At 38.4% G+C, this 72,089-nt stretch overlaps 1 protein-coding gene and 1 long non-coding RNA gene across 3 annotated transcripts; one reads left to right on the forward strand and one right to left on the reverse strand.

Moving 5' to 3' along the window:
* Nucleotides 1-3,276: 3,276 nt before the first annotated feature.
* Nucleotides 3,277-48,262, reverse strand: epha4l (eph receptor A4, like). Of its 2 annotated transcripts, none has more exons than XM_088617681.1 (18): nucleotides 47,681-48,262; nucleotides 46,051-46,118; nucleotides 43,264-43,927; nucleotides 26,894-27,049; nucleotides 23,244-23,579; nucleotides 17,181-17,305; nucleotides 16,619-16,778; nucleotides 16,087-16,198; nucleotides 13,321-13,379; nucleotides 13,026-13,139; nucleotides 12,745-12,930; nucleotides 10,501-10,562; nucleotides 10,041-10,250; nucleotides 9,684-9,860; nucleotides 8,951-9,144; nucleotides 7,384-7,539; nucleotides 6,254-7,145; nucleotides 3,277-4,531 (listed from the first exon to the last, which is right to left on the reverse strand). In XM_088617681.1, exons 1-17 carry the CDS (start codon nucleotides 47,766-47,768, stop codon nucleotides 7,031-7,033), a joined length of 2,982 nt encoding a protein of 993 aa, XP_088473807.1. In that variant the 5' UTR covers nucleotides 47,769-48,262; the 3' UTR covers nucleotides 3,277-4,531; nucleotides 6,254-7,030. The 2 variants fall into 2 exon arrangements, with proteins under 2 accessions (XP_088473807.1, XP_088473815.1); XM_088617689.1 differs by having other exon boundaries at nucleotides 9,684-9,833; nucleotides 47,681-48,255.
* Nucleotides 33,137-41,331, forward strand: LOC148677084 (uncharacterized). The gene is made up of 3 exons (XR_015929708.1): nucleotides 33,137-33,295; nucleotides 36,094-36,280; nucleotides 40,449-41,331. It is a non-coding gene; the product is annotated as an uncharacterized LOC148677084 (long non-coding RNA).
* Nucleotides 48,263-72,089: the final 23,827 nt, after the last annotated feature.

A 72,089-nucleotide genomic window follows, 5' to 3' on the forward strand; every position in this document is an offset into this window, starting at 1 on the left:
AACAAGTTAAAGGAGCTAAATCCAGAGAACTGGACGATTAAAAGGATATATTCCAAGCATTTAAATTCCTAAGGAGCATAGACAAAGTAAACCTACTGGATATTCAGTAGTGAAACAAAGACTCAGGATTCCAATTGGAAACTAATTATATAATAGGAAACACTTCCTTATTCAAAGAAATATGGGTGACAAGACAGGACCTACGCTCTGGACTCCAGGAAATGGCTGGATGAAATTTAAATTCACTGAGCTACTAGCCCACCAGATAATACAAAGAACCGTATCGTTTCTTCTTGTTTACAACCTTTTTTATGTTCTTGATCATAATGTTCTTAATCTATTTTTTTAGTGTGTGAGAAAATGGATGGAGATTGCATCATGGTGTAGGTGTGGCAGAACAGGAGAAAAAACTTGTTTATGAATGCATGTGTGTACACGCATCTTTACATGTGAGTATTTAAAGATTGTAACATACAGTATAGAGAGGACACGCAATATTAGCACACACAATAGGAATACTGTGTTTAAAAGTGCACAGGACATTAATTTTGCGAACCTAAAAATGACATAACTGATCCTGAAATAAAAATGGAAATTAAGTTAATCTGCATCAAAGATCAATCTGAAACAGGACTAAGCAATTTATGTGAATAGTTTCGTTTGAAAGGATTTTTTTTTACTCCTTGTGATTTATATGACTTTTTTTTAAATTCAGTAGAAGAGGTGTAAATTGAAGGTCTGTTGGATTGAGAAGATCACTCGCTTCATCATGAAAAACGTCTAATGTATATAATTTAAATCAATCTGATGTGCTATTTTAATAGGTTTCTTAATATAGGAGAGATATCTTAAGAAATAGTCTTAAATTCTTTGTGGTTTAAGCAGAAACTAATTTGCTTTTACTGTTCTCTCATCCTTTAATCTCTGAAATGTCAGAAATGTTAAGAGTTTTCTTGCTGAAAAACACTTTTCATATGTAAACTGTACTTGTACCAGTTTTATTTTCAGTGTAATCAATGAATTATGCACAATGTCAATTTTACATTTTCAATACATAGTCCTTGCAGATATATGTAGTATTACATACTTTGTGAGTACCTATTTATTTCCAAGCATTTACAGACTATTGCATTTATAATGCAAATATGTATATACAATTATGCCTTGAGAGTCAACATACCTACTTTATTCATTCTACAAGAGAAGTATGATTAGTTACATTTATATATGTAATTGCTGTTACTGCATCTTTCTCTATCATACTGAGTCTGTGCCATAAAATCTTTGTGAAATGTAAAGCACACATTTTAGATAACAAATGGAAGTGTTCAGTGTCTACAAACTGGTAAAAAGAGATCTTGTATTATGGGTGAGGAAATACATAAACATATTAGTTAATTAACTTAATCTTAAAGTAAAGTTTGTTTTGTTGGGGAAATGACATGGAATGTAAGTGTGCTGGGCAAATAAACCTGCACATATAGTAAATAAGCTACCTGGAATGTTTGAAAGGCACAGAAATCATTGTTCCTTCTTGATCATACACATAAATCACAAAATTGAGTAACATTACTGGTATTGATTTGCCTTCACAGAAAATTATAAGGGTGTGCCAATGTAATTACATCAGCACATTGCTCCTAGCTACAACACAGAACTCACAGACAAAAGCTGCTTTTCAGGCACAATATTGTTAGGTAATAAAAAAATGTATTCAAGTAAAATTATTGTTCACACCAGAGCACATAATTCATATTGTTTACTCAAGAATCTATACATTTTATGAATAAATATTCCTCCTGTGCTTGTCAAGGGAACAGATTTTAATAAAGCAAAACTCTGAGCATTTCACATTTGCTGGGATAAAAAAAAAATAGGCACGTGCTTTAAGATTACAAATCTTAAAAGGCCTCACGTACAATACCTTATTCAAATGTTATTTTAAGAATTTTTTTCAAATATATGCAGTCAGTAATGTGCCCTCTGTGAATCTTAAGTCAGGTTTTTGAGATCCTCATGGGAATTTAGGGAGTTATGGTTATTTATAGTTTGGGCTTCACTATATAGTAAAACAAAAGGGTAGCACTTTACTAACAAAAGCATTTTAATATTTAAAGCTTTATCTATTTTGTACCTGTTTATGATACAAATAACAGAAAAATGTATTACAATCATAGGTTTGGGCTTTTAAAGCCACAGCAGACCGATTGTAAGGATACAACCAATGGATGATAGTTTGATGATTCTGATTATCCATTTTTATAACACAAGCCTTACAAATCCATTAAAAGTCCTGCATTGAATGCTTTTGTCATGTGTTTTCATCCATACAGCAATTTCTATATCATTTTTATGAATGAGCATAAATGTACATGTCACGGTGAACGACTGGTATCGCAATCGATGTCAAGAGTTTAAGCAAGAGCGATGCTTCTTTAAGATGGAACTGTGATGTCTGCCAAAGCGAGATTTGATGGATCTTGTTGCAAAAGTTAATCAGCATGGGGTTTTGTGGAGCTGTATATACTAGTAAATAAATATTTCAAGTGTGCACGCAAGGGGGAAAGGTCGAAGATTTATTTAATTTGGCGTCATTTAAACAGTCATTGGGCGACAGGTATCAGATTCGGAGTACAAGGGCTCAGAAATCGAAAACTTAAATGTGGTCCATTCATTATAAATGAAATGTGATCAAAAGCAGCAGCTGCCAGCCAAACCCTGACCTGTGTTTCAGTGGACTGCACACTGCGAGGATAAACACTTCTTGATTATCGAGTGCACGTATCTGTTCCTGTTGCCAAGTCTGTTTCACAGACAGTGTATTGCAATCAGCACAAAATACACATAACACGGCGACATTATGACCTGCAATGTGTTTGAAAATATATCCTAGCTATGTTTGGTCTGAATTTTTACGTAAGTAAACTAAACACGAGCAACTGACAGTGTGCATTTTCTGTTAGAAGGTAAAAAGGCTGCTGGTTTTTCAAAGGGAAGAAAAAGATCTAAGCTAGGGTACAAGCTTTGCTAAATAACAACAGCAGCACCAGCAGAGATGTGTACCCCCTTGTGTAACACAAGTTTAAATCAATTAGATGTGGTAGTATGACAACTTACTTTTGAAAAAAAACTATGATGAAAACAAGACATAGGCTATTACAACCCACTTTACAGACTGCCTTCAGAAATACTGTTTGAAGTGCCGTTTAAAATTACACAATATTTTCCATTCACACAGCTTACAACCTATAAATCAAATGCAGATGAAGACAGGGATTTTATACAGTATCTACTTTATTAAGAATGCACTTTGCACTCCTTTGCTCTCCTTTCACTATTATTTTACAATTTACAAACTAGGTATAAAAGACCATAAATAAATGACATAAGTTACATGTACCTAAAAATCATCAAAACAAAGAAATTAAAAAAAAAACAAATAAAAAAGTTAATCTATATGTCTAGCTCAATTGGCATCTGAAATCTGAATGCAAACAACATCAATGAAAAAAAAAAACATTGTTAGGATTTCTGTAATAAACTAAATTAAAATGCATCATACAGTACATTCTATTTTACTCCCCCAACAGTCCTTGCATATTCCAAACAGGTCCTTAAAAGGATTAAAACAATCAAACATAATTAAGATGTAACTCTCATTCATATTAATTGGCTTTGAAAGGTGTGGCTATTGTTGGATGCAAAAAAAAACAAAACACTTGGAAACAGGTCAAGAAACATTTGGTACACATGGAAGAACAAAAAACACTCGCTGTCCTTCGGTATTCCCTTTTTGAAAACATTCCTGCAGTAAGTTTAAAGTACATACTCGTCTCATTCCGCAAAGGAAATGCTGAACTCTTTTCCTGAAGAAACCCATTTTCATCTGAACTTGAGCACCATCCTGCAAGCGCAAGATGAAAGTTGCACACTCTGTCAGTTGTCCAGCTAGCTCAGCTTTAGGTCCATTGTACTTAAAATAATCTGAAGACAGCTGAAGCTCACTTTGATGCCATCAGTACCCATAAAGCCTTTCTTTTTTAATGATGCTCATGGACATACTGATAATTCCAAGAACTGTACCTATATGTCTTTGAGTGACAAAGACTCAGGATCTTTTTTATTATTATAATTATTATTGAATAAAAGGTCTGACACACCTAGATTTACCTACAGCACTTTGAAGATATTGGTCACATACAAACGCAGCATTGACATGCAACATAAAAAACACAACGAAAACAAAATTTGGGGAGATTGAAGGATTGCCTTCCATTATTTTACATTCCTCTGTAGTTTTTTTTTTCTTTTAAGAAAAAGATTCCAGACACTGAATTCAGGCCTCTTGGGAAGTCGTGTAGCAAGCCTGCACAGTAGCTTGCTTTGTCCCGGGATCCACTGCAAAGTGGAGCAGATTCCAATGGGAATGAAAATACTTCTTACTCCACTGCTGAATGTATTTTTTCCTGTTTTGAGATAGGGTTGTGACTTTCATCGGCTCAGGCAGTTAGATTAGTTCTCCTGAAAGAAACTGCAGAAAAGAAGGAAAAGGGATCCTTTAGGGTTGCATATTCAAAAAAACTTGCTAATAAAACCTGACCTTTAAATCCTTAAATTGCAATGTAAACTCCTTCATTTGCATAATTCTTGAATGATAATTAACCATTACTGACTGGTCTTAATTGTTTTTATCTGCTAATACACTTGTTACGTTTGTGTGTTTAAACAAAATGTCAGCTGAATATTATTTTATTTTGCAATTCCGAAAATCATTGTGAGGAAGCCCTATACTGAAATCTATAGAAAATGACCACTTACTCCTTAATTAATAATCATTACTCAGGCTGAAACACTATAATTATGTTATAGTGAAATAATTTTGTGGAACGTGTTATTTCTGAGCTGTTCAAATGACACAGTATAGTTTCTAGTAAATGAGAAAAAACTTGATATTTCAAGTCTATGGAGGTACCTTACCTCTACAAATTAAAATACATTAAAATCAGCTACTTTTATTTTTTGGCATAGAAAGCACAGGAAGTGAAAGGGGAGGGAGACCTCAAGAAAACAGGGCTCAGGTGTAGAGGATACAGTTTACAGCCTAACCACTTTGTATTAGACAACCAATCTAAAATCTGGTCTCTGGCTAAGTGTTTAATATTTTCTTAAGGTTTTACTATATTCTGGATAATGCATGACAAATAAGACCTGAAGATACTGCCCTATCACTCTCTTAACAAAAAACAATACAGCCTGAAAAGACTATTCTTGTTTTAAATGATCTGAGATTACAGGACAGAACATTCAGTCATTAGGTGATTCTCAGCTGATCCTTCCTCCTTAAATTACGACATGTTGAGGATTCTTTTTCTGTAACTCCTAAATTTAGTGCATTAGTGGATCTATGAAGCTTAGCCTGCCTTCATTTTAATCCCTGTGGGCACTGCAGTTTGGGATTTTCACAAGATAGACTGCATACACACCACTGCTTTGCAATACAAAGCACCACACAATGACTTGAAGAGGAATGGAGCTGTTAAAATGGAAACCAAAGCCATAGACACAGTCATTAGCATTCTGTATCCGTCATCCCAGAACACCTGGATGTATCCAGTGTGATGCAATGTTTCATGTTTCACAGTGAAAACGAGTTTTAAGAAGGTAGGACGTTAGCACCATATCTCATGAAAAAGCTACGCTCTAGAACAAATTAAAAACGCAACTTTACAACACTGAACTCCTGATTGTGAGCCGACTCTATTTGTCAGGAAATGTTGTAGTGCAACCTCCTCCCTAATGTTTAAGAGACTTTTCCTAGCTTTAAATGCAGGCTTAAATTACTATGAACTAACACACTGGCACCAAACATTTCTAACTCAAAAGAAAGTGGCATGCCAACTAAAATGTTCAATTCCTTGTTAACACAAAATATAAACTACTACAACTAAAAATAATAACAACATTGCAACGAGTTATAAATGATGTGTAAGGCAATCATTTCCCACAAAAATATAGTCCACTCTCCTTACAACTTGTAAGTGCTTCTAGCTCAATTCAGGGATACATTCACTCTAACAGAGATAGCTCCCCTAGGGATAATACAGCCATAGCAAAGCAGTAGAGTTTCGATGTTTTCGTAGCTAGGTTTCTTGGCTAGTCTACATCTGCAAAAGATAAATATGCGCCTATGGAGATATCAGTCAACTAAAAAAATTCAGAGAGGATAGATATGCGAGGTACGTTTAATGCTCACCATAATGCAACAAGGATGGCTCTTTCAGATGAGTAAGGCAAGATATTTTTCACCAACATGCAACAGTTCACTCTTGCAGGAATGTTTAGTGGTCATTTGAAGTGACGGTAAAACTTGATAAAAAGCTGCAAAAGGCTGAAACCGAGAGTTTCTTGTTTTAATTGTTTTTCCAATTGTGAGGCCCAGACAACTGTTCTTCTCCCCAGCAGTCGACGGGCATGTTCAGTGATGTTCGATCAAACACTTTGCAACTTTGGATGCAGGTCCCAGAATTCCATCATGAAAGCAGATTCTGCTCAGGAGAAGACCTCGTTGTACTGAATTGGCAACTATTTCCGATCAGATCTAAAACATTTTTTGCGACATCCTGAGGAAATGCTTTCTTTTTTAAAAAAAAAGCTGCTTTTTTTGCAGTTCACCCAACAGACATAACAGTGATTAAAGTTCAGCTGTAGACAATGTATGGCAGCAAATTTGAAATATTTGAACAGTTTATAAAATCACGTCCATGGTTCTTCGCCAAAGTTCAAGAATTGCCAAAAAAGAGAATGATGTTCGCCTTCCACCATTATGCTGTAGGCACTCCATTAAGGCCCTTAAATTCAGAACGCTGTCATCAAACAAACAATGCTTCAAACAAAAATATCCTAACATCAAAGGGCAGGGATGAAGTTGTAAAAGTGCCATTTTTTCTTTTATTTCAATTAAAGTGCATGGATGAGGTAAACTAATTTGTTTTTCTTAAAAAAAAGTTTTGAGTTTTTATTAATTATGGGCTCAGACAGGAACCATTCGTCCTTGAATCTGTTGCATTTGGGTCCGCATTCCTTGGACACTGCTCAGGATCTTGCTCTGGTGTGCAGCTGAAGTAATTCCAATTCTGCCCATGTCCCTGTTTATATGGAAACAAACAAAATATGGAAAATTAGATTCAAATTTGTTTAATGTAGGGATTATAAAAGCCCAATTAACCAGGCCTTCTTTGAACAGGCCCTTTGTGTTTTCTTAGTATAGCTGGCCTTGAATACTGGCCATTTTTTTTGTATGTTCTGTAATAATAAACAAAGCAAAATTCAAAGCTTGGTAATCACAAGGTAGACTAAACAACGTGATTCCGAAACTGTACTCACTCTTGGTTCATGTGTACTACAGCTTCCAGAGTGGTATACCCAGCGGCAGTGAAGTTATCTTTATATTTTTCCATCTTGATGGCTTGAAGCCAGTCGCCCACAGACCCCAGTGAGGAAAATTCAGGACTGCTGGGATCAAGGAGTGTCGTGTTGGGTCTGTGAATGCAAATCAAGAGTGTTACAAGACATTTCATATTTATCCACCAAACAGACTAGATAAGCCAAACAGCCTCCTCTTCTTTGTCACCTTTCTTATGCTCTTATGACTTTCCAGTTACCCTTCACAAATTAACACATACATCTAGAAAAATGGATTGTTTCCTGATTACACATACAATTTAAGCTGAGCATCAGTCATATATATATATTTATTAGAATAACACTTCATTTTTTAAAACAGAAACTATTCCTTTCTTTTTAAGTATCACTTAGTATTCCACCGCTGTGTTGAGTAACCAATTATAATTATTCATCTTCTCATATTGCATTAGCAGCGCAGCACATTGGGCAAGTCTGTGGTCTCTTAACTGGTAGGGTGTGATTTCATGTCTCTAGTGCAGACAATGGTGTTGAACCTTGAGTGAGGTAGTTCATGCCTGACTGCACCAGTCCACCCAACTATATAAACAGGCACCAGCATCGCTGGGGGTAATCCCTGCAATGGACCAGCCCCCTGCCCAGGGGAGAAATCGAAGGCTAATGGATCGCCTAATAACGCCATGGAAACCAGGATAAGATCTGGCCTAATGACCCAATCTGGGTTGGATATGGAAATGACCTCATTTACGTATTGAACATAAAGTAAACAGAGAGTAGAAGCGATGGAAATTAATGCTTCTGTCTGTGAGTAGCAATTATCAAATAAAGTCTTGCAAAATCTACTCAGGAGATATGTAGCGCCACATGGCTAGACCATGGCTTATTGATCGTGTTATGATCTGAAAGTAACGTAGTTTACGACACAAAAGTCATGATTTTAAAGAAGATTCACTTCACCATTTCCATTTCTGTTAATATGTACATAATTAATTGGCTTTTGGTTCTTATGCATAAAGATTTTTCTGGCCACTTGTACTGAAAAAGGGTTAAATTACAACATTATCCCTTTGGAATGTGAAATATAAAGTCCTCTTCCCTCAGAAGGCAATATGTATAGGAACAAGTAAGAGGTTTGAAAAGAGAAAAAAGGAAACACCAGTTTTGGTGGTGGAGCCTTCTTCGGGTGTCATGAAATGAATGTAAGCCACTCCATTTTTAAAGCGCTACTGGACTTTTGGCACCTAAATCACACATTGGACCCTGTAATAATGACCACATCTATATAAATTATCTCGACTGAAAAGAAGAAAAAAAAATCCAAGGCTAACTTCTCCCGATGCTACACTGGGGGAGCTCATCGAAATTCATCAGTTGTGTATGAAGTGGAATTGGCCACAACTTCCCAATCTGTTAAGGATCGAGGCACATGATTTGGTAAATACAGCAATTTGTGCCCGCTCCAGCTTGCTTGTCACATCCAATCGAGTCTCCAATACATCACGGTTAGTAAACGTGTCCCGTTAGTGACCTTGTGTTCTCTGCGCCCGTTCTCTTCAGGCTGTTGGGGTTGCGGATCAGTTTGTCCAGCATGTTGACGATCTGTCCAAACTTGGGCCTGTCGCTGCGCTCCTTCTGCCAGCAGTCGAGCATCAGCTGGTGCAGAGCAACAGGGCAGTCCATAGGTGGGGGCAAGCGGTACCCCTCCTCAATGGCTTTGATTACCTAGAGGAGAAGACAGTGCACAGTTCAGACACGTAGCAAGGCCTGGGACTCAAACAGTGGTGCATGACAACAAGCTGAAACAACGGTATTCTTCTTACCATTCGTTAACTCATTTAAGTGCCAGTATGAGCCGTTTATGAAAACCCACTCTTCCCAGCTGCTCTTGAAAAACAACTTTTATACTCACTAGGTACCTCATTGCAAGCCCTAAACTGCAAAAGGAAAGCTAGGTTCTTAGGAGGAATAATTGAAAAAGAATACACAGTTCTTAAGCATATTAGCTTGCTTTGACCTATTTGAATTAATTTCTCCAAGCAATTTCTCAGTCGTATCCAATATTCATGCTGGTTTAGTTTGATAACTCCCAGCTTCTTACATGGCATTCCTGAATTAATTAACATTTTCTTTCAGATTAAGTAAAATCCCCTACTACTTTAATTAAAAAAACTCAGTGCCCTCCCAGTTTTGCAGCAATAAATTAGTAAGAAAAAAATCAATAAGGCAAGAGGTTAAAAAATTGTGCGTAAAATCTGACTTACATCCTGGTTGGACATATCCCAGTAAGGTCTCTCTCCATATGACATCACTTCCCACATAACAATCCCATAACTCCACACGTCACTGGCTGAGGTGAACTTCCGATATGCAATTGCTTCTGGGGCTGTCCATCGGATTGGTATTTTCCCACCCTGTGATTGATATGTTCCTGTTATTTCCTTTTAAAAAAATATCAGACATCACTAAAAATCCATTTAAATCTAAGTGTGTTTGCCAGAAAATTATCTAAGTACAGAGAAACATCTGTAGGCAGTAATATCCACTGTGGGCTGTGTAATCATTATTTCCTCATAAATACAGTAACCTGAGATAAACAGATAATGTTCTGATCATCTTACCCTTGTAGTGTAAGCTGCCTCTGGGTCATCTTCCAAAACCCTAGACATCCCAAAGTCTGACACTTTGCAGACTAAGTTACTATTAACCAGAATATTCCGAGCAGCCAGATCCCGATGCACGTAGCTCATGTCAGAGAGGTACTTCATTCCAGAAGCTATTCCACGCAGAATTCCGACCAGCTGAATGACTGTGAATCTCCCATCATTTTTCTATAAAACACCAAGAATGACTACTGGTTAACAGCATTCACTAAATGCCCTACATGACCTTGTCATTCTTCTGTTTAATCCTGATTCTGCCATCGCATATTCAAGGAGTTTAGCATTTCATGTGGGCTTTTTTAACAAAGACAGTCGTACACATTTAGAAATCTGGTACCAGGAGAATTATTATCTAGCTCGCTGGGAACGCCTGCATGTAAAATAGTGGAATACATCATCATCTTGATGGATGACTTACCCTAAGGAATGTATCCAAGGATCCATTCTCCATGTATTCTGTGATGATCATTACAGGTTTACCTGGAATGGGAGTAAAAAAAAGACAATTATGTAGCAAACAGTTCATCTAATGAGATTAAAAAATGCAGCCCACAGTAGCACTGGCACTACATCAGTCTTGTACAGTCTAATTTAATTAAAAATGCCAAACTTGTGCCTCTGTTGGATGAATTATTTAGGAATGTGTTGGCTTCCATCTGCCACATTAACCCTTTGCTAGTGTTGCCGAGGAGGGAATTTATTTGGAAAAAAATCCCAGCGGGGCTTCATGATTTGCCTAGGCACTCATGCACGCTGAAATCCCTCGCTTTCTAAAGTCAGCCGGCGCATTCTGTGGAGCGCTTTACTAAGTTAACACACTGCAGTCACCAACCCATGTGCTTCACACAGTATGGCAATGTTTTCCTGGAACACAGATTTCGGATAAATGAAAAAAAAACAGACCCGAGAAAGATCCTCTTTTGTAAGCGATGGCGGATCTAAAAGAATTCGAGTATTCAGACATTACATTTTTGTTCTTTTTAAATTCTGGTCACCACAGGTATTAAGATTTATTACCTCCTCCAGATGTATTCTCCTCACGTATTTGGAACTATATTTATGACACTAGTTTTCAGACATCTTCTTTTACTTAGCAGGATTCTAGATTTATAGGGTGCTGCTTTTGAGGGAGTAAAATCAGCCCACAGCACACAATGCAAAGAGAGGCCCAGAACTGCATACATAAGGAATGGTAAGCCCTCTATAGTTGTAAAGTACAGCTTCACTATGTACCACCTTTGTATGCAGTCTCAATAGCCTAAAGTTGCTGAAGCGACAGTTCAAAATCAAGTTGGAAAATGCATGCCCTCTGCCTCCACATCTTATTTGCATTTTAATTTTTTGTTTACTGAATACGTCAATTTATCCTAGCTATCGCAAATGAGACAGGGAGTGAAGGAGATGAATACCTTATTACCTAGCACTGATTGGGCGCTGCCAAAGCTTCAGAAGGCCATGCCTATTATAGAAGAGAACTGCCTGCTGGGAGGCGCACAATGGCACACAATAGGTCAGCTCCCTCATATTAGAAATTGGAATGATAATTTTAATTTAGCAGTAGCTACATTATGCAAATGACCCAATCCATTTATCACCTCCAACTCAAACAGCATTTAACAGTTGTGGGTTTTTAATGTTTCGCCGGGACAATAAAAAAGAAGAGCCTACTCCCATCCTCAGACTGTTTTTTTTTAAAGGACTGTTTTAACCACGATTAACAATTAAAAATATTTAATTGCCCCCGCTGTAAAAGCGTTAAAAGCGGGTGAGCAGGCCACCTTTAATACAGTGCGAATTTTTGTAATTAAAATAATGGATTTTTAAAAGATTCCACCGACACACTCGGCTGTAAAAGGGTAATTTGTTTGATGAAAACTAAATCTCGCCAAAGAACGTAAAACAACAAAAAAATTAGCAGAACAGCTACAATGTTTGCATGCATTTGTTCCTCCGTTCTTACTCTTTGCTTACTTTCCTTTACAGATACTGGCATTATTTTCAATAATTCATTACTGTGACCGCACTGCACAGCTAAGCCTTAGAATAACACAGCCATCACACTGCCCTGCCACTTGTGGGAACTGACAGCATTTGCCTGCACACAACACTGGCTGCTGCAAGTACCCTTCTATGCTCTGTAGTAACTGCATCCTTTTATTATGTAGGCACAATGTAGATAATGATCAAAACTGTGGAACCTCCCTTGTTCACATGAGTTTGAATGACAGAACTCAAGCTTATCTTCACAGAAAGATAAAAGCTCTTTCTGTCACACACATTGCACTGGTCTATCCATCTGTCTCTTGCTTTCTTCTGACGGTTTTTCTAGTCTAACATACACGTACGAGATGGATTTGAAAGAACGAAAAGTTGAAAACACATACACATATACCCAACGGCACATACACATGCACATCAGGTATTCATTTCAGTAAAACCAAAATCGGACGCAAGCTGTCTTGGAGATAGGATATCGCTTTAAACCATAAACTCATTTAAAGATGACAACAAGATTAATGACTGGTACAACGCACAGATTTGTGCATATTAGCTATCACGTGATCTGCTCCATCTGTTGTTTTCCCAGGGAAGAAGGTGCAGATTTCGTTTGGTCTTCGCACTCTAGTGGGTTGGTTCGGATGGTTTTCAGGTTTCCACTTACATTTGGTCACGACTCCCTCCAGGTGGATGATGTTAGGGTGGTCAAACTGTCCCATGATGCTCGCCTCGCTCAGGAAGTCCCGCCTCTGCTTGTCCGTATAGCCGGCCTTCAGGGTCTTGATGGCCACACAGATTTCTCTTTTCCCTGGCATTTTCAGCCGTCCACTGCACACCTCTCCAAACTCCCCTGCAAGTATGACAAACAGCCAGAACTGTCAAAGCCAGGAAAGCAAGTAAGGATGTAGGTAGGTTTTTTTTGGAAGGAGAAATCTCTTCACTTACCAATTCCAATGACTTTTTCGATCTTAATGCAAGACGCATCGATTTCTTTGGCAAACTCTCGAACAGCCTGGTTGGGATCCTCGTAAGTAAAGGGATCAACATATATTCTAACACCTGCCAAAGAAAACTCCGGTTAGACAAGATGATAAATGTGCAACACATGCTTTCAATTTTTACTTGTGCATTGGCTCCAATATTTCCTTACACAATTGATCTCTGTTTACATCAATAATATTACTTTATATCATTAATCATTGCTATTTCTTTTTCTTCCATAACGCACTGCAAGTATTACCTTGGTGTAAGTGCTTCTCCTCATCTGCGTCTTGTTTGGCCTTGCTGTATTTGCTTCTCCTAGAAATCAAAAAAAAAAGTTAATGGAAAAGATGTTTACGCCACGCAGCAAGATCTTAGTGATTGCTCTTTTAACAACAGAACTCGTCTCTGAAACTAAGTGGGAAACCTCTAAAAGTCTAAGATGAGGAGAACATGCGGTTTTGCATTCTTCTGGCAAGTGTAAAACAGAGAGGACATGAATGAAAAAGGAAAGACAAGAAAAAAAAAACAAGATGCAAGTCCCTTCCCCCCCCCCCCCAAAAAAAAAAATTATGCGAGACCACCTGCTTTGAGAAAATGTTACACACTAGATTACTGTTCAAACATTCCCATTGTGATGAATGCCACCTTTTAATTACAGCCCCAGTGCAGAAACCCCCCTCCCATCCTCCCCACCTTTTCCACGGTCACCTGCTGACCCCAGGGAGGCCAGAGGCAGCAGGGCACCATGCAGCATTCTCTGGGACAGAATCACAAAAGGAAAACTAACAGCACACAGTGGCCCATTCAAAATGGTTGCCGGGGGTTGGAGAATAAATCCCAGAAGGCAGTTCACCTGACCAAAAAAACCCGAGGAGGGCTTACGGAGGACAGTCGTGTTCTGCTGGCAATTAAAGGGGGTTGGGGTGGCGGTAGATAAGGGGGGGTTCCAGGTAAGACACGGAGTAATGCTTAAACTGCTGAAATGCCCCAGGGGCTGTACACTCCTCCCCAGGTTCCTCCTGGCTTCAATGTGCTACAATGTGCTTCACAAAAGACACATCAGGTAATGATGATGGGAGGGCGGAGGTTGAATGTTAAGGGAATGCTTTGTTGTGCACGCTGCTTTAAATTATTCTAAGAACAAGTGGAATTATAAACGCCTCTTTGTAACAGGTTGCCTTTTCATTGTGCAAAGCAGAAGATATTCCGAAGTGGTCCAATAAATGAAAAGTTGGGGATGTCTGAAATACTGCAGAACAATAGAGGATGTGTTTAAACTAAAAGCCTTTTGTTCGTGTCTTCTGTTCAGTATAACTTTGGTTAATACTATAGAAACCCTAGCCAATGAAAATGCTGTGATTCTTATTTTCTTATTTTACAGCCTTGGATAAAGTTCTTGAAGTATAATTTATCATCTTTTACCAAGTGTGCATTCCCTTCATATTACTACACAATAATAATCAAGCAAAACATCTACTGAAAACTATGTGCAGAGCAGCACAGAGTATCAGGACAAGATTAATGCAATGCATATTTGTAAGACTCAGCAGCAGCAAAAAAAAAGGTCTGTGCAGAAAGAATAGTAAAAATAGAACCAGTTCCAAGAATGGCATAATTATTGATTGAACAAGAAATGCTTTACAGTGAAAACCACAGCCTTGTTAAAGTCTAAATGTGTTTTCATTTTCCTTGCCCGTATCATTGACCTCAGTGACTGCTTTAATTAGAGCCGACCAGTGTTGATGATTACTGAGCTGACTAAGTTGCTGTGTTATTCCTATAATGGCACTTGATATTTTCCTGTAAAATCCATTTTTTGAATCCTGTTTTCTGTGAACACACACTGCAGTTCCCATTGGGCAAATTACAGCACGATTACAGCAGTAACACGTCACACAACTACCTGTTACTGAATGATGCCGGCTGTGCTGAATGGGAAAGGAATTTCTGAAACGTTGCTGAGAGCACTCCTTAATAAACACGATCTTTTCTGCAGAAAGCACTCACGTTATGCTGTTTCAGTCCGATCTCAACATGCTCGGTGATCACGTAATGGAATTACAAATAGGAGCTCACCTCCAGAGCAAGACGGATACACAACAATAGCAATATCAGAGCTGTGTAAGAGCAAAGAAGTAGCAGTCTGGGCTGTGCTCCTCCCTTTGACAGGTTTACAGCCCACACTAAAGAGAATCAATATAGGGCCTAGAGGTTGACATCTCATTTTCTAAAAAGTGATCCATGGAGGCCCAGTCCATAAGCTGTATTCATCGTCCCAGCAGAAGCGATGTACGGAGGCAGATGACCTGCTTGATTGTCTCAGGCAACCGTCTGTAATTAAAATTCCAATGTATCGTGCAATCAATCTTGTCCCTTATAATAAAACCATCAGGAGGAATGGATGGAACATTAAGGCCTCAGGCATCAATGTAACCATGAATTTCCCATTTACACTACTGTATTCTCGTCATATGTGTTTAAAGTCAACTTCAAACAAATTGAACTAGCTCGGTATGTTTGTGGGTCTAGAGTGAAACAACTACAATGGTATTTGTCAGCATTCTTTTGTATTCAATGATTATAATTGAGGACTTATGACATACTTTCCTTGGATACTGCAATGTGCAGGATTTTCTCATTGTATGCGGTTTAAGCATTCCAGAAAAGAACATCCCAGTGGAAAACACAAGCAACAGAAACCATTTTTGTCACAGGACTGGCAATGGACGTGACAATTAATCGCTAAGCCCTGTTTACATTCCGTCAAAAAGTCCAAGAACAGAGAAGCTGTCACCCTTTACAGAGCAGAGAATCGCTGCAAGGGCCTCTGGAGAGCTCCACACTGACTTGAGGAAGAATTTCATCAGAAAGAGAAAGGAGCATTTTCATGCTAACGTGCTCTTTTTCATGCAAATCCTCAATTTACTCCGAAGATTTTTTTTTCCATCCTTTCCTACTCCCACAGTGGAATGTAGGAAACAGCCCAGCCTATAAACGAATAAAGTGGAGCTTGGGGACATACCTCCTGCTGATGACAAAGGCCGCGATGAGAATGATGAGGAGAACAGCACTCCCAGCCACGGAGACCAACAGGACTGTGGGATTGGCTCCATCACCAATGATGGCCGACGGAACTGCACAAGACAACAACTGCTGGTTAGACTGACATCCCTGCTGGGTTTAAGGCCCAACCTGACCATTCCAGGTTACTAAGGCAATGCACACAATGGCATTTTCTCCTCCTCAAGGCCTTTATAACTGTAATAAAAGCGAAGAGTAGAAACACAGAGCAATGGCACATTTCCACAGCAGTTATACACTTTTTACAGTAAAAGATTCAAGCAGATATTCACGTAATAAAGCATTCAACAGAACTTGAACCCTGCACTACAGTTCAGCGAGTTCCTCCGCGACATCAACAGCGGGATACAAGGAGAAACAAAAAAGTTCTGGGTGAGACTTAATCTTTGTGTAAGAAAGCGCATCGTGCTGCTTTTCAAAACAGACTGTGTAGGTGGAATGAACTGTAAGCAGGTTTGCCCGCTGTTACTCACCGGAGTTGGTCATGAATTCGAAAGGATTGCTGAACTCGCCGTAGCCCGCCGCAGTCCTGGCGCGTACATGGAACACATAGGACGTCAGGGGGTTGAGGCCTTTGATTTCGGCATTCCGAGATGCTGTTTTCACGATGCGGTAGCTCCGCTCATTCTGATCCTGACAAAGACGTCACAAATTTAGCCTCAGCGTTCCCTCAATGCATCTCAGAGAATTTTCAGTATTTCATATATATATATATTAGCCACAAAGAAACGCACTGTGAGCAACTGCTTTCTCCCTAGTGTTTTACAGGGGAGTGACTCACAGAAGGCAGAGAGATGTTTGGATTTTTTTATCCTTACTTATCTTTCTTTGTTTTGCATCTCTACTTTAATCCTTATTTATTTTTAATCCTTTATTTGAACAGGATGTTAAGTTAATTCCTCTTAGCCAAAATGTTAACAAAATTAAGTATTACCATGTTCCCATTAGTTGTTTTCTTTACTGTTTATGCAGGACTCTCTAAGAACATAATACTTTCTAAATGCACACTAAAAAACGGTGCCCTGTGACTCCTACCTTTTCATAGTACTTGACCTCATATTCCAGGATGACTCCATTAGTCCTCTCAGGCTCTTGCCAAAAGAGGGAGACTGTATGTCTTGTTATATCTTTAGCTTGAATTGAGGTAACAGGAGAAGGGGCTAGAAATAAAAAACAGAAAAAACAATTTCAAGAGTGGTCACCAATTCCTTCACAGGAATCTCTTGATACTGAAATTCCAGTTTGTTATCTCCTAAACAACAAAGAACTGAGAGAAACGTGAGCATCAATCACCAGTTTCACAATTCATAACCCACCATTTTAAATAGCTGAGTTCCTGATAGACTGACTAAATGGAATGTTTTTTTTTTCTTTTACAAACCATTTATATCATTTCTCACCAACTTGTTGGCTTTTGTAAAAAGATCTGCCCTTGTGAAGAAAGAGTTTAATTGATTTCTGACTTAACCGACTGACCCCTGACCGCAGAGAAACCGACTTTCTGAATAACTGCACTTGTTATCAGGCTGAGACTTAGGCTCAATTCTTAATGGAGCTTTTTCGATCATCAGGAGAACAACGAGTGGTTTTGTTTTGGAACTTTTACAGCCATTCATTTAAAAGTGAAATGTTATCTAAACTTATTTTACACCTCCTGGTAATAAAGTTAGATGGTATTCAGTTATTGATTGATCTTTCATTTATGCAGGGTGAGAAAGAGGATATCTAGCAAATCTGTAAGCTATACAAACATGTATCAATGGACTGAAACAATACGGGAGGGAGGATGCCTTTTCAAAAACAGTCCACACCCACTACTAGGTAGGTCTAATACTGGTTCAAAGAGACAGTCATACAAAACCACTCTTTTACTGAAATCTGTTTCTCTACTTGTCTGGAATTAGAACTGTGCTCCCTGCAGTTATGTACAAAGCCCCTTCTAGTCTCTCACTTCCTGAACAACCTGAAATTAAACACCTTGTAAAAGTTTATTGCCCCCTCTCCCCCTGCTTTGAGAGCTTGTGGGGTTTTCTGGCTGTATTGTAGGCTTGAGAGGTAATAACCTTCCTCAATGCAACAGACTCTGAGTCAGAATAGTTTTCACAGGCCCAGGCCCAGTAGACAGACTGTGACATGAGCTCCATTAAGTCAACTCAAGCAAATACCAACAGGAAATAAACGGAGCGCAATTAGAGGCAACCATGAGTGAAATATGTTCCAAAACAATGAGAACCAAAGGCATCTGGCAGGACTTTCTCTCCCACTCTCTGTTTGAGTATACTGCTTGTGCTCTTTGGATGATTGCTTCTAGGTGATTATTCGTCCTAAACACCAGAGTCAGTGCTCTATTGCCCTGCTTGTAGGACAGGTACCAGAGAAAACAGACAATATACCTGTGACAACTGTGACGAGCAACACAAGACCTCAAGGGTAAACCTAATTAGAAGGCTGGTTTCTCAAATCATTAGTAAAGGAATCTTTTTATAGACCTGACCTCATTTACACTGCAGTTGTCTCCTCTTTTTGACAAATATTTTGTTACAGGTCCTTTGTCCTATGTTTATTTAATTCTTATGTTTCTTAGTTTTAGCTGATGTTTGTAAAAAATCAGTTGTATATAACAGTATTACAGAATCCTGTACTTATGCAGCGAATCCATGGACAATATCAGCTACTTGCTGAGAAACAGCCTGAAAAAAGCAGGGCTTGTCAGATGTTAGTGTTCTGATATAAAGTTTAGGTTCTGCATTCCTTGTTCATTCTGCACTCTGTTTAACCTAAACACTGCCTGTTTTGTTTCAGTTTGCATGCTAGAAAGTTCATCTAATACCAGCCTTTCTTTACGTTTATATAAAGATACCTCAGGATTTTGCCAATAGAAACATGCTAGTCTGCAGCAAACGTTTCCTTGAGATTAACATCAGGGCCTTCGGATAAACAGGAAAACAAGCCTGTTTCAATTACAGCTCCTCTAGTTTGACAGGTAAGGTACACACATGACTTGCACAGCCCAGCTATATAAAGGTATCCTAAATGTTTTGGAAAATAAAATGTAAAAATCCATTAATGCATAGTGCTTTGGGACAAAGATTTCTATTTTCAGAATAGAAATCTGTAAAGCTTTATTTTTGCCTTCCTCACAAAATATATTATTCACACAATAAGACCGCCTGCCAGCTAGAAATATGACTGGGCCTTGTTAGGACTGATGTGGATGATTAATGCGTCATTTTTACTTAAGCATCATTTAATTATTTTTTAACAACATACTTCCAGAAATATGCTAACAAATTACGGCTTATAACGAGGGATTGGGTTTAAGTAGCCTTCACTCACATGAAATGTTCATTGATCATGTTCCAGGAAGCAACTTTTGTGCATCAGTAAATAGATTTAGTCAGGCTATGTCATCCCGGTGTCTAATGTGCTACGGCTCTATTAAACAATTAGACCACACCATTTGTGTTCCTGAGATCAATCATGTCATAACAAATCCTGCAACAAAATGAAATTGAGAAGCTCCAGGGGATTGCAGATGACAAAATAATGTGGGATTTCTTTTTCAGTGATTTACACATTTATCATGATCAGGGAGAAATTAGAATTATTTTCTGATCTTGTTTCATTCTAGCATGAAAGGTTAAAGATTTTGTTGGTTTTGATATCCCCTCATACTGTATATTTACCAATCAATTTAAAACTGTGGCTGCAAGTTCTTTGAAAAGTAATAATCACAGAATCTGCATGATTTGCAATGAGGAATCTGTTTGGATGTTTTTCTCTAAGAAGCTAAAATATCACCCCATGATTTCGATTTTTATTGCAGTCAGAATTCTTAAATACTTGAAATTACAAAATGGAAACAAAGAAACTGATGACTATAAATATTTGAATAATTGCTCTCCTCAAGCTTTGACCATTATTACTGAGGCCAGAACCAAATACAAGAAGACTAACACTGCCTTGCATAAATTTGCACTTACAAAGCATACTCCCAAGTTATGAGATGCAAAGAAACTTGAAACTTCGATTCTTTAAATGCTTTGTTCCGCTTATTCAAAAACCAGACAAACGCTGCAGTTGTGCTTTCATTACAGCTTCTATGATAGGCTGCTAATTTCATCCACGGTCACAGTACTGAGTGGATTACAAGGGCTGTGAAAATATTCTAGGATAAATGAACAAGAGCAGTTTGAAGATTAAAGTCTGAAGACGTATTTCTGTGGTGTTGAGCTGTACAGAAATTAACAAACTACAGCACATGGTCTTGAATACAAGCCCATATCTGTCTTTGTTAAAATCATAGGACGCGTCAAGCAAGTTTTAACCCCAGGTAAATTGAAACCAGCTAAATTACATGCTATCCAGCAATTGTTCTGTGTAAACAACTGCCATGACATGTGGCCACTCACTGAAAAAAAAGAGCAATGTGAGTGAAAAGGCAAGTCAACAACAGATGCGGCTATATTTATTTTCTAAAAAAAGAGTGTTTTATTTTCATGCAGTAGGTACTGGAAAGTGCTTTCTCATTGCCGAGCAGTGTTACTGCTGGTTCGGATAGCAAATTACCATCTGATAAAACTGTTCACATTGGAATGTCTCCCAAGAGAACAGCAAGGTAGGATTTTTCTCGACTGTTGGAAAGAGCCCAAGGAGAGCGATGAAGCAAAGCCTAAGGCACGCTCTTTGGTGTCTATCCTTTGTGAATCTGAACTGTCTCTTTCTAACTGGAGAGGTAAGTAGCCAAGGGACTGAAGACCAGAATACAATACAAAAACTATCGAAACATGATCTCGGGAGGTTTGCGGAAGGGTTTAATAACTTTTGAGTTTCAGATCAGTAACTTTGATTGCAGTTCAGATTGACAGATCTAAAAAGATTCCTGTAAGCACCTGTTTGAACTGTATTGTGCATTTACAAACAGGATAGAAAAACATTTTTGGATATCTTTTCGTGGGTTCTGATGATTTATTTTCTTCTATAGACATCACCAGTATATTTACAATTATGTAGATACAACACAGAATGACTATTATCAAAGCTGTCATTCATAACGGATCAATCAGACTGCTGCCCATAATGATCTGAGGTGTAATTGCACGGGATATATTCAAAGCTATGAATGCTTGGCTGTGTTCACCAATACCAAAGCTGATTCAAGTGCTGCTGTAGGTTTCTAATATAACACATAAATGTACCCTAAAAACTGAAGATTTAAATTTTTCTACATTATCGCCTAACCAATTGGTCATTTGCCAATCTTTTTTTATACACAAAATAAACAAAAATGTATGCACTACATTATCATTGTGCTTCTCTTACTAAGAACTATGAACAGTATCAAAAAATAACAAGCAACTTTCTTAGAGGAAATTAAGTAGAAGGGCTCTTATCTCAGAACATATAGAGATTTTATCTAATTACATAAAACTAAACATTTGTCAAATCAGTATGATTTGTCTCCAGCAATTGGCTGGAGAAAGGAATTTCATTCAGGGAAGTGTGCAACTTTGCTGTTTAAACTGTAAGCAAAGCTTGTACCTCCAGGCTACGGCTCATAAACATAACAAAAAACACATTTACAGCCTGTTGCATTTCAAAGCAAGAACCCACTTCACCATAATTTTAATGGGCTGGGAGTTCATCAGGGAATGTGTGATTTATGAAACAGATTGTGCATGGCGAAATTCAGAATGTCCCTCAATAGGTTCTGCTGTGTCCCAGAAGCTGTAACCTTATCCCTGATCAAGGTTTTTGGGAAAGGAGGCAAAAATAGAACAATGTGAGTTTTTTAAATGATGATGAAGTAAAGGGAGATCATAAACTGCCCCATTATGATAAGGATTTTAATAGCACAATCATATTGTGTGGTAATGTAAATATATATATTTCATTACATGTATATTTGTCCATGTAGGATTTCCATATATTTAGTTTAAAGTGCTTTCATCCTGCTAGCCTAGCCTCATTTGATGGTCTGCTTCATGCAAGGAACAGGACTGTGCTCCAGTTTCAGAGGGGATTTATTATGGAAGAGACTTGGAAGAGAACGCATTGGAGAGACCTCAGAACAAGTCTCTGGCCAAATCCCTGGTCTCTGACATAATTATCTTTTATTTATTTGGCATTGTACTTGTTTTCCTTCCAAAGGGCTCCCTTTATTCACTGCAGTAGAAGTACAGGCATTAGGTTGACCCAGGCAAAGCAAAATGAGCAAAGCAGCTAGAAAACTCCTGCCCACAGTATGTGTGCTCAAGATCTTGTCTCCATCCTGGAAATGACTGGTCACTGTTAAACAAACTTAGGGATTGTAAATCTATGATTGCACTGCCTACCCTTGGTAATTAAGCACTGATTGCAATTGGAATAGTTAATATCATTATACGCTTTCCTACAGGCCTTCTGGAACTAGTTAAATCACTCCACTGTGCTTACATCAAGCAGCCTCCAACAAGCAGCAATTAAAATTTTAAACTTCCTATAAAAAACAGATTTTGCTTTAGTCCATACAGACGACTCCTTCTCTCAAACATAAATTAAGATCTTATGATCTACTTTAAATGCTACATTAAAAAGTACAACAAAACTACTACACCAATAAAATAGCTCTAAGGAAGAAAAAACCTTGGGCTGTTACATAACAAATGGAAGTCTAACAATTTCACTCTTGATAACCTCATCACTTTTATTACAGACATCTTTTGAGATTAAGTTCATTTATTATTAAAATCTATGTATCCAAACCAACTATTTATAATCATCAAATCTCAAAAGGTCTGTTCTCCATATCAAATTGTTCCAAAAGAACATCCAAACTAAAACTTAGAAATGAACCGAGTGCCGTGCTCAAGGAAAAAATGAATAAAAAACAAAAAGCTCCAATACTAATCTATTATATTGTTCTTTGTAACTCAATTATACTTTGGCAGAGTAACACAAAGTATTTATGCAGCCGCCTCAAACCTCTCTGTTCTGAATTCTTCTAGAATTCTGCAATTACGCAGGGTTGAAATAAGAAAAATAATGAGGCGTACCGAGCAATGGCTGGAAATATCTGCGATGTGAAAGGAGTCTGGCTCACACACAGACGGGGCTCACCTGCTTGGTTGGTGGTCACAGTAACGGACACAGCTTGATCCTGACTGGGGCTCTGCTTGGACACCCCATTCACCGCCCAGATCTCAAAGGTGTAGTTGGTGTGAGCCTGCAGGTCGTTGATGGAGACCTTGGTGCCCTTCAGGCTGAGCTGCTGGGGAGTGAAGTGGAGCCCACTGCCACAGGGCCGACACTTGCCGGGGTCGGCGCCACAGCGTTTGCACACCACGTTGTAGGTGATGTCCTGCCGGCCTCCGGTGTACTGGGGGGAGCTCCATTCCAGATTAACAGAGGTCTCGTTCACATTGGAGATCAGGTTTTGAGGAGCAGAAGGGGGCCCTGGAGAAAGAGGATTGGAATTTTAGGAGCAGCAAAACCTGATTAAGACAGTATGTTGTGATATAGGCAGTCATTGCCTGCCATCCATCTTCTAACCTGTTTATCCAATACAGAGTCACGTGGGAGCCAGACCCCATCCCAGCAAGCAATGGGCACAAAGCAGGGTACACCCTGGACAGGACGCCAGTCCATCGCAGGGCAGACGCACAGACCTGCGCACACACTGACACCAGGGCCAACTTTCCCCGAAGCCAGTTATCCTACCAGTATGTCTTTGGACAGTACGAGGAAACTGATGCAAACACAGGGAGAACATTTAACACTCATGCAGATAGCTGCACAGGAATCGAACCCAGCACCCCAGTGCTGCCAGATAGCTATGCTAACAACTGGGTCACTGTGCAGCCCTAGTCCCGCAATTTATTTCTACTATGAAAATGGGACCGCCAGTATGCTGTTTTTAATATCAATACTAAGAACATTGGGATAGCCATGTTAGTTCAATATTCGCCTTGTTTTTCATGCTGTCACGAGCAGAGCACTTTAAAAACATTATTTGCGTAGAAAATGGCCAACAGAATAACTCAACAGGGACACCCGTAGGTCACATAATGCATTCTTTACATCCATACTAACTGTGGCAGCAGTTCAGTTTTTTTAGCCTCTATTTGTTGCACGGAGCTTTTATAATAAACATTGACAAGCTGTGTGTCCACTCTGTTCACATGGGGAGGGAAAAAAAAAGTCGGCAAACAATGTCTCTTCTCTTAGGAAGCAAAAGTCAGTAATTAGTATGTGGGACAGAGCGTAGCAGTGTCAAAACAAAAGCTCAGTGAGGCGGAAAATGAAGCACAGACAGGTGGGAGTGAGGGATGTGGGACACACAGAAAAGACTCAATTCTGGTTTTAGAGCTGAACCCAGAAAAAGAATCGTCTAATGGAAGAGCGAACCAAGATGACCAGCGGATGTGCCTTCATTTCCTTTCCTGAAACATTAATTTTGTTGTGTCATTAAGCCCACGATGCATAATAAGAAGCTATCGCATGGCCTTTATGTAGACTGTCCCAAACTGAATAACAGTTAGCTTTGAATGGGGTTTCTAATTTTATGTTAAGTATTGTAAAAATACTTATTATAGTATTTCAAAATAAATCAGACAAAATACAGGATTAAAAGAAACTCCTCTATCAGTCAGTCTACACAATTTTATATTTAATAATTGAACAACGAAAAAACATAAAGGAAAAGGCAGCTAGGAATATAAATTATTTTTACTTAGATATTAATGAAGTTCAGGTCACTGTCTTGACACCACATTCCAGTTTCAATACCCTAGCCTAAACCTTGACTTCTGCCCCCAGACCAGAAGGATGACCAGGGAAAAGCAGCAATATGATCAATGACTGTCACATTTTTGAAACTGTGCTGATGGTTTTTGTAAGCATGTAAACAAAGCACTGGGGAACCCATAAATCTGAAATAAGGTCACCCTTTTCGCATTTTTAACAAATGTGTATGTTCTTCTTGACACTAATTGCTGACACTTCTCAGGTGCTTAGTTCGAAAGCAGACCTTGAAGCTGACCTGCATGAGTCCTGCTATTACAGTCAAACCCGTGATTAATCTTTGAGTTGCACTGGAACACTTATTAATTCACTACTTCATGACCTGCAGAGACTCATTTTAAGCAGTATCCATATGGATATATGAAAGAACCATTAGGATAACTAATACAAAACAATAAAGCCTCAACAAATAAGACCCCTTTAATATGTATATCCTTAAATTCAAAGGCGGATTAATTCTTTTATCAATTTAAACTTGCCTAATTCATTCAGTTTATTTTTAAATAGCAACTGTAATACCTGGAAATCGCGCAGGGGGGCTTAACGGAGCATGGAATAAATGTAATGGCAATTGAAATGAAAGGCATAGAAAAGCGCTGCTAGAATTACAGTATTCTTTCATCATGTTCTAATTGTTGACCTGAGCGAAATCAGAACAGTGGGCGACCACATTTTTAATTATGGTGACAACTTTCATATTTGACCTTGAAACACACTAAGGACAGAGCTGCTCGGAAATCAGCTCCTGGATTCCTTCTTGTGATATCCTGGCAGTGAAGCTGGGAGTCCCCTAGCCTTTTGCATGATTAACCCTGATGTCATTACAGCTCATTACACTGATGAGGAAGGAAACTTTCGAAAGTGGATGTTGCAGACAAGGCACATGCAGGTCAACCTTCCAACAATGCAAATCAGACGTCAGTGGGAAGCATGCAGGAGAATGAACTATTATGTGTGTTATGTGAAAGAAAATGACTTTTATAACCACAGTTACAAAAATAGCTCAAATTCCATCTCAAATCCAATCATTATTACTCAGTCTTAAGAACAACAGTAAGATTGTATTAAAATTCAGGAATCATTCGTAATGCGACACAGAAATCCTCCCTCACACACTCAACACTTCTTTTCTTTCAAAAGCTCTCATGTGGTGCAGTCTGGTTTCAAAATTCCACAGCATAAAAACTTGATTTCTCAACCCACTGAAGCAGAGTCTCTCTCTGACCAAAGGAATGAATCCTTGATGCAGTGTTTTATTTCTTCATTAGTGTGCTGTCAAACTAACTGATTACTAAATGCACCCAAGAATGAGAATTTAGCCGTTAAAGAGGGGATAATGAGCAGGAACACACACCTGATTATTGTGGTTGTGAAAAGGCCTGGACTTTAAGTTGTCACAAACATCAAGGTGTTTCAAGCTATAAATTAAATCTTTCATATCTTCACCATGGGGTTTGTTATAGTTTAGAAGGATGACAGGGGCTCTCGGCTTTAACCTCTGTGTAAGCAGGATCATCTTAAAATTTCAGGAAATGTTTTGATTGCAATCATAAATCTCTCGCATTCATATTTGCTGAGAAATTAGCTGAACTTTGGGTAACAGCAAATCTGCTCATCAGAAAATGTTCTTTATTTGCTGCTATAGAGAGATTCAAGCTTAATTTGCTTAAACTATTTTTGTTCTGAACTAATGGAGAGCCAAATGAAAATAATCTGACTGGCGATGACAGCAGAAGTACTATTTGGCAACAAGTAAAGGTTTATTCCAGGCTGAAAGGAGAAGAAAAGAAACACAAAGTTTTGGCTGTGGAGCCTTCTTCGACTCCACGGACGAAACGTTGTGTTTCTTTTCTTCTCTTTTCAGCCTGGAATAAACCTTTACTTGTTCCTTTGCAACCTACACATGCTGACGCAGCTCCAGTACCTACTTTAACTACTATTTGGACACCCATACGCTTGTGACTCACTTGTACAAGGCATGGAAGCAGGGTCCGTCTCTGATCTGAAGTAGCCTTTATCACAGGTGCAGGAGGTAGACCCTTCCCAGACAGAGTAGCTATGCAGTGGACACTTGGAACACGATGCATCCGATGAAAGGGCTCTGTAGTAGCCAGTTTTGCAAGCTTCAGGAGAAAAAAACAAAACAAAGAATTATTATTTTTTCACAGCTTGAACAAATACGTTGCAATATGTTTAAGAAGTCTCTGGGAGAAGGCAAATGGAATGGTGTGTGGGATGACCACTTTATGTTTCAAACACGCTGATCAAAATATTGCTTTTCTCTTTATATGGCCTCGTCCAGATTCCTGTAAAAGGGCTCCTTGTGACAATTATTTTTCAGCAGCAAATCTGTAAAATCAAACACCAGCCATAGGCATATCAGGAATGTTTGAATAAGACGATATTGCATTGCTGAACTTTTCTTTATGACCCTAATTTCTCCAGCAATGATACGTCTGGAATGCTGTACACCCTTATCAGAAATGTCCCTCAGCACTTTTTTTAGACAAACAGTAAGGTGTTCAATCTCTCTTTTGCACAAAAAAAACATTTTTTGTAAAATATTCATTACAAGAATTAATGTACCAACTGTGTGTGTGTATATATATATGTCTCTTTGTTTTTATGTGGGAGCTATAAACAATTTTCAACAGTGCATTCCACTCCCTCGCTCTGACCGTACCTAGTTTCAAAGCTGTAACCTGGATGACAAATTTATGACTCCAGTTCTTTCGAGTAACCATAAGTGCCAAAGGTTCAACTTTCAAGCTGCCTTTCGGCAATAATACACAAGCCCCTGTGTTTTCTGTTTCAGCCTTAAAATTCAACTGAAAAACCGCAAATAAGATAGACAAAATCAGCTGCAGAATGCATATAGACACGGTTGGAAAATAACCAAATCTGGTGTGTAAGGCTTATCAGTCATACAAAATGGTTGTTAAGAAGCTATGTTTAGCACCCAAAATGCCAGACAGGGATTTTTAAGAAAAAAAAAATTCAGATCATTTTTGGAAACCAAACACTATGTAAAATGTCTGTGTAATATTTTATTTTGTTCGGTCCTTAATAAAACCCAGTTAAACCTTCCTTATGCATAACATAATTTCCATACATTTATGTTTTGCATTCAGATAAAAAAGATCAAGCAATCTGTGATAACCAGCCAAAAAGCCCCTTTTCACAATCTGGAAACTAACCTCTCAAACATCCTCAACATGTAACATATTAGGATTAATTGAGTCATTTTACAGCTTACCGTGATAGCAAGACACATGTTTAATGACCTTCATGATGTATGTAAACTATGTGAGGGACAACTTTGGGTTAACAAGAGAACTAGAGGTTCAGTTTCATCCTATGAATGATGGTCAAATTATTTGTTTTTACATTTTAAACCTATGCTCCTTGTTATCCCAAATCTTAAAATGTTTTTCACAATATAAAATCAAGATTCCTATCCACTGATTTAGCTACAGATATAAAAGATTAAATGTCCTTTTTAATTAGAATTCTGGCCTTGTCTTTCAGGAGCAGATAAAGGGGATGATGATTTTTTTTTTCTTTTCAGCAACAACAAAAACCTGGCCTTTTATTCTAAATATGTTAGGTTGTGACCTTTGTGGGGCTGGTTTTATTGTGCAGCTAAACTCCAACTGTTTTGATAATTTCTTTTACTGGGAGATTTCTGTGTGAGTTAATTGAGGGCCATGATTGTCCAGGCATAGACCTTTGAATATCTATCTGCCCCACAGTATGAGCCTTTAGCTGGAGTTATCTCATTGTACAGCTGTTCTTGGGCCTAAATGTTCACCCAGACGTAATTGTCCAGCTGTCTCTGCACCACCTACTTTTGACTGGGACATCACTCTTTCCAGTCCCTGTTGTCAGGAATACAACAGGCACACCAGTAGCCATCCTAATACCTGGGGGACAATGCTTTCATAAGCTGTTTGGTAGTTAGGGGAACAAATGTTTTTTCGCGGTCATGTGAGAGAAGGAGGGTGCTGATACAGGATTGAACTGATGAGTTCCTTTTGAAAATGAAGCCATTCTGGCCTGGTGTAATTACTTTCGTCCACCGTGTTATTCAGGGCAATTAATCCACCCTCTGTCTAACAAAGGGAACAATGTCTTTTTAAAGGCTTCAAAACCGTTTAGAGATTTGTTCATTCACCTATTCTCAATGTGATCATAAAGCGGGGAAATGTATTTTCTTTACACAATTTAAGAAGGATGGCAAAATAAATAGAGAAAAAATTAAAACCAAAATTCACACTTTGTGGCTGCAATGAAACATTATTGCATTTTCCTCAGCAATTAAGAAAGGGAGGGAAAAACCCTTTTCAAATAACACCATCAAACGTTTTTACTTCAACAAAAGCTTGTCTTGACAAAGAATTACAAAAAATGCATTTAACCAGCTAAGGTAATTTAAGGTTTGCATTATGCTTAACCATGAGTCCCTTCCATTATATGGACCCTACCCACTAGTCTGTTAAAACAGAAAGAGATCTCGCACTGCAGTGAGTGATTTACTTAACAGATCTTAAAAGCAAAGCTGAAGCGTAGCTTCCACATCAACGCTGTTAATTTCAACATTAGTTGGCAAGACTGACAAGCAAGTCTGAAGGGTGGAAGTGGGTGGTCTGAACAATAAAGTTTCTTTCTGGAAGAACCTGTGTGACTATCACACGTCTGCCTCGTGTTGATTTATCTGTCAGGTTTGCTCTGACAGCGATGCCGCTAGGCTGCGGGGCATCCAGTATCAGCTCTCTCAGTTTTTACTATACACACACTTCTCTCAGGAAGAAAAAAACACCTCTCGTGCCTGACCAGCAAACTGAGATCAAAGTCTAATGACTGCACAAATGGCTTCTCTGGGCTTTTTGGGCACACCAAATGGCACTGCTTAGTTAAGACTTCAATCTTTCTTGTACTATTCTTTCTCTTTCTTCCTGGATCGATCTCATTTTAGCATTCCTTTCTGTGACTAAAACTTTTCAGGACCTTGTCAGAGTTAACGAGGGCTCCGCCATCGTGCTAATCCTGTGCTTGAAAGGCCTGTACCTTGCGTTGATGTGTGAATATAAAGCCCCCGATCAGGAATAAAAGAGAACGATGGCATGCTTACTACATGGCCAAAACCAGCCAAACAACTAATTTCTACCACATCAAAGGGTTGTTCCTTTTCGCATTTTCCCAAATAATTTATGTCTCCTTTCCACTCTTTAGGATTTGAGCCTGTGAATTCCTCCGCTTGAGTCTAGCCATGTATTAAACCCTAAATCTTAACTAGATACTGTATCTATAGCAATTTAACAGTGCTTTCAATTACAAGTCATTGTTGACACAAGCATTATCGGTTTTCTTTCTTGAGGGTGAAGAAGGCTGGCCAGCTCATGGCATTGGTACAGTCTTTACCCTTGTTTTTTTCTCCTCTCAAGAGGACTGCTTCCTTGAAAATGGGCTGGATGCCATAAGAGCTTGCAGGTAAATTCCTTATCTCTTTCAAGCTGAGCTGATTTACACTGATGAGTTACAAACCGATTTATCTTTATGTTTCATGGCATATTAATGAGTACCGCAAACATCCTGCTGCTGTATCAATCATAAACGTCTTTATCATTTAGGCTAAATTACACACCGGAGTGAAGCCATTAACATTCCTTCCTGTCATTATTTTATTTCTAAATTTAGTTTTATTCAATAGGCATGTAAAGATTCATTTACACTTGAGTCTGTATTTGGCATGCAATCCCAAGACCAATTTGATATCAATGGAAAAATCAATGAGCCCATCATCTCCATTCGATCACAACTACTTGATTACAGTTCATAAGAACCCACTTTGAAAGCCCAACTTCATCAGCTTCTCCATGGATGAGGTCCAGACCGATATGAAACCTAAACAGTGTTTAAATTACTTGAGGTCTGTTCATTATTTGGGCTTTATACTGAAAAGTCTGAAATGAACTGAGCTATAACTGTTCACATATTTTCGTTCTAGAAAATAAGGCAGAAGACATACTACATAACCAAACCTTGTTTGTTTAAAGTTTAATGGGACAAGTTGAAACTTTTAATTTAACTGCAGGTAAAGCTGTAATTAATTCTAGAAATTCCTAACATAATAAATGGGGCCTTGGTGTCCTTTTGATTCAGACAGTTCTTAGACTAATTCTATACTGGCTTTATGGAAATTATTTGAACACATTCATCAGCCCCCTGTGAATGCAAAAACTGTTCAATCTGTATGAAGAATGACAACTGCAAGAGCAGAGCTGGCTGTGGGCTATAATCTTTCCGAAAGAATTTCAAAGGTAGTTTTTTTCCGAGGCGATCTGAAAAAGAAGTGTGTAGTCACGAGCAGGATAGCTGATTAATGCGATGCTCTTGGAGGAATATTAGGCAGAAATCACCAGCCGAAGGACTGTCCTCAACCAATTGCAATGGGGGATTGTCGGCACAAGGAGACATCTTATCTGTCAAGGGCTGCCTCTTAGGCAGAGCTATTGGTTCTTGCGTTCCATGAGATGCAATTAGTGATTAATAATGACTCCCTTATAATACAGGACAGCACTCATGGCTGGTAGGCGAATGTTGCCTGCAAATGGCAGACACAAAAGAACACTTGTCTAGCATACTATCCCTAAAAAGAAAATGCTTTGTGCTTCCAAGTGTATCCACCATTATTGCAATGATTAAAAGCACATAATGTGTTTGAAACACTGTTCTGAGACATTTGGAACTTTTTCGCCAGAAATGACAACACGGAAACAATTGAAGGTGGTATTGTTTTGGGGAGGCCGGGGGTTCTCAGCAGTACAGGTGGACCTATCGTGTTCCCATTCACATGAATTCAGCGTTTTTCCTCTTGAATGGAACATATTTAAATTTAATTTAGCGCAACTATCAGCACAATGGTATCACAAAGATTGCTGTTGTGCTCATGAAAGGTTGGCACCAGGAGGCTCTCCTGTATCAGTGGCAGGGTTAACCTTACAAGCCACAAAACAAACAGAATCATCTTTGTGCAGCAAGGTTTTGCCCAGGGGGGGAAAGTGGATTCCTGTCTTACCAGTGCCAGATTCACAGGGTGGTACCCCTCACCTACTCTGAGTTAAAAGGCCCGCAGGCAGCACTTTCATCACCTTTTGTAATCTGGGTATGGACACAGGGTAGATGTGGGGCATTGTAGAACAATAGCAGAAATGCAATAGTAGGTGCTGTTAAACGGATAATTACAAGGAAAAAAGCAGCAGGTGACCATGAATAACTGCAGTGTTATTAATGTAACAATCACTGCCGATAAGCAAATTTAAGGTAATTTAAGGAATTTAAGGTAAAAGCATAATGCATTGACAAACATTTCTGGGATTACTAAAGCATGGTTAATATACAGAGTTTCTTAATGAAGTAAATATACATATTGATGCCTTTGTTGTCTCTTGTTTAGAGCACAACACATTTCTTATCTTTGAGCACTAGAAAACAAACCTAAAACTGATCAGGTTTGTCCATCAATTCAACACAATGGAGGGTGAGTGTGTGTCAAACACTTGTAGCTCAGTGATTCCTAGCAGATCGCTGATACAGCCCTGCAGGGTACAAAGCTAACTTCAGCTTTGTGCTGGTAAATCTGCGGCCATGAAAGAGAGTACCTCGGGAATCTGGAGATAAATAACTTTAAGGAAGGGGCTATTGTCTTCTAAATTTTTGTGCCTTCCAGGATCCATTGAGAACGCTGAGCAGGGCATTTCCTTCATTTTGCTGATACAGGGTGAGAGCTCTGTGTAAATTTAAGAAAAAAATGCAAATCTGTAGGCGCAAACACAAAATAGGTGTTTGCTTTTTTAAGTACATGATTATGTTTGCCTTAAGCCAACTGATAACAGCTTTCTAGAAGGTGGCATAACTCATTAACATACTGCTAATAGGAAATCATGAGCTACATGGGCTAAGTTTCACCTGCGTACTGTTTGACAATACGAGGGCTATTCTGTGAAAGTGCCAAAAATCAAACTCAGCAATAGTTACAAAGGAACACACCGGAAACCGTCACATCTCCTATAGACTACTCCATTCATGTGGATTACCAGACAGGTGTGGCAGTAAGTAATGTGAAACATCCTGGGTTAGCAAATGCCCACTCTGACACTTCCCCAGCCTAAATGATTTGTATGTTAAACAGCTGCTAACCTCCTTGTCCTTCACAGGCACTCACTAACACTTCTAACTTCACCTCAGATTTTCAGTTCCTCGTTACAGATTGCTGTGATTGCTCTTCTTCCTGGAGCAGTTGAAACATGTATAATAATGCGGGAAGACTGCAAGAAAAAAAGTTGTCATTGCTCTTCTTCTTGGAGCAGGTAAAAAATTAAAGTAATCTGGGATCAAGAATTCATTTGCAAAGAGCAAGGGGTAAAACCTTTTGGGCAGAAGCAAAATGTCCAAGAAACAGGACCTGAACACCCTCTATTCCAACAGTACTGTAATGCTATACAATTCTGTCTCCTGTTTCCTTCCACATTCAAGATTGAAAGTGCTTTAAAGGATGTTTATATGCAGTTTATTTATCACTGCACTGAAAATGACAGTGCTGTGGCATTGTAACTAATTAGCACCTGCCTGGAGGCAAGGTTCATTTTAAAAAAATGATCAGTACAGTTTTTTATGAAAGTGGGCTAGCTGTTTATTTGAAATGTGCTGTGGCTTGTTTTAAATTATAATCAAGGATACAATTTCCGGTGCACAGTTTATAAAATTCACAGGTGTATGCTAATGGTGTCTTAAAATCTATATTCTTATAAGATGAGCCCTGTGCTTGCTGTACTCTGACCTCTATAGCGTAGTTTGCATCACAGGACTTATTGAAAGAAATTAGGTCATTCCTTTGAATGAAGTGATACCCCACTGAAACAGTGTCAGCTGTTATGTCAAACCACCATCATTAACCCATGATCTACCCTACTTGAACCTGACTGCTTTGGTGTAACATGATATTAGGGTTAATGGGTTTCTGTGAAAAAAGGTTACAAAGCTAATGCATCTTGTTATTAATCAAATGCAATTATTAATATGTAGATACTGGTAAAAATAGTAATAATATTATAATTTTTTCTTCAGCCAGTCTGGCACCTGTGCAAAATGATAAGGGTCTAAGTTAATGTAATAAAGAAATTGGCAAATTTTAAAATGTACATTTAACTTGACTGCAATGCAAATGACTGGTTCGACTCGTGACCCTTTGGAAAGCACAATAATATTGATTTCTCCTAACAGGGGTCATGACTTACAAGGCAATAAATGTATAAAAGAACCCAAGAGCAACTGATTTCAACCTTTCTCATGAGCAAAAGCCCATCACGTAAAAAAAATATTTTTTCATTCAAACTGTCTTCACTTTTAGAAAGAGGAGGACATTTTAAATGCAAAACACATGGTTTTGTAATTTAAATAATATTTTCCTTTAAACTGTTACAATATAGAACATGACAATCATGAAACGTCATATCAAAATTTATATGAGATTGATGTTTTGACATAACCTTTATAATATGGGTTATAAAAAGTTCTATATTCACACCTAAACGTACATAGCTAAATTCTGCAACAAACAAGCCTGTGAAAATATACAATACTCAGTATGTCTCAAACTATGTACATAATTCCTCTAACCCACTATCTAAAGTTCAACTGCATAATCCAAGGATAATTGTCTATATATCATATTTACAGAAGTAAGTTATGCAGCCTGCCTAAGCAAGGTCTCTCTGATTGAAGTCTTTTCTTATTAAAATGTGCATCCAGTTGAAACGTTAGCCGATCAGATTAGGTCTTTTTTTCATAAATCAGTGTCTGATTAGCTGCAAATCCTTTGATTCCAAGGGGATTTCACTGTGTAAAAGACCACCTACAGCCTTGAAGGATTTAGTCTGCTTAGATAAAAATTGGAGAAGATGAAACAGAGAAACACTTGTTAAATTGTTTTCAATCAGCATCAATCGTAATTTTAAAAAATGCCCTGCACTGGAAAGATACTTAACATTTCAAATATTCAATTTATTTGTTAAATGTGGGTGTTTGTAATATATGATGGAAGCATCACGGTATTTTATTACATAAAACATATATCTGGATGCTTTGCAGAAACAACATTTAAATTAACATGGTGTTTCCCATGGCAAACCATTCATTTAAAAGGTGAACAAGTCACTGATTTGTAAATAACCACCAACTTTTTTAAATCACATATAGGCAGCATTTATTTATTTACATACACACAGCCTTCGAAAGAGGTAAGAAAATCATATAGCATACTGGCATGTAATAATAATATGGACAGAAACACAAACATTTTATGTGAAAAACTGAAAATAAAAAGAATGTCCACTTACTACCAGAAGGTTGACCAGCCACATTACGAATACCTTGATTTTCAGATACCTAGGTTTTGCAACTTAGCATCATTAAAACGGGCACAGGCATTTAGTTAAGGGAAAGAACTCAAGAAAAAGATTCTTACTTACAAGCAGGTTCTCTGAGCTATGTAGTGAAAATGCTCCAGGTGAGCGGTCCAGAATTAAACTAATGGAATCCTACTAATACAAACACTGCAGCGGTCCCCAAAAAGGCTCCTAAACATCCATTCAGTTAGGCACTAAATTTTCTTTTCAGAATCCATACACATCTACAGAGCTTGCCAGTGAACTGCAGGCAGCCCCTTTGTGAAATCAAAGTTCCCAGCTGACACGCCACAGGCCAGGAGGGCCAAATGGCCTACTCATGTTTGTAACCATTCTTACGGTCTAAGCAATTACAAGAAGCCTAAATGAAGGTGGACTTAAATCAAGTACAGCAAGAAAGTAAACCTCTTAGTTGCTTGAGTTCCTCTGAAAAAACAGGGGCTCGCACTGAGAACAGGAGTATAAGCTTACAGCCCTTAAGACTGGGCAAGGGTTCCCTGGTGAGGCAGAAACATGTACTTATTAAACACATGCTAGAGGTGGTAAATACCTGTATATACGTTCTATAAATGCTTGAAATCAAAATTCCTTAAACTGTTAAATATTCCTCAACCACCTGGATTCTTCTTCTGATTCTGATCACCCAATCACACATTGCGCACTGGAAACACTATAATATAAGGAGCATTTGTCATCCGCAGGAGCTGGAAATCTGGACTGGAGTTTCATCTGAACAAAGTCTAACACCTATACAAAGATGCCAAAGGAAACTTTTTTAGCCACCCTCCTCCCCCAATAATGAATGGCTGCCTAACTCAACTTCAACAGAAGCTGTATTCTAAGAAAATGGCGATACCATGCACCTGGCAAAGGGTAGCAAAAACACAGGTACCCCCTCTCCTCTTTTTTCAACCCCTCCGAACCTCTCCAAAGGATTCAGGTTGCTAAGACATTTTTAGAGCAGAAGCACAACAACAAAAGAGTAGGCAGTAGAGCACAACCAAACAGCCTGTGAAAAGTATGCCTCTTACAGTTTCAGCAGTTTCCAAATAGCTGGAAAAAATTTGTTTTCTTCCGATCTCAGTAAAATATTTCTATGTTACAAAAATATGTTTGTCTAGCACGTTAAAACTTGGGGGGAGCCTTGTAAATGTTCCATCTGCATTTAGAAAAGAAGTGATCCACCACACTACGTGTAGCTAACAGTGTTAATTAAAAAAAAAATCATTACAGAAAAATAAAGTATAGTGTGCGTGTAAACTGGTGAAAAATGACTTTTGCAGCCTGTTTAAATGGAACCATCGGAGCCGGAATTAGAATACAGCCTTGGTAGAAAAAGCACCATTGCAGAGAATGCCATTCCCTGTTCCAGAGAATTTTTTTTCTTTCTTTCGTCTCCTTAAGCACAAGGATGACCCCGTGCTTTTGTGGCAGGTCCTCTCCCTTTTGAGCAGTTTTCAAATGAACTACTCCTGCCATTTTTGGATTAGCACTCTGTAGCTAGATCAAGCTGTCTGTGTAGTAGGCCTCTATTGACAACCTCTTTCTCCTCATTGGCCCAGCTGGCTAGGGCTTCCTGGAGACCCCAAGCCTGAAACCAACACAGAGCCAGTGAGTAGGTTCGGGGGGGCTGGTATTGATTCAGAGCTTTTGACATGCTAATTTGCTTAGTGACTGCTTTAATCACTCTCCCAGCCTGGCTTCAAAGAGAGGCCGTTTTCAAAGTGGGAATGAGGGCTCAGACTGGAGAGTGCACTGTTTTACCAAGCAGCCTGAACTCCCAACTGCAATTGCACCAACCTGCAATGCAAAAACGCCAGCTACAAAAAAAGGGAAAGGGATAAGAAGGGATAAACTCCAATTTACGTAGATTAGTTTGACTGATGAAAATATCCAGCAATGAAAAGTTCATTTAAATCCAAGATGAACAAGGATTACTGTTTTAATTATTGCTTGTGTTATGGGTTGAAAACACAAAACATTGTACTGACATAACAGCAATATCTTGGGAGGTTTGTAAGTGAGATAACTTGTTGCTTGGCAAAACTGCAAAAACCTCCCAGAAATATATTTCAGTCACACTTAAAAACTGTCTCCCTGTGATGGATCTATGTAAGGGATGATGTTTAATGTGAAATGTATAGAATACTATGATTAATAATGAAGCTTTAATTCCAAAGTAGTATTGAGGTGACACAAAATGTAACAGTTTCTAAACTGCTAAATTTAAATTATCCATCACAACTGGAAACAAAGTATATTTTCACTGAAAAGACTGTCAAAAAGCAAAAATATTTAGTCCGAGACCTTCATTATTAACTATCATGATTAACTCCAGGCCAGATTATCCAATCCAGATTATTCTGCTTTGAAACAATACATTTTATGTATGATTATTTTATGCAGGACCTTTTATGTATTCCTTAAATCGCTACAGTTTTAAAAGTTTAAATTTCTTAAAACGAAACATCTGAAATATTTTTAAATGCCTGTCGATAAGAGCTCAAAAACCCAGCTGAAGCAAATAATTATTGACATCAAAAGTGTATGTAATGATAATCCTGTAATGATTATTCTGTTCAGTTTCACACATTTTGGTACCATTGTTATCAGCTAACAACCAGCGTTCAATTATCTTTGAAAATGTAGCTGCAGCTTTGACTTTGAAAGTGGAAATGGAAGCCAGTCTTGCTCTTGTGCCTCTCCATTATATATTTCAATGTCAAACTTGTCAAAACGTGAAATGTCAAAAACACAGACTGTACTGCAACCACCGCAGGCAGGCTTTTCATTGATGTGTTGAGCCAATGCCATAACTTCAAAATTATTAAGAAAGGGCAAAGACTCAGTTTTTTTGGTTAACCTGTCTACATTCCACAAGCTAAGCAGACAAAGAATATGGATCCCCATAAGAATGAAGCCAAATGCTGAACAGCAGGGAGGCTACAAATCAAACCCACACTTGCCACTAGACTGGACAGCTTCTGGGAAGCAAGTGTCAGCTGAAGCTAAAGGAAAAAAAGTTACATTTATAAATAAATCCAAATTACCTTGTATATAAAATCATATGAACCCCTTTTTCGAATGGCCTTCTGCTGTTGTGTTTTGTATTATAAAGCTCCATTCATTATGAGGCCCATTGACTGGAAACTAACAGTTACAGCAGCAACCGATGTGGAGATGCAACAGAATGTAGTTAGGAAGAGAAAGACAAAATGGATTATATAGTTTGAAACGAACAGACAGTAATAATGTTTTACAACTAATGAGGGCTTAAATCTCTTATATAGAGAAAACTGCATGCATGTGTGATGCAGCATGTAGTTCATTGTGACATTTGTCTGTATTTCAGGAAAAAGTTGGGGGACTAAATCTGTTTTTCTTTCACGGCTGAAAGGGCTAACAACACCCGGCTAAGCTCGCCATCCTACCAACGTCTTCAAATCTACCCACCTATCAGCTCACGCCAGCCATTAACGCTGTCAGAATCATGTCAGCGCTGCTCGGGAAGCAACTGGTCAGAGGCCGAAAAACAGGTGTGCTGATGCAAAATGCAACAGAAATAACACATTCGACTCCACTTGAGGGACCAGTGCGAGCGGCTGGAAATGAGATGCAGGCAGAAATATGCATCGCTTAAACAAAGGAAGCTCAATCAGAACAGAATTCATTTGCATGAAATCCAAATCATCAGGCTCTGCGTACATCAATGGGGGAGAATCGGAGGGCCGCTGTTTCCAAAGGAAGCTCTTATCTCCATTGTGGAAGTGGATATGGGCGTGCTGGTTTGCATGCGGGCACATACAACATATGCAAATGAGGAATCTGCTCGCAGTGAAGGGCGAAAAACTTTTCCAGACAGCTGACAATCCCCTTTCACAGGGAGAGAACTCATAACCAGAAACAGAGGGAGCCGTGACAGGAATCGACACACTCGGTTCCCATGGAGCGCAAACGAGGTTTGAATATTCATAACAAGCCACATTTTGGCAAGGGCCTGTCTTTGTAGACGCGTGAAAACAGAAGAATACGAAGAAGATCAGGCTTCACCTGCTCAGAGTTTGAAACAAAAGCCAAACAATGCAGGCTGAAATGATGTTAGTTTCAAGCTAAGAGGAGAGAAGAATGCTTATTAACCTGTTTATGACGGAATTCTTAATGTTTCATATTTTCAGTTTCACATTTGTTTTTTGAAATAATATTTTTTTTTAATTATGGGAAAGGGATATATATATATCTGAAATACCAGAAGAAACTAAATTAGAACCTTTTAACAATGCCCTTACTTTCCTTAACACACTATCATAAACCTACCAATCCAAAATATTAGTCTACAGTGTTAACCTCCCTGTGGCACTTGTGTGTCATGCCAATTTACTATTGAGTGTGTATATCTATATTTAAAAAAATGTTCTTAACACAGAAACAAGTTGCTTCTTTTCTGCATTCACACACTGTATGTCTTCAAGAAATCTGGGACCTACTCGCCTGGTGGTGGTTAATTGCACTGGATTTGCTTTTCAAGCTCAAAGGGCCATCAGTGCCACAGTTTCCATGAAACTTCAGGCATAAAAAATTTATAATAGCAGGGAACCATAATTAAACTCTGTTCTCTTCTGATAAAAATGAATTGCTGTTCTCAGTGATCACAGTCGTGCTTCAAAGCATGGAAGATAAAAGCAATCACATCATTCAAGTGATTACTTCTCAGGGAAGCTGTTATCAAAGGTAGAGAGAAACTATCTAGAGAAGGGGGAATATGAAAACCATGGATATTTAAACATTTTATTACCCACCTCTGCACCATAAAGTTGCACAGACACTGCATATGGGCTATCGGTCAGTTTTTTATTTTTAATTCATGACATCTGAAACCCTACTGGCAATACCACTATGCAATTTTTACAAACCAGAATGCAGTCCTTGCAATGGACTCATTTGGTTTTGTAAAGAGATGACACTTAGGGCGGACAGGTCTGGCTTCGCACTTGCATCTGCCTTAGACAATGGTGTCTGCCACCTACAACAAGCTGACATGCTGCCCAATTCTTTGCAGCCATTAACGCATCCCACTGGAGGTGACAACTTCGCCAAAGGACGTCCTTCCCTGCTTCCTTGTGGCTCTACAGACTCCGGCAGATGACCAGCGCTAGAGGCTGCTAGGACAACAGAGAGACCCTCCCCTGCCTGTCCCTGTCTCTCCAGCCTGCCCGGCCTTTGTCAAACTTTGAGGTCTTAATCAATCTTCCCCCTGACCTCCGCTGACAGGAGGAAGATGGATGAGGAAGTGGGACACCTTTGACCTTCTCCTGTATTTGTCCCGCCACAGTCCTCTAAGGTCCAAACAATAGGGGAGGGACCTATTCATAACCGCTGGAGCCCAGGCCAGTGGAGTATCAATGGGCTTCACGAGGGCTGGGGGCTCCCTGTTGTGCAGACCTGTCACTTTTCACATATTCAAGGTGAACCTCTCTATTTGCCAAGCCTCTCAACTGGTTGCATATGGAAATATTAAATAGATAATCATTGCCTTTCAGGCTGGGACAGAAAACAACCTTTTAACCTCTGAAGAAGACAAGGCTGGCTACCCAGGCAATGGTTTAATTTGCTGCGTTGATACGTGAGAGAGATTATTTTCACTCAGCGGCCCTGCAGATGCATAGACAATGATCCACATGCTCATCCGCGTTGATCAGCTCTCGTCAAAAGCCAGATAGATAAATCAGAATGTGTCCGTTTTCCAGAATTAATACTGAAACAACGAGCAATCCAGTAGATTTTTTGTAGAAAAAGTATTTTCTAAACACTAATTCAGCAAAATAAATCTCCACATTCAACAATGAATGCTAATAAACTTGTATCAGTAGTTCTATATCAGGCACTTTAAAATCACAGATAAAGCCAATATGTACACTGTAAACAGTTTTTAAACCTAGATAATAAGGGAGTTGCCAAACCTGATAAGCCTCAGTAATGAAGCATACCGTAAGAAGAAAAACATTTCAAAACCATTTAAATACAGGCCCTAAAATAGATAAAAAAAGGTTATTTAAGGGTTATCTGCTGATCAATTGGCTGTTTTAAAGGTACGGATCATTTTTTTTCTGAATACATTTTTTGGGGTTCTTTCAGTGACAAAAAAGCACAGTATTCTGCACATTCTCAGGACCCACAAAAGGATCTTTTATTAAATGTAATTTAAGATTGTGCTTCAATCTCCATTTGAAAGGCAACAGCAATCTCCCTGAGTTACAACCTAACTCCCAGTTCCCTGTGACAGAAAGCTATAAAAAAGATGAGCAACACAGCCTCTGCCGCCCACTGGGATTGGTTGGTAATGATCAAGAACACATTCTTGAGATGCACACTGGAGCTGCCCTGCCATCTGTGATAGCCCACCAGCAAGAAAATCTCCCCACAAACGAGCAATCCTGAATAACAAGGTATTTGTCATGCAATTAGCTCAATGAGATAGAGTAACCCTAAAAAAGAGAGGAGTGCTGAGAGTTCCAATAAATTACTTTGGCCATGTATTGACCCCCCTGGAGAGCTGCCCGCTATTTTATGGAAAAGCAACCCAGTGCCATAAAACAAACTCAGTGCAAGAAGTTTTTGCCCCGATAACTGTGAATATCACTGCAGAGCTGTTGAACATTAAGGGTCATTAGCTAGAAGCACATGCTTGAAAACTTGTCGAGGGGACAAATGCTTCCTTAAGCGCTCACTGTGAAAGCTGTTTACTGTATCTACCCATCTCTGAGTAAATCACAGATCCACTTAACACACCTTCCAACACTGAGATGATAAATATCAACCCTACAGAGAAATCTTGCTTAAAAAATGAAGAAAATATTACTAAAAAACATTCAGAAACCTTTTTTTGAAAAAACATACAGGAATGTGTATATTAACACATAGTATATAACTTCAAGCTTCTTTATTAAAGGAGTAAGTCCAGCCAAAATCTTCCTTCTTGGCTCTTAAAATAAATCAATATTTCTTTTTACAATTATTAAAAAAATATATATCAATTAGATCTCATTTCCAACTATTTTCCCTGGAAATTAATAGTTCATTTATAAAGTCCAACCCAATTCTGAATAGCTTTCAGATAGCTAGCTGAAATGAGTTCATGAAAACAAATGAAGACGTTAATTCCACATTGCAAAGTATTTCAACACTTGGCTGGAAGGTTGAAATGTTTGACAGAGGAAACACATCTGAAGATGGTTCCACTGCTGAACCTTATTGCTTTTCTCCTTTCTATCTATTTTTTAGCATGAAATTAACCTCTGTTCTTATGTGTGCTATCACAGCCTCCTACTTAAACAAGTTCATGCTGTACAGTGCAGTACATTGTACGTGGCTGTGAATTGTCCATTCACTTAAAACATACTCTTAGAAAACAATAAAGCTATAAACAACACAATTAGAAACGGAGAACATTTATGAAAAATCGCCCGTTTCCTCTTTCAAGGAAAGGGGAAGAGCCTTGCTTTGGAGAACTATTTATATCAGACAGGCTACAAGCTCATAGTCGTTCATTCCAAACACCACTGTGGTGAAAGCAGAGGAGGTACAGGACCTTCTTGCTGAATAGCTTTGCATGGGCCTTTTATAATTAAATAAGGCCAGGCAATTGGTGTCAACCCACTGTTGCTGTTTGTAATTTAGCATTTGTTCTGTCAGGATTTAAGCAGGCATTACACAAGCCACCTGGAGCTTTCAGGATTGTTCATTATACTCTGCTGTCCTATTTTTCATTCCCAGAGGGGCTACTAATTACTGAGCTCTACTCGATTTAGCCTCATCACAGATTCAATTATATATAACAGAAAATTGGCCACAGAGTAAAAAACATGAGCACTTACCTTGGCATTCCTCGTTCCGCTCCTCGTAGCCAGGGTTGCACAAGCAGTTGCCAATGGGCACTAGCCATTCTCCATCTGCGCCACAGTACATTTTTGGCACATCTTTCTCTTCGGAGTTGTTGACGCAGGACCCCCGCACCTCCACCAGGGACGAGGTGTCGGCCCCGGTGATCGTGTCGGGGAACTGGGCCAGGTTGCGGACAGTGAGGGGGCACTTCTTGTAAAAGACGCGCACCGACACCAGGGCGATGCAGGCTCCGACGTCCTGGAAGGCCAGGTAAAAACCCTTCCTGGTGAGAGGCCCCACGTCCCTCACCTCCGTGTTCAGCTTCATGATCCGGTCCCCGATGTCCACCTGCGTGAAGCTCTCGTCGGCCGCAATAGTGTCAATCTTCCCAAACTGGTTCTCCCGGATGTACCTCTCCTTGTCGTTGTTCGACTCATAGTAATACAGGTTAAAGGTCTCTTTGCAAGTCCCCATGACCCCCGGCAGGCTGTTGCAGTCCCTCAGCGTGAACTTGATTTCAATATACACCCGCTGGGCCCCTCCTCTGGCGATCCAGTCAGTTCGAAGCCAGTTGTTCTGACTGGGCTCCATCACGTTGCACACCTGGTACGTGCGAATGGGGGTGTTCTTCTCATCCATGATGCTGACTTCCTCCCACTGTGAAGCCAAGGAACACAGGTTAGGTGTCACCGAGGTGGAAAGGTTCCAAACACACAGATCTGCAGCCTATGGGGTGAAAAGCAACCTGACCCTACACAGGCAGCTCCTCATTTAAGCCAATCAAATGGATTTTGACATAACTGTACTTATGCTCTAGAAAACAATTCTAAACATGGATAGATACACCCTCTCGTTAATTGTAAGACAGTTTACTGAATCCCAGTGTCAAGAAGGCAAAGTCCTGTTGATTGCTTTGTAATACTAGGGAATATAAAAATCAAGAGCATACATGCCATCCCATATTTCAGGCAGTTTAAACTCCTGTTACTCATCTATCAGTGTAAAGCACAACATCTTGTGAGAAGCAAGAAAACGGCTCTCTAAGTTAAAGCTGTCTACAGATATATTTTCTGCTAATGCGGGACCTGTAGAAGCAATCTGTCACTTTCACTTCAAAGCACCAAAGAATCAATGCAGACACTGAACGTAAGGGCTCTTATTTAGCACAGTCAGATATTGGTTCAGTGCTGGTGTGAATAAAATGCAGGAGATCTTCACATTCTGAATGCCAATTCTCAAAGCTTCTTTCTGGAGGCAAGTGTGACATATCTATAATGCAGCATAAGGCACAAAAACAAAAGAAATGTCTATGACACGAATGTCAAAGAAAAACATATTACATTCTGCTTAGTGGTTAAACTTCTTCTTTTGAAAACAAAACGGGATTTTGCCTCGTGAATTTTTACAAGTTCAATCAAAACTTGCCCGGGAAAAACGAGGCATACAAGCTTCCTAAGCCACATATCGTCGGCATACCATGTACTCTTAAATTTTTCACAATGGGTATAAAAATAGCCTTCATATTCTCTGTGTTTTTAATGAAACCAGCCATGCCTGTCACCACTGCCGAAGAGACATTCCCGAGGAGGTCTAAATTAAGCAAGCTGTGACTTAAAAGAATAACGTTTTTTTTATATCTCAGAATAGGGCCAAAATCCTTCAAGCATTTGGCTATTTGCTCATTACTCAGCTGTAATACTTTACAGGCTGCACCTCTGTTCCCTCGTGGGGCAGTAAGAATGAAGGGGGAAATTAAAAAGGCTGTCTTAACCAGTGCCCCGTTTCTGACTGACAAGCGCAGAGGAAAGCGAGCTTTCATTGCGATAAAGCTGTACCTTTCCTGATTATCAGTGAATAAGGGCAACCGCTTGCAATCAGCACTCAATGTGCGCTGTCCACGCTGCCAGCGGCCTGTCAATCACTCTGGTCGCGGATAAAGCAGGCTCGGGGACGACATAGTGAGCGCAGACACAGCACAAACGGGAATTACAGCCAAGTTCACGGAGAACCAACAAAAAGCCAGGACAATGCTGGCTTCTATTTTACTGCTAATTCAAACTGCATCATAAAACGCTGCACAGATAAGACCGTCGCAGCTCTTGCTGGGCAAAGCTCCTTCTCTGGACACACGCGCGGAAGCCCTCGCTGCACCACCAGAATCTGAGCAGTAAACTCCCTAAAAAAATAACGCGAAAACGCGCTTAATAGTGTAATATGAAATAAACGCGTGAACTGGTGTATCATTTTAGATGTGCAGCGGGCAGTGCGTTTAGCACTCCATTTTTAGCTTGCTCTATCTACCCACCTCGGTTACCCGAGCTCCAAATCTTTACTCGGAAAACGACGAACAACTAAGCCTGTATTCAAGCACAACACACCTCTGGGCCCTGTTTAGACATTTTTTTTTCTTAATCTGAAAGCAGAACAGTTGCACACTGTTGCCTTATCGGAACTCCCATAGATATAGTAATTAGGCGGCCCAATACCTCTCCTTTCACCCAGATCACATTCCCTATCATTTTTGTAATCACTCCTTGCGGCAACAGCGAAACCTCCTTTCCCCCTCTTCATGCCGCTGAGAAATCTGGATTTCCCAAGCTCCTTCCCCGTACCTTTCTGGGAATAAGTATAAGGTTTCCCCACAAAGAGCGATTCAATTCAGCGTCTGCTCAGGAAACCCGACGCCCGTAGCGGTATCTACTTCGAATCTGTTATTATTAAGAAAGCATGTTTATTTGTGCCTGAGTGAGCGCAACTTTTAAGACTTCGAAAATTCTTACCCCTCCTTCCGTCGGGCTTGCTACCCATCCTAGTTCTCCTTGAACTGATCTGGAATCCAGCAAAGTTACTGTAGAAAAAAAAACGTTTAAAATTAACTGAAATGTTTTCAACATCAAGTTAAAGTGAAAAGGAGCTGTTCTCTCCTTCGCAGGTTGGATTCATATCATAATGCCAGGTCTTTTCATTCATGGCATCAATACAAATAAAACACTCACACCTGTTTAAAAATAACAGCACATTTAAAAAGTGCGACATAGGAAATCTAAAGACTGAAAATGTTAAAATCTGCTCCACTGCAGTATTGTTAGAACGTCACTTAAAAATTGCTACAAAATACAAGACTCAGAAAAGAATGGTAATTTAATCAATTTAGTTGGACTATACGACATTTTATATAATAAATTTCTGTTTAATATGAGAATATTGAATCAACACTCATAATGGTATCGTTATATGCGTATGTGATGCTTCAAGCAATCATTCCTTAATAGAGAGAAAACTAACAGATCACGGAATCGATCGCCTAGGAAGTTGATTGTTTCACAACGATAGAGATTCGGAAAGAAAACTCGTCTGGGTTTCCTGCGCGTCTTGATACAGCAGAGGGATCGCATTCGGTTCGATATACTGTAGTTTCGATATATCCATACGTTTTTTCACATTATGCTAATAATTACAATATACACTTTTATCTCAGTAATACGGTTAAAAAGCCTAATGACTTTAAACATTGTTAAAAATAATGAAAACGTGACGTGAATTTTGAAAGATAAAGATCGAGAGTTAAGTCGAAATTTTAAATACAATATTCATAACTTTATAATTAAGATTAAGTTGCTTTTGGTTTTCGGCACGGAGTGTGGAAGCATAGCCAACGTATTCACACAAACAAGTACGCTTTTAGACTAAATTATTTAATATCACTATACTTCGATTAAAGACATTACTCATATTTTTCACATATTGGCGTTTCAGTCTGCTTTTTGTGAAAACTTTTTAAATACAGATCGTTACTCAGTCAAAGCAATCTCCATTCCAATTAGTTCAAAGCAATATGTCAAGCTTGCAAAATCATTTTGCAGACTTGGGTAGTCTAGTAAATCGTTTTTAGGGGTCAAGTCCTCAAAATAGCCAAAAGGGGAGTTTAGTTCATGATACTAATTCGCAAAGGCAAAAAAAAAAAAGACTGCACAGGTACAATTCCAGGAGATCAGCAGCCTTACAACCCCATAACAATCTCGTTAACACAGGGGAAAACAGCAACATCAAGATTGTGCGCTGCATTCCGATTATTTCACGTCTTTAAACTGACTGGAAACGAGCGGGGTTAACACGAAAGCTTTACAGAGGGCATTTGACTTGATCAACCTTTCCTCCCCTTGAAAGGAAAAAAAAAATCTAAAAATCCACGAGAAAAACTGAAGACCCTCCGTGACTATCGATTGTATTGCTTCCACCTTTTTTCCTTGCTGTAATTACCCGTCAATAATTCAGTACGGGCGAACTTTATTTATCCTGTTGGGCAACTTGTCCACATACGTCCTAAGGTAGCCTGCGGTGAGCGATCCTAAGTGATATCATTTCTTGCTTCTTAGAAGTCCACCAACTTCTCGAAAACCGATTTCTTACCTTCATTCGGCGGATAGATCCGTGCTGGGGAAACAAATGTAGAAATCCCAAACAGAATAGAAGTCGCAGTATACAAAATCCCAGCCATTTGTCTCCGTTTCTGTGCGCCCTGCTTCCACTACACGGATCCAGCTCGGTCTATCCCTGTGGAATATGTGATAGAGTCCAGAGTGTAGCAGGCAGTACACACTGCCAAGGGGCGTTTCTCACTCTCTGACGCAAGTGTCAATCCCCCCCAAAAAAATCAAAATAATCATTAACAGCGCCCCTCTCTGTGCCTATCAACTCGATCAGAGGCAATAAACGTGATCTAAGCATTGCAATCGGAATCGTTTGTAAGCACCTTCATCCACCGCACGACCAGGCTGTATTTCTTGCAGACACGCTCTTTTGCAAGAGCACTGCCAAATATCATGATGATCCCTTAATTTGCAGATTAACCTAAAACAGCCTGTCAAGATACAACGGAGAACCGCGCTACCTTCTACTGCCTCTTTTGCCACAGACGGATTACTATCTCTTATTTCCGTGGCATTTGGTATATATTTCGTTTTGCGGTTGGTAGCGAACTTTGTTTTTCAAAATCGTTTCAAGAGTACCGAAAAAAATCCTGAGGAGTTTTGGAAAGGTAGCAGGTTTCGCAACACCGTTATAAACAGGTTTCATCCTTGCTAAGAATGGGACGAATGACGTACGAGGTGAAGAGTCCTAATCAGAATCTTCTGAAACATGAAACATTATTAAGCCTAATAGACAAGTACAGCCGAAGGCTCTCATGACTGGGTTGTGTGTGTGTTTTTTTTTGTAACACTAAACCTTTAATCTCCTCGGTGTCTCCTGAAACATATATTAAAGCTTTCGTCATTATCATTCTTACTATATATAATATGAAAAATATTTTTAAAGTATTATATGAACAAGTAAAGTTTAAATCTACACCGAACAGTAGAAATAAGAAAGTTTCGACTGTAGAGCCTTCTTCAGGTGTGCGACGCAACTATTTTTCTTTAGTCTAACATAAGAGGGATAATAAGTGACATAATTAACGACACCAATAGGACTCATCTTCCAGTAGATGAATCCTGTTTGTTTGAAAGTGAGGAAAGTGTCGGATAACGCACCAGATTAGTCTTTAGCGCATATTATTTATTGGCGGGCCGTAATGGACAGGCTAAAGGCTTTAAAAACAATGATGCCACCTAGTGGAGGATACAGGTTTATCCGTCATTGGTTGTATAACCCAAGAAGGACAGTTCAGGAAACGCGAGCCCCTTGCTTAAGTTGTAAATTCGTTCTTTTTATGTTTTGAAGACAGAAGTACAAAAACACTGGGTAAAAATTGCATTTATTTTAGTAAATATGAGGTGAAGACATGTTGGCAATTGTTTTTCTAAAAATACAATAAAGCGAAAAACGATTATTTAACACTTTCCCAGAATGGATCATTAAACTGTAAAATACATGAAAATAATATTGTAAAAAGTACAATTAGCCATAATAGTAGTAGTACTGTGCTCCATACTTTCAGTATTAGGCTTACTGGAGATGAAATTTACCACTGAAAACATGCCCTGGGCAGTCTTTAAATACGTCTCTTACAGAAGGATACTTTATTTCTTTGCTTTAAAAACATGTGGAAAGCATAAAAACTGTCCGAGAGAGGACCCAAGGAATACCCCCAGAACGAAACGTGTTTTTCAACGACACCAAATGTTTTCAGATAATGTAGTTTTTGTTTCTGCGTTTTTCCTCCGGTGTCTCTAAAACATATATAGAGAGATATATTCAAAGAAACATTGGACAAAAGACGCGTTCTAGAATTCCCATCGGAGCTGCGTTCTCTCTGCGTCTGTCAATGACTCTATTTCCCCGTCCACCTACTCGGGTGATGTTTGTCTCCCATTCAGTGACAGGCATCGTGGGCCTGCGGGGAGAGCTTTCTATGGCTTTCGGAACCTCCCGTGGCTCCTAGCTAACCAGTCTGCAGCGCGTCAGGGGGGGAAACACGCCAGGATCGCTATCTTGTTCCTCCAGTGTGCCATCGAACAAGTCAGCAGAAACCTGAACAGTAATACTTACATTGTACTGAGAACAAGCCCTTCCCACGCTATTCAGCCCACATCCTTTTACGTCCTACACCTTGTGGGCCTGAACGACCGATTTAGCCCACTAGAACATAGTCAATCATTTCAACAACAGCAGGGGTGTGACGTGAAGCTGTCGAAGGTAGTATAAAACAAAGCAGATTTTTTTTTTTAGAGGGGTTCGGAAATCTGTATGCTTGCGTGATGGGGTTCAGGGTAGGAGGGGAGGGGTTTGTGTGTTTTAGGGCCGAAATGTTCAGTTGGCTTTTGCGGAAAACGACCTGTCTCCACAACGTGGAGGGACTGAACAAAGTTCTGGTTAATTAACATAGAGAAGCAGATGTTAGGAATCAGCACACGTGAATAATGGTTCTCCTGACTTCGTTTATTATTATTTGTTATAAAACAAAAGATACTTAAAGTATAGGACGTGGCTCACTGCTGTAATACATTTCAGCATATCAAAATAACGCACACTCTAGCTAAGCATCTGAAAGGGAATATTCCCTACGAGCGACGCGCGTTGCTCCGAAAAATAAATGGCCATTGAGCTGCGCTTCTGTATTAAGACCCAGTGAAATGTTACAATAGGGAAAACATCTGGCTGGCAAATCTAATGTAGGCCCTGTCGTATAAAAAGTGTTGTCGACTGTATATTTTTATATTTTATCGTAAAATGGTGAGATTACAAAATAAAACTATCAATACAAGTTTAAAGAAATAAGGGTCATATTTTTCATACTTGGAACTGAGCCATTGGAAGTTACTGCAAAGAACATACATTTAGGAAAGGGTGGCTTAAATGTCCAGCATTAAAGAATAAATTGCAACATATTAAAACGACTACAGCAACAGTCGCCAAGTCTAAGTCCTTGCAACTCCTAATTACAGTATAAGAGACTTTCCTGAACCTTGCAGTGCAATCAGTACTATGTTGTAACATCGTGTTCAGTTAGTGGAATACTGGGTACACGATTGGGAACGGAAACTGTTAAAACAGAAATGGTATCACTGCCGTCATAGGAGAACTTCTCCCTTACCTGAAGCAGAGTTACTATATTCAGATTAATGCTTAGATTTAAGTAAGTATTTTGAAATTCAGTATTTGTGGTCTGAATTCAGGTTTTATTGGTCTTAGCTTGTAAACCTGATACAATTTATAATGTACCCTCGTGTTTTAATTAATTGCACAGTTATTAAGCTTCATCCGTAGAAAGACTTACTTAACTATCATATCGGTGAATATTAAATTCACTAAAATTCAATGAAAATGCATTCTAAATTCTGGAGCCCCTTTAAAGCAATTATCTTCAAAGCAACCTTGAATAAGCAGTTTTTAATTAAATGTTTAACATTCAGCATAATGTTAGATTTGTAAGCAAAAAAAAAGTTTTTATTAAATTGTACCAGTATGATGTGCAACCTTTGAAGGATAATGGACAGTTAAATGTTTGTGGATTTGTTTTAGAACAAAATAGTTTCTTTACTCTAGCTTTTAACTTCAATTTGGATTTTTGAAAGGTAGACAACAATGGTCTTATTATTAGTGAAAATAGTCTGTAAACAATTTGTTTCATGCATTTCATCTGCACTGTATTCATGGCTCAAATCAATTGAAATGTCGTAGAAAGTGATTAAAAAGCAGAGCTTTGAGCATTAAGGCACTTAACTGTAGTGTTGTGTACAGTGAACATTTGCTAGTTATTCTAAAATGAAGCAAATTCAAATGCAGTGCAGCTGAATTGCCTGTTTAAATGGTATTCAATTTTCATTGTTGCTCCAGTCTTTGTTAGATTGGTCAATTCAGACAAATTAATTTAGACTGTTTATTTATTTAATGCAAGCTTCTGTTAAGTAAAACAGTTTACACATTTGCATCTTATTAATGTAAAACATAGTCTTGATAGGGGGATCCTAACATTTTTTATTATGTGATGTACAAACATATATATGTAACAAATACTTTAGTAATGGAATAAGTTATAAATTCAACATCTAAACTTCTTTGCTTAATTCTGCACTTAAGTATAAAAATTTCATGAGTGGCACAAGGGCCATTTTTACTTTTTACTTTTGTTTGTTCTTCCACTGTTCAGACTAGAAGAAAGGTCGGCTGTAGGAAAAAAAAATCCCCAAATTAAAATCTGATACAGGAGCAGGTGACGCTATATCTTCGTCATCTCCGACGTTGGTCGTGTTGTTCCGCTCGGTATTGTGAGGGCACCGTTGCCCAGGCCAAAAAATCCATACTTAATAAAGAGATCACGCAGCATCTGGAGGGTGAAGACTCGTAGCGTACAACTGAGTGTCAGTGGAAATGAAAGAATGAATGCTGTCAGGCTGTACGATAGGCTGCGCAATTATAAAGCGCGCATTAGCGAAGGGGGCGGAGGAGGGCCGGGTCTGGAGGGCTCGGCCAATGGGGGCCGAGATGCACTAAAATATCGATGGCGAGGTCTATTAAGGGAAAGCGCCATTGGGAGTGACACGCTGCGGGCGGTGGGGCCACAGCGGGCGCCGGCCGCATTAAGGCTGTTGTTTTCGGTGATTTGTGTCACCGTTTTGATTGATGACTTTCAGATAATTCCCATTCTGCGATGTATCTTACAGCTTCCATTTGCGGCCAACCTCGGTTTTGTTCCCTCAAGCCCGGGGCCCAGATGGCATCTGCCCACGCATCTGCATTGTGAGGCGCTAACAGAGCCCTCCTCTGTTCGGGGGGATTGAAGGCCCTCCTAGATGAGTTGGCGGCACATAACCGCCAACTCAAAAGCACCCTTCCAGATCGAGCCGTTTCACCACAACCCCCCCCCGGCCCTGCCTCGCTCTCTCTGTACTGAGGCCCGTGCATTAGAGAGCGACACTTAAGTCCAACCATGCCATGGAAACAGAACAGCTTGCAATAAAAGGATGAAAACACATTTCCAACAGCTGAGATGACCCCGTGTGGGTGTGAGGGAGATGGAAACAAAGGAAGAAGGTGTTGCTCCGGCTTAGAGTTTTTTTTAGGGGGCTTAGATTTGTACATCGGTTGGTGGTGTGGACCACCAGCTGTGGAAACAAATGAATGAGCATCCAGCTTGTTTGTGACCAGTAAAAATGAAAACATACTTATCATGACTTGTGGCCATCGCTACTTCAGGCTAAACTTGAAAGATTCTCACTTGTTTCAAGAGTCTCAGGGAAGTTGTTTCAGGGCTTATGTGAAGTGTGGTGGTAGCAGTTTGTTTAGGGTAGTGTAGGTGTCATAGAGTCCTAGAGACGTTTTATCATGGATAGTGGATTTATTACGTATAAAACAACGCCAAAGCAGAGTTGAAGTGAGGCAACTTGAACATTGAGGTCCAAGTGAGTACTTCCTTCAGACAACACTGATGGCAGATTTGGAATGAGCTCCACAAAATCAAGACGGCGACCATAAAAGGGTTTGCTCATCTCCAGAATGCAGCTGTTGTACTTCAAAGAAACACTCATGAGCCTGTTAAAATGTGGTGTAATATCTCTTCATCAAGGATACCCAGGCTCGCTCATCCTGTGCCTCGTCATACACAAGCAGTTAGGAGGGCAACCAAATGACACTGAAATATGTAATGTTCCTGTTAGATCCTCATTTTCCCTGTGCAGTGCTGAGTTATTCAACATAACATTGGTCAGTTTGTTGACAGCACTTTTCTTTAAACTGTCCTGAAATCAAAGGAAAAAAAAATGAGCAGGTACACAATAATTAGTTGCTGTTTGTATAAACATCCTCTTTGTCTCTCAGCGACTTTCAGAGAAACAGATGCGAATGAAACAGTAGCCTCATAAGAAAGCACTGAGCCTTGAAGAAGGTAGAAATAAAGTACAACCTGTAGGCCTGCTGCAATACAAGGGGAAATTTTCCAGCTCTGCTGGTTTGTGTTCAAGTCCTGGAAAAATAAAACCCTTGGACACAAAATAGCAGTGGCCTACTGAAAAAGTGTTTGTTCCTGCATGCAAGTAATAGAAGAGCACTTAAGCTATTCATGTACTAAAATACTTAGCTGAAGAGTCTTGACCTCTGCATTGACCCAACCAAGACATGACTGGTATGAAAGAGGCTGGCAAAGTAGATTATAGTCCTAGTTATGATTTCCTTGCATATGCGTGATGGAAAAACTCAGTTACTGTACATGTCTGTCTGAATTTCTTATTGAAAGATTTCATTTTGTCCTCTTATTTTATTTTTTTACACACAAAAAATGAAATATACATGTTTAATACTTCCCAATTTCCAGCTATGGATGTGAAATCTTTGTTTTTCATCAATTGAAATAATAACCATCTGTGAAAACTAAGAAGTCGGTCTCAATTCTTGATTCATGATACAGTTCAAAACAGATGAAAATTATTCTGGCTTGCTGCCTGCAATGCAACAAAGGTTAAACCTTTGCATGCATCAGGTTAAAGAGAATCATATTCTTAATCCACTCGTCAAATCAGCCTTATTTTGTATTCCTTTTATGTCAGTTGTTCAATACAGCCTGTGCACTGTGCATTCATATACATCTCCTAGTGTCTTCTGCCTGCAACTGAAAGATCAATTGAACTGTGAGGGGCTTCAGATGTAAACAGGTTCCCAGCAGCCTTTCATTCATGATATTAACCTAGACAAGCAATTCCGAGAAAACTCGAGACAAAGGAATTAAGTTTTTAAATGTCAGTTTCTTTGTACTGTGCAGGTCAGACCAGTGCTGCATGTTCAAACACAACTTGGGTTTAATGGAACAAGCATTCACAGCAATAAAGTTTATAGGTCATTGAAGAGTATTATAAGCTTGACCTAGTGTTACTTTGCTGTTAAGGAATCACACCTTAACTCTACCCATGGTGCAGAGAATCAGTTTGTATAACAAAACACTGTACAAAAACCTTTAAAAGTATTAACACAAAACACTATTGTATACAGGATTAGCATTGTATCTCTTATAAAGGATCAAAATACCATAAACAGGGACACATTCTTTCCAAAATGACCTATGAACTAATTCCAAATGAAAGAAGAAATCCATCCTTCTTTGATTTCTAATTGTTCTTAAAAAAGCTTCTTTGCTACATCACCACCGACAAACAGGTCATAAATGATCAGCAGATACCTTGGAGACTGCTGTTAAATAAGTCTAGGGAAAGATAGTATGGCACAATCTATGCTAGCAACAGCTCAACAGCTCTTTCTGCTATACCATGATGATGATGTCCAAAGGGTATTATGAGTCAAATGTGATTTGATACAAATGTGATTTGTATGACCACACATACATTTTCTTATACAGCAAGCAGATATTGGAAAGCAATCTGAAATTTGGCTGCTGCGCTGAAGCCAGGTCTTTAACCGATACAGTGCAAGTGATCTGAGTGACTTAGTAAATGCTGAACCTTCAATTAACATGCTAGCAATTTTGTACTTAGGAACATTCTTAATTCAAGTCTCTGAGTTGAAAGAAAATCCACTTCTCTGGGTAATTTTACACTTGCACACTCTGTTATTACAACATTTTAATATGCAATATGAGTACAAACAGGGCTGATTTTTTTTTCTTTTAAGGATTAGGAATGAAAGGAATTAGACCAACCCCTAATCAGTCAAGAACGCAGCCAAGATCTGGGCAAGAATGAGAGCAAAACTGAAGGATTTTTGGACGAGGGGAAAGGGAACATAACACAAATTTGGGATCTGCAACTTTAACGGGTGATGTGATTAAAATGTTTGAAGCATAGCAAAGTGTCCCCAAGCTCCTTGACAGCTGTCAAGACTTATTGAACGCAACTGTACAGTTGAAGAGAGCTCTATCGGTGAACCGCTCTGTTGTGTCACAGAGGCAATTTCTCCATTTCGCACAGGCATCTGTTGCCATATTTGCAATCTTTTTCTTCTGCTGCTCAGCCCTGGCAAAGGTGAAGCTTTTCACAGCACACCCTGTTCTGTTTCTTCAATAACCAAACCCGAGAAACAGGAGCATTTGTTGTCTGTGTTGCAAATTAAACAAAGACTGGATCTTGGGTAAAGCCTGTTTGCTTTGGAGCAGATGAAAACCAAAAACCTCTAAAGGCAATTGGGTAACAAGGATTTTATATTCTGTGCAAAAAGACATTTTTTGCATTTTAAGGAAACCTTAACTTCAAAGACAGCGTGATATTAGTTTTTTAAATCCCATAGTAATGTGGTCCCTTCCAATTAAATGAGAATACAATTTTTATTAGATGAATCCAACTCATTTTTTTATAGTTTTGTTTTTAAATTAAAGTGAGGTTAATGAGGGGAACCATTTCATATTTCAAATAGCAGCAAATGTGAGAATTTATTTGCCAGGTTCAAACAACCGGTTTAACATGAATATACGAGACTTGCTGTAGTTCAAAAGATTTTTTTCTCTGCCGTTAACTCCTTAAAGGCACTTTACATATTGTGATAAAGTGGGTTCAAATTGTTGTGAAAGCAAAATTCTCTGTGGAAATACTGCTAAAAAACTTGAACAAATACTAGTGCAATTGAAAATTGTATTTTCTACCACATATTTCTCACTTCATGTACATCCAGTTACAGCAGGTAATTATTAATAGCACAGAAGTGCTAGGAATAACAGCTAAACTCTAAACATCTAAAAATCTGAGCCAAATATACATAAAACTGTGGTTTTCACTTGAAGAGGAATGTTGTTGGTTTATCAAGGCTGAGCAACTAATTGAATGAGGGGCAAAGGCAAACATGTGTTAGCCATGTCAAAGTGGAACTGATAGGCAATTTCCTTGCTTTAGCTTATGCAGTAGTGAGGATGTGGTTAAGAGATGGTAATTATAGGGTTTATTCTGGTAGAAATTGAGAATTTTCAGCACATAGAAACAGATTGCCTCAACAAAACAGCTTCAGAATGTGTGGAAGCACTGAATATTGATAAGAAAATCCTGGTGAGAGGTAGTCATACAAAGAACAGAATCCCTTTTTAAATTCTTTAGCCTCATTTAACAGTTGTTGACCAACTTTGCAATGAGCGTGCTCTAAGGAATTCTGAATGTACCATCATGCCATCTAGTGCATTGTGCATATCTATTTTAGTTGTTCTTTTTTTTTCAGACTTCTGCAAGATGTAAAATTGTTTGAACTCTGTGGCTATTCATTAAAATCAGAAAGAGAAAGCAGTCATAAAGGTTTAAAGACTCAAAGCCATTAGCATGTAATACCTTATGACTAAAGAAAAAAGATTTCTAATCACAATGCAATCATGATAAAACTATTGGCTTTACAGTACAGGGCAATTCACCAGCAAAAAATGAAATCCTGATATTTAAACCAACACTCCAGACTTTGACCACAGCTGTGACTTCACCATTTGATTTAATTTCATGGCATGTTGGAGAGAGAAAGTGCAACAGATTTTACAGTCAGCCTACCCCCATCAAGTAGCCCAAATGTAAAAAAGGAAGTGCTTAAGAGGACCTTTTAGGTTTTGTTCCATACTATCCTGATCAGGCAGGCGAAGACAGGGGTATATTTTTCTTTTCACTTAAGCATTTTGAAAGGTGTCAAGAAAGGGCCTGTCTTTATGGCATGTTACTTCTTAAAGTTTTTTATTCACTTGGGAGCATCAAACTGGGATTTCGTATAACCGATTACTAATATTTTGCTAGTGTAAAAGGATTATTTTTCTTTCATTCTGAATGTCTCAGTTTTCATGTTGGCATGTTTGCCAAGTTTATTCTCTTACTTTTAGCACCGCTTTTGGCAAGCACAATTAATGCTTGTATGGTAAAGATTCATTTTTAATCACAAACATCATTTTTGTGCCTATTTTTTGTGACATGAGCTCAGTTAAATACTATAAATCAGGAAAACGCAGGAAAAGACTATTAGTCAAAAGTAGAGAATCATTTTCAAAACAAATTTAGCAGCATATTTGTAAGTTGTTCTAGCTAAATCATTCCTCTTGGAATCTACGCTTTTATAATTTCAAGATTGCAGCTTCTAGATATATCTTGTATGTAACAACATAAAAGCTTTTTTGTTGTTAAAATGATATTAATTCTGGTGGTATTATATTGATTTATGTATGCATTACAGACTCTAAGTTTCTGCTAAGTTTGCATATTATGTTCTGCTGGATATATGAGCCAATTGTGTATCTCTTTTATATTTGGAGACATAATTTTATTTGAGCAATACTTGCTTTTTAAATTCATTTTAGGATTTTTTATAAATTGAGATTTGTACTTCCCCTCTTTAAAGCAAAACAATAATGCATGCATAATGCATGGGTATTCCTAGTCAAATGCTAAGCCTTTTCTTACCTGCAAGAGTTTTTAAGATGTGTGCGCTGTTTTCAGGGAAGATTGCCCTATCGGGTATATCTGTGTTGTGGTCTGAAGTCCTCTTTGATGTCAGGTCCTGGTTTTTCAGTTCCGTCACAGATAACATTACATAGACTGCAGTGGCATTTTCTGGTGCCATTTTTGTCTGTATCTCCATCCCTGATTAATGTTTAACAATGCTGCATGTGCAACACCTACACACTAGACTGACAATTGAGAAAACTCCTCAGAAAAGAACACACAAGCAGTCATTGACAGACTGCAGTCTTCAACGCCAGTTTGCCAGCTCTGAAATGTTGAGAAGCCAATCTTAAACACATAACAGAATGTGCACCATTCAGCCTTATGTGCATGTAACAAAACAGAACAACAGGATTCATTATTGTTACATATTCAGTTGCATGGAAGGGAAAGCTACTGCACATACTGTAGATCGTTTTTACCTAGGAAACAGTTTAAGAGCCAACCAAGTTTAATGTCTACATATTTTGACAGGGACCTGGGCTTTCACTCAACGTTCTACTCATTCAAAGTCATTTTCATTCACCTACAGTGAATCCATCCCTTGATTGCTTTTACCTGTAATCACATTTGATCTTTTTTTTACCCCTTTAAGGAGCCTCATGTTTGCTTTCCTCTACCATGTTTGGCTCTACCAGAGCCATTGATAAGGAACGTAAGTTGTTTGTATCGCAGAACATCAAGCCTGTAGATTCAATATTAGATTTTTTTAGGTTTATTCCATTTTCTGTACTTCTCAACATCATTCAACTAGAATTTTCATAATAGTAATTCCTAATTTTGGTAAGTCTGGCTTATCTTTCCCCCAAAGAACACTGCAATCATAATACACACAGCACAGAAAGTGTCAATGAGATTATAATGAGAAAAAAAATGTTTATGGTTTCCTATGGTCCCATGACATAGTCATTATAATTATGAAACTAGCAAATCTCTATACAGTATTATTTTTGCAAAACATAGAAAACCATTCCTATTATAGCGTGTAACAAAGTCTTTTTAATTAAAAGATCCACAACAATTAAATTTACTGGCTACCTTCCAATTTTGAATTTAAGAGACATCTTTCTTAATGTTTGTTTTCTGAGTAGGAGTTAATGCAGAAGAAAATCATATACATGTGCGAGAGCTAAGATTTATTGGCTGGGTAATAGACATGCAATCACTGAAGATTAGTTGTATGAAAATATCAAGTTCTGCCCACTCAATGTAAAATATTTTAAAGTGACACAAGACTCTCCCCAAAACCCAGAAAATAAGATCATTCATGAATAAAAGAATAAAGCATAACTAACACTAGCAAGCGTAAAAGTCAAAGGAAGCATGAAATACCTTATATTTTTATGGGTTACACATTGCAAAAATTATTTACTTACAGTTATTTACGTCATAATTAGTGTGTCTGTGAGAATTCCTTCTGTCGCTGTTGGAGGGCTAATAACTCTTTGCAAAAATCTCACATATGCTCACCATTGTGTATATCAAAGGCTCTTATAGCTACAAAAACGTAATGCAGTTTTTTCAACCCTACACATGGCACACTTCTTGTAGATTAGACCTTCAACAAGCAGTAGTCATCCTGCCAAGTAATTAGTTTACCATAATAAACAGCTTGCAAAAAAGGCAAATTGCTAGTTCAAAACAGCCTTAGTTTTCTTCCAGATCCATTGGAGGAAGAAGACGCATATCTTACAAAGTAATTAAAACTGAGAAGGTACAGCTGTTGAATAATGCTGTTTTGTCTCAATATTCTACACTCTTTCCTGATTAAAAAGGTAAAAATACAATTTCTCTCTCACACACATTCACACATACAAATGCACAATGCACACAGTGAGCTAATGGATTTGAAATAAATGAATGTTTCATAAATCTTTTGGGCTACAAAGTCCAAACCTAGATCTCAGATTTTTTTTAAATGAAGCATCTAAGGGGTTGAACAACAACCACAAATCTCATTGAAAAATTATGAAAAGAAAAAAAAAATGAAACTTGGGACTATATAGTCCCAACCATATTCACTGCAGCTATGAAAAGAATCTCCACAGACTTTATTTAAGGGAAGACTAAATGTTGCTGGGCACTTCTCATTTGACACAATCAGTGACAGTTAAAGGATTAGAGTTATTAATCCCATGCTGTCGCCTCGGTTTAGAAAATGGCATTAGGTCATCGACTGGGCATGAGGGAAATAAGCATTAAAGAAATGTTTCACTTAAGACAACTCAGTCTTTACTTTTCAACAGCTACATGTGTCACCTGTGTGCACTAGAGTTTCTGGGTGCAGTGACAAAAGCTTCTTTCTCTTGTGGATTCTAATAAATTAGAGTAGATTAAGGGCATTGCATTAGGAAGTGAAATGATACTTTGGCCCACTCAGACCCCTGAAGGGAAAAGAATGTTACTTTATTGAGAAGAATTGGAGAGCTTTGTGTAGCTGATGCTAAAATACATTTCTCATGTACAGTCCCAATATTGCGAATAAAAATCTGCACTGCCTGTTTAGTTGCAAACAGTGCTATTTTAGGAAAAATAGTTCAATGATTTATTGAGTTTAAGGTCATGTTAAGTAATATTTATATTCTTCTCTCTCTGCACCCTGTCTTATTTCCTAAACTTCATCTTATTGCAGAACTGTTTTGCAGATAGCTACAGAAATTAAACTGTTTATGCATTTGAGGTCACCTTTGGATCCTAACTAAGGTCTGCCATTCACTATCACAATCCTGTATACAAATTAATCCATGGGACCATTACAGTATTTGAACCATGACATGAAACAGCTTTACCCTGGATATATTGAAAATAATCTTTTCCCACACCAGGCATTAACCATACATCTATATACTCTTTTCATTGAAATGACTCAAGAACTACTGTCAATTTCTATCCAAAACCCTTTCAATTTGATTGAAATGAATGGATAAAGCATACACATATTTCAAAGTAGAATCAATCATATGTTTGCTATTTAGAAAGAATCAAGGCAATGTATTAACCAAACTAGTCACTGAAACTCAAGACCCGATTTCTTTTGCCACTGAGGTTTTGTATCAGTGATCTAGATTATGGTGTCGTTAGTAAACTAGTCAGAATGACAGATTATACCAAAACAGAATCATTAGCAAACATGATTCAATGGAAACACACAACTGAAACTGCAGCAATTGCTGTAGAACTGAACTGTAGAACATTTTTTGAAAAAGACTCATAGCTAGCAGATGAGATTTAATGTAGACACGTGCTGACTGTTACATGCTGATATTATATTTAAAATACAAAAAGGTTGAGGAAGTTAGTTAGGAATTACATTTTAATCTTCTAGACAATATAGAGAAGCAATAAGAAAGACAGTCGAATGCTAGATTATATAAGATTATATAACCTAGCATTCTACGTTGAAAGTGTAAAATTTAAATCAGAAGATAAAATTGAAAAATGTACTAGTAAGACCCAATTTAGAACATTATGCACAGTTTTGGCGAAAAAAAAAATGGCCCAGTAAAATCACTCCAGAGACTTAAAACAATCTTGTACTACAGGCTAAAAAAACTGATTGTTTTTAGTCTTGAACAGAGAAGACTATGAAGGGACTTGATTCAGGTAGCCTCCAAGGCATTCACAAAGTCAACCCAACGGACGTCTTCAGAATCAATAGTGAAACATGAACCAGAGGTCAGAAGTGACAACTACATGCAAGAGCATTTAAAACTGAGAGCAGGGGCGCCGGGTCTGGGGGTGTCTGTAAGCCCGCCATGTTGTCAAAGCTGATACTTTGACTTCCTTTGAGGCGAGATGAGATCCTCATCTTAATTAGGTACTGTCAACAAAGCAAGCTCGTCAGGCTGAATGGCCTCCTCTCAGTTTTTCTCATGTTCTGGGACTCTCCAGAGTCCGATGGTGTTACCAACACCCTGGAGAAACCATGCAAGGTTTGGATTTATTCTTTACTTTGTAATCAGTATGTACCATATTATATGTCTTAGTGTATATGATCAATATTGTAATGCTGAAATTTAATGATATATCATCAAAACTACAGTTAGGCACATGTGTTGCCTTTGGCAGCTGGATGATGATTATTTAAGTTCTGAAAAGTATTGTTAAAGGAACCAAGACGTGCAAGTTTGCTTCGCCACTTACAGTATCTCCCTGGTTAAGATCTCACATTTTCATATGTTAAATCTGTCATTACCTGACCTATTTAACTTTTCTAAAGCCAAATCTGGCATATTTAATGTGTCTCTAGCAGACTACAGTGTTTCTAAAAGATTAGTTCCTGTTAAATTAGTTTAAGATGTATCTGAAACATGCATATTCTGTGAAATCCAAACCCCTGAGTGTAGCGCTTAAAATTCAATATGCTGTACAGCCTCAATACCACTGCTGCCCTAATCAGATTCTGGTAGCCAGGCCATTAAAATTCTTTAGTACAATTTCGAAAGAATGTTACCTCTCAGAAAAAAATAGAACATGGCATAGCGCTAATGGCCACAGCAGAAAATAATCATCTGCACTTAGTTCATATTATAAATACAATAGAATCTTTTACAAATAACGGCATTTCGGCAGTAACTGGACTTTAGTGTGTATCAATCTGTTTCCTCAAACCTGAAGATCTGATGGATAGAACCATCTAGCCTACAGTTATGAGGAACACTGAAGGATGAACTCTAAAAACTGAATGTAGATGTGAATGTTTATGTGTGTATTTTTTATTTGCTGTTTTATTTTTGTTTTTGTTTTTTAAAAGCACAACCATCAAAGGAGATTTCAGGTATGATTAAAACTATGTTGCATATTATAGGGTGGAACTTGGCTGAAAATGTAGTAGATCATTTTCTGACAAATGAACTAATGCATTTTCATCAAGTCTCACAGTGAGTCATTTATCTCTGGTCCTGGGTCACTGAATCATGAGATTAAATGATAAATTCCATCTCCTTTACTGTCAAACTAAATTACATTCAGTTCTAAAATTACAAAGAATTACACTGCGATCAGGAACAGCCAGGGTCTGAATGCTGATGCGAAAGAGTGCGTCTTGCAATGGGATTAGCACATTGAGTTGCAGGGGAAGCAAAACTTAATTTGCCTTTTCTGTTCTATTACTAAATTCTATTACTGTATTTCAAAGAAAACAAAATTGGTCTGCATGAAAGCAGAATCCAAACATGTAATAACCAATCAACTGGATTTTTATAAAAGGTAATTACCAAAGGCCCGAATTCTTGTTTTCTTTTAAAGAATGGGCCATTCTTTTAAACTGCATTCTACACTGGTGTGGTTCTACAACCAAATTTCTATCATTTCTAGCTTTTGCTGTATATTCATGCATCTTATAAATGAACTTGGAAATAAACTCATTCTGGTTTCATCTTCTTCTCTGTATGGTCTAATAGTAGCGTATTTGTTTTGTCTGTTTTTGGACTACCACACTATCATGTGGTGCCAGGAGATAAATTCTCTTGTCTACTCAAACGATGCATTGTCCTTTCTTTTAAATAGTTTATGTTGGGCTTTAATTCTGTATTATCCTGCCAGCAAAGAAGATTTTAACAGGGCATGCTGAATTGCTGGGTTATCACAACTTTGACCCAAATTAGGAGCTGTTGCGCTGTCTGGGTGATGGGCAGCTTTTATTAAGACATCTCATTGACTTCACCATAAGAAATCCCTTAAAACCAGCCTTTCTGCTTATTTTCATGTACGCATGACTGCAGAGGAAACAAGATTGATTAGCTGTGTTAGGAGGGTAGACTTTGGTCCCCAAAGGAAGTATTAGGTCATGGAATGGACTGACTCTTCCAATTTAATGTATCACAAAGAGGTAACAACTTTCAGTGAAAAAGCCAATTCACCATCTAATCCTTCCAGAAGGGGGTTGGCAAATTCTTAATATTGTAGTGTATTAAAAACACAAGTAGATTTTTATTATTGTGACTTACATGTACATTTACTCAGTGTTTTCTCATAACTGAAAATGATTAAAAATTAGCTACTACATACATTTGTTCTGGGATTATCTATGCCATAGTGCAGTTTTACTCTTAAAGGGTATAGTAATCCAAGGTGAACAGTGTGTAGCCATAAAAGTTGAATTATTGCCTAATCCAAATGTGTTAATTAAGACTTAGAGTAAAACCTCCATAGGAGAAATGGATCTGAATTGTTCGCAGTTTACCACTTCAAAGAGATTAAAGGGGATTAAAATGTAAAGGTGGTTAATGAAAAATACAGCTCAAGAGGAAGCATGTATATGGTGTGTATAGAATACACTTAACCTAATTCAGTTTTTTTTTCATTGGCAGAAAAAGACGTGTAGTTGATTTTAAATGCCAGAAAATTATACACTTCCTTTCAGTATGCTTGCCTTCATTTCATAATTCAAGTTTTGAATTATCCTAAACAATTTTGCCTCTGAGAGTTTTGTTTTTTAATGTGCAAATTGAAGAGATGAGTTCTAAATATTGTTTGCCTCTGCAGAAAACTTGGATAGCACCTTCTGTGGTGCTTTAATTTACAAGCCAAGCATTTTCAGGGGCTCAGTTGACACAGTGTGTTTTCAATTAGAGTCTCTGCAAATGTTAACATGAGAATATTGTTTGCTCTTGCATTGGTTGATTAGTTCATGTCCTTCTTCTGTAGGAAGCATGGTTAATTGACTAGGAATCTTACTCAGGGTTCCAAAGTAACACATGTATCAACGTTACGTTAAAAGAAATAGATTATGTTTCAGAGATGTAAGCACATCAGGACATAATTTACGTGTTTCTGTGCACATTTCAACTGGTCAAAATAAAGTAATGAGACCTGGAGCCAGATTGTGCTTTAAACTGAAATAGCCCTCTCAGCTCCCAAATATAAAATTGGCTCTCTTTGTTAATTATTGTAGGTTAGGAACTAATGTGAAGGCATCAGCTGTCAGAATTGTTCACCCTGAGTCAAGTGCCACTTTTTTAGTTTGGGAAAAAAAAAAAACCCGTCAGGAGTAGGGGCTGTTTTTAGTACTTCAGTGGATGAAGCTTTTGTGTTTGAAAAATGTCAGTCTTAGTTGAAATGTCAAGTTTGAGCAAAAGGAAGATCATATAACTTCCCCCCCTTTTTAAAAAAAAAATGTTACGTTTTGAATAATGATCTATATATTATTACCTACCACAAAATGCCAATAAGTTACTGATGCAAACTGACTAAAGTCCAGTTAAACAATTGCAGGTACTTAAAAACCATCATATACTGGCTTTTCAGCTGAAAATATTTAACATGCAGAAATATATTATTTCCCACAGTGGAACACATGATCACAACTGTATTAGAGATCCATTAGTAGATTTAAACCTAATATCAGTTCTTACCAATATCAATCAGTGCTTTTTAATCTATGGAACACTTGATGTTCCAGGAGACACAGTCAGTAGATAACGAATAATTATAATACAGTCATGTGATATGGCCATAGTTAACACCAGGCATTAGCAACCTCACAGATAATACATGGACCTGTTAACCTGTAATTGATTTCAGATAGAGGGAATTGAGCTTTTATGGGTTTGTCAATACAACTACCAAATTAGAAGGGCAGGATGATTACAGATTCATAGTTCGTTCGTTTGTTTTTAAATCCTGCATTACTGTACTGAAATACAACGTGCGGCCTACATGTGTCAATGGAAAATAACACAGACAAGGAGTCAAGTCTTCTCATTTAAAAGCACTTCCTTTTGGCAATGCATTATGTTTTAATTAAGTGAATCTTGAAAGTAAGGCCTATTAGACAGAGCTCCTAGAATGACAGAATGTCATTAGAAGAACCTCCTGCTCATGTTGACATATCATATCATACTCAACTATATCAGTGTCCCTGTTTGAAGTACTCCTGCTACAAATCAAACTAAAGCGGAGATGATTCTGTTTTTATCTCTTAATATATTTGTTCCTCTACAACACTGGCTCTGATCTACAGAGGTAAGCAGAGTAAACACAGTAATCGAGTGAGTGAGTGAGTCTAACAAACACAAAGGAAGGTGAATGTGGCACAATGATATGGTGCTACGGATGGTCACACATCACAGATATTCACATTTCTAAACTTTAACCTGCTTACAACAATCTCTAGACTGCAGTATCTCCAGTAGACATCTATCTGAACACTTCAGTCTTTGCTTTTCCAGTAAATTGAAATGTAAAACTACCTGTAGCTGACAGTAAAAATACATCTTTGCTCTTTTTCTCCTCCTCCGGTTGAGCATGAATGTAACTCTTAATCACCATTCTTGGCATTACTGTAAAAGCTTTGGATCCTACATGACTAAAGATGTGGTGACGTATATGGCATAAAAGTTTATGACCAGGCGATGATGTAGTTTGATTTTGTAGACACAGTCATACACAGTGGTGCCTTATGATGTTCAAGGGGTATCTACCACTTAATGCTACTATATTACTACTTTATTCCTACTATTTATATTTAGTATTTACTCTTCTGAAGCATAGCTGTCAACTGATTTTTTTCAGACTTATAAAGCAATGCGTGGCATTATGTTAAGACTGGATAAGCACTGTGGTCCTGACAGTGATCTGTGATATCAGTGTGTGGCTTGCAACAATACCAAGAAGTCTGTCTTTTTATTCCTTTTTTCTGGCCTCAGAAAAAGCATTTAAACTGTATACCTTGTCATTCAGGTGATAATTACATAGCCTTCACCTGGGTATAAATAAAAAAAGAAAACACTGTTCAGTCTTTCCCCAGCTCTGCAGAACAGAAGAGAACAAGGTGTAAATCAGTTTAAGAGCACACTTCAGTATTCAGTGCACTGTGGTTTACAGCTCCCAAATGACCTTCATCTATCTTCTTTAGATGTAGAGGTATATAATTGCCCTGGGAAAACGCCTGAATAATGAGTTCGAGAATGGCCTTGGCAGTGCAGGTTGTGGCTGTACCACAACACTATTAAGTTTTTCTCAGTTTAAACAAAACAGTCTATTGTGTGTATGTCGTCATGTGCCTTTAAGTATTTTACCATATTAATGGATATATACACAATGTATTTGTTAATACACAAAAAGGACTCAGCAAGGCTCTAACAGGAGATATGTAGGTTATACTTTATTCCAGCAGGATGTGGGCTTCAAGCATTTCAAATGGACATGCTACAGGTGTGAGGTACAGAGCAGAATCCACAAACTAGAAGAACAGCAGCAGAGGAGTGTTGTGGAACATGCTCTGGAAGCTAGAAACAAATACTTTATTTTCACAAGACATTGGAAACTAGGGCCAGTGAACATAAAGCACTGCACTGAAAAAATAACATATACAGTTGTCTCAAGCTTTATTTAGAAAGTCATATTTAAGTAAGGTCAGCATGGTGTTGCAGTGTTTAGCAGTGCTGCCTCTCAGTGCTGGGGCCGGGTGTTCAGTTCCTGGAGTGCTATCTTGTGTTCAGTTTGTATGTTTTGCCCATGTTTGCATGGGTTTCCTCTGGGTGCCTCAGTTTCTACCCACAGTCCAAAAACGTACTGGTAGGTTAACTGGCTTCTGGGAAACGTGGCCGTGGTGTGAGAGTATGTGTGTTTGTGTGTGTGTGCCTTGCGATGGACTGGCATCCAGGGTGTGCACCCATTGCTTGCTAGGATAGGCTCCGGCTGCCCCGCGACCCTGTATTGAGTTAAGCAGTTAAAAAATGGGTGGATATTTAAGTATTCATTCAATATATTTTATGATCAATGTGTATATTTTATACAGTGCACTGAGCATTATTGCATATATAATCGCTTATACTGTATGACACACAGGTTACCTATTTTAGCTGTTGGGCATGAAATACGGCTTCTTCATTAAATGTTTCGTGTGTCTGATAGATGAAACATTTGTTAAGTCATAATGGCATGAATAGTGTTTTTCATCCCAGAGGATTCCAGAACACTTAGCATATAGGAAAGGACCCACTTAATCGGTTAGAGGGGGGAAGTATGCAGCCATTCTGCACCAGAAGATCCACTACATAGAAAATCAATCAGGTAGAGACATGAGGAGTTACTTCACCAATTGGATTAAGGGGAAAAATTAGGGAGGCTGGATTATGGAATCCCAATATGGAATGTGGTCAGTACACTGGAGTTGTACACACCTACTCTTTTTTTTTAAATGCCTTGGGATCTTTAATGTCCAAAGTAGCCAGGACTTCAGTTTAATGTCTCCTCTTAAGAATGGCCAATCCCTGGCCACCAATGCAACATTGGATTGGAAATTGTGGTCCAGAGGTGAGCATGCCACTTATTGGTATCACTTCCAGTAATAACCTGGTTATTCTGTGGTCATGACATGTTTCCATGAAGCATTTTCTCCATTGTAAATATTACAGAACAGACAAGGTCTGTATGGGGGCATGATTTTATCACTCAATTTACCTCCCTTCTACTCAATACAGTACTTACTATCTGAGTATATTCTGCAAGAAAATCACTTCCTCATACCACATCAGATATTTAATGAGCACGCCATTTCAGACTTGAATTAACATTCCCAGAAAAGTGTACTGTGTACATGCAGTGCCTTACACAGTTTTCACATTCTGTTGCTTTAAACCTTGCACTCATGACACTTTGAAGTTGCAATTTCTATTTGTTATGTAAACAACTTAGCTCCACGTTCAAACCCTTTGCTGTGGCGAACCAAAATTAATTTAGGTGCTCATATTTCCCTTAACATGTCACGCAAATAACTGAGTGGCCTCAGTGTGTGTGTAATAGTAGTGGTTCTCATGATTTCAGAATGAAAATTCCTGTCCCTTTAAGGTTCCATGGTCAGATAATTAATTTCAAGCAAAAAATCAACCACGAGGACTGAGGAGTTTTTAGAGCAAATCAGAAATAAAGTAATTGAAAAGCAGATATCAGGAGTAAGTTACAAAAATATAGTAGTCTCTGAATATTCTGAATATTTATTCAATCATCTAGAAATGGAAGGTATATTGTACCACAAAGACACTCCAACTGAGTAGCCAGGTAGGGACACCGCTGCGAGGTAAACAACAACAACAACTTTAAAGGGCTACACAGTTCAGCAGCTGAAGTGGGAGGACATTTCCAGGGATCAACAATACACCGGTTACTCCACAAATGGTGCTTGTATGGAACTGGAAAAAAAAACACATCTGAATTGCCACATGGGGTTTGCTTTTAAAACACAAAGTGATACGGTGAAGATGTGGCAAAAGGTTTTGTTGTCAGACGAGACAAAATTAGACCTTTTTGGTCTAAATGAAAAGTAATACAGCTGAGGCAAACCCAACAAAGGGCATCACTCAGTCACACCATCCCTACCATCAAACGTGGTGGTGGCAGCAGTATGAACTATAACGTTCTGCTTCTCATCAGCAGGGACTGGGAAGCTTCTCGGAACTGAGGGAAATATGTAGCAGTGAAGCACTGGGAAATGTTAGTGGAAAATTTGCATTATACCTAAAACTGGGACAAAACAAATATTTTTTTGAATGACGATGATCCATCTTGAATCCTATCGGCAATCTAGGGAAAGACTCCGAAACTATAAGTGAGATCCCCAAGCAATTTCAGGGAGCTTGAGCAAATCTGCCAAGAGTAAAGAAAAAAATGTACCAAGAGAGTGTGCAGAGTTGGTAGAGACGTACCCAAAAAGACAAAAGACTTGAAATTGTAAGTACTGACAAAGGTGCTTCCACTTAATATTGAGTTCATGGATCTGAATACTGGTGCAATCAACATGTTTCTCTGTATTTTTGCTGACATTTACTAAAGCTTATCTTACCCTGAAAAGTATGTGGTATGAGAATTCAGGTTAAAAAAAATATTTAGGAATTTCACAACATGGGACACCATAGGAAGGCTGTTGCAAGACGGTGTATAAGGCATGAGTCATGGATGCTCATTTTATTCTGGCAGGGAGCTGTACAAGGACATGTACATGCTTATGTCCATTTTATTCTTCTGTCTGTTTCATACATTTGACAAATTGATAAAAAAAAGATTTTCATGCAATGGGTTTACAAAATAAAGGCTTCATCCCTCTCATCCCTCTAGCTAAAGTGGAAATACTACAAATAAAATACAGTACCATCACACATTTACCATCTTTTGTTATCCATTTTCACCTGCATCAAACACAAGACATGGCATCAAATACTGGCTTTTTACATTATTTGTTTTCAAGTCTCAATTATACATTACACAAAATGTCGACGAGATGATAATCTATACAACTCATACAAAAGTATTTAAGAATTCATTTTGAAATCCACTTTCTGCACTTCGGCGTGTGCATCATAGCAGGGTGTTTGTCTTTTCTGGAAGATGCTTGCAGAGTTTACCCTTTGGAATCAAGGCACTGGGTAAACCAGGCCTTGTGGAGAACACCTTACTGTTGGTACACATGCTGCCGCATTGAGAGATGGGAGAGAAATTCAGTGTCAAACTGTCACCTCCCCTGGCCTGACGAACAACTGTGTTTACACAGCCTGCTAGCATTTGGTATCTACAGCCCTCTGTGCGCTAGCTGTTTGTTGTGAAATGCTGCCACTTGTTCACCACTTTTGGCCGGCACACTTTATTTTTTTTTAACTGGTCACCAGTAAAAACAAGGAAATGCCTGACTCTCGTCCTTTACTTTAAGCTTCACAGTAGATTTTATTCCTGTAAGTGTTATTTTCACAGTAGTCTGGTAAGTCGTCCACGACTTTGATTATTCTTACTTCAGGTAGCAGAAATAGTCTTTAGGTTATAAAAGGAGCCACAAGGGGCTGAAGTGGAGTGTTTTTTCTTCTTGTGTGATTTTCTGTTTTTAATGCACTGTTTATGTTTGCTCCTGGAGCCTGTCTTGTTACAAACGATGCCAAATAAAATAGTCGTGGACAGGAAATTATCAGGAAATATACGTTCTTAAATAATATGTGTATGGACATTCTGCTGGCAAGCTTTGTCTGTCCTCAGGTAATTCCTTCTGTGAAATACAAAGATGATCTCACTTAAGATGAAGCTACTCATAACAAGTCTTAACTGTGTTCTTTGCAGTATGAATTTTTTAAAACCTTTTCCTTGGTATGATAATTGATTTTAATTGTGTAGAGAAATCAATTACAATGGACATACCTAGTTAAGATACGATTCCAATGGTGTTAGTGAATATCTAACAACACTTAATACTGTATATCATTTAGACTATAGATGTTTTTATTTTAAAAATCTGACATTAGCCAGCACAAAGAACACTTAGTATCAAAATGTTCACAAAGCCTACCTCCATTTGAATCATACTAATTTTATCACCATTTAGTAAGTCTGGCTATGAAAATCCTTCTCAAAATGTGTAGTTGACAATTTAACTAAGCACTGCCAGTTGAGACAACTATATTTGAAATGGGGCAAACAATCTAAAACATATGGGTATAAAGTGTCTGTGTTAATTTGGTGCAAAAAGTATATTTTGTTTAATTGGAATTATAAACCTTCAATCAAGACCAAAGAACAATGCTCAAAAGTGGATTAAATGACAAAGATTATTCTATTTCTCACATTTTTTTTCTTCACAATAGCAAATAAACTGTGTTTTTAAACAAGAAGTGTTAAGAAGAACTGTCATGTATGCAATATTATTAGATCAAACAAAAGCATGTTCTCTTAAGGAAATAGGAGGGCATGGAAACTTATGTTCATGAGTTGAAAATATCCTTTTAACAGTATACCAACTTAAAACTGCTTTTGTCTTCCCTTCCTTAAGAGAAAGATAATTCAAGCCCAGTGCTGACACTTCAGTACAGAGACCTCCAGCAGAGCGTGCTCTAAATGATTAAACAGGTACTTGTACCACCCTGTTCCAGATGATGTTTGTCTGGACATCATTGACCTACAATGATAAATGGGAGAGAGCCGAGAGAGTGTCAGGAGGTGTGACAATAATTTAATGTTTCCCATCCTTTGAGGAACCTGCAGTTCCATGGAATGCCCCCCAA

This window comes from Lepisosteus platostomus, chromosome 2 (assembly GCF_059453375.1).
Source record: "Lepisosteus platostomus isolate fLepPlt1 chromosome 2, fLepPlt1.hap1, whole genome shotgun sequence".
Lineage (NCBI taxonomy): Eukaryota > Metazoa > Chordata > Actinopteri > Semionotiformes > Lepisosteidae > Lepisosteus > Lepisosteus platostomus.

Coding starts and splice junctions, on each gene's coding strand:
- epha4l (XM_088617681.1), bottom strand. CDS start 47,768: ATGGCTGGGATTTTGTATACTGCGACTTCTATTCTGTTTGGGATTTCT. Junction 10,563..12,744: donor GGAGGGAGTCGTGACCAAAT/GTAAGTGGAAAC, acceptor CTCCCATTCCAG/GTAAACCTGTAATGATCATC. Junction 10,251..10,500: donor CCTTGGATACATTCCTTAGG/GTAAGTCATCCA, acceptor GGTGTTTTATAG/AAAAATGATGGGAGATTCAC.